This window comes from Trachypithecus francoisi, unplaced genomic scaffold (assembly GCF_009764315.1).
Source record: "Trachypithecus francoisi isolate TF-2019V2 unplaced genomic scaffold, Tfra_2.0 Lachesis_group13, whole genome shotgun sequence".
In the NCBI taxonomy this organism is placed as follows: Eukaryota; Metazoa; Chordata; class Mammalia; order Primates; family Cercopithecidae; genus Trachypithecus; species Trachypithecus francoisi.
Window position 1 is genome coordinate 52,281,741 of NW_022681458.1, and position 72,089 is coordinate 52,353,829.

The 72,089-nt window shown below is 38.6% G+C and overlaps 1 protein-coding gene across 1 annotated transcript; it reads right to left on the reverse strand.

The window, feature by feature from the left end:
• Positions 1-8,408: 8,408 nt before the first annotated feature.
• WDR75 (WD repeat domain 75) lies at positions 8,409-40,814 on the reverse strand. Its single transcript, XM_033230907.1, has 21 exons — positions 40,665-40,814; positions 37,816-37,945; positions 35,375-35,440; positions 34,421-34,511; positions 30,815-30,939; positions 28,921-28,991; positions 27,469-27,588; positions 26,915-27,003; positions 21,289-21,447; positions 20,177-20,236; positions 19,969-20,084; positions 18,678-18,853; positions 17,360-17,517; positions 16,285-16,465; positions 15,350-15,444; positions 14,511-14,606; positions 13,719-13,888; positions 13,079-13,138; positions 9,615-9,761; positions 9,136-9,227; positions 8,409-8,748 (listed from the first exon to the last, which is right to left on the reverse strand). Exons 1-21 carry the CDS (start codon positions 40,748-40,750, stop codon positions 8,544-8,546), a joined length of 2,493 nt encoding a protein of 830 aa, XP_033086798.1. The 5' UTR covers positions 40,751-40,814; the 3' UTR covers positions 8,409-8,543.
• Positions 40,815-72,089: the final 31,275 nt, after the last annotated feature.

The window sequence follows — 72,089 nt, forward strand, 5'->3', positions numbered from 1 at the left end:
TGGTAAGATTGAGAGGAGGTACAAAGGAGACCAAAGGGCCTCCAGTCAGTGGGGACAGTGGCACAGGCAGACATCACTCAAGGATGGCCAGAGGCCAGGTGGGGCAGAGACCCCACCCCACCCAGCCTCATCAGAATGGGAATGTTCCAGACCCGGGGTGCTGCACTTGTAGGAGGCCTGAGGGTGGTGGTGAGGAAGCCCTCTTGCTGATTTTGGGGACCACAGTGGCTAAGGAATGAGTCCTAGAGCCAAATGGAGCTGGAGCATTGGCTTATCCATTTACTAGTGCTGTGACCCTGGGCAATTCACTAAACCTTCCTGGGCCTCAGTGTCTTACTCTGCAAACTAGAGATTACAAAACTGCATTTTCAAATTCAACTGCATCTTAAGGTGTGGATTAAATGGCACATGATGAGCTTTAGAAAGATGTTGGATATTCTCGTAATTACTGTGTTATTATTATACCTCTGAGGCCCTTAAGAAACTTGCAGTAATCTCTGCCATAAGTTTAAGCCACACCCCGACCTCACCCCCAACAACATCCATATACCCAGGCTTGAGCACGGCTAGAGCCGGACCTACGTGGATGTCACTGCAGTTCTATGCCGCGAGGAGATGTCCATGCCTCCCTTTTCAGTTGTACAAAAAATTTTGTGCAACATAGTAAGATTCTCTATTACTATATTCTACAATGAATTATCATATCAATGTATTAATTACCATCTTAATTACAAAAAGTATTACGTAGTACACTTGTAATCAAGGACTATCAGAGTTGGAAGGCCCCTGAGGTGCCTCAGTCTCTTCTCGCTTCACTGATGAGGAAAGGGATGCCCATGGAAGTTTGAGTGTTTTTCTCATAAGTCAGCGGAGCCACTGTGGCTGAGCTGGGGTTGAGCTACATTTTCTTTGTACTCCAAAAGCACCCTGGGGGTAAATTCCATAACATCCTGAAGAGTAAATGTGGACCAGAGGGACTCGTGTGCAAATTTCTTCTGCTATATTCTCCAAAAACAAGCAGACATTTTCAGAGTAGTCCAATTTCCCACTAAAAGAGGAAGTTAGATGAGTAAGGAAGAAGGCAAAGGCAAATATAACACAGGAAGTTCTTGTCCTTGTCTCAAGATATTCCCAGTTCTAGCAGATACCAATAAAGATGTGTTCTCTGAGTTGTTCGGTTTTCAGTAGCCAGTGATACTTCTCTCTGTGCCTTTATCTAAGAGACCTGGACGTATGTGGTATATCTCATGGTGTTCAATGTTTCCTTTAGCTTGTTTTATATAGTCAAGAGGATATTTTCTGCCAAGGGCATGAATTAGGGGGATGAGAGAAGAGGGTTACACAGGTTGGACATAGCAGAGGGATGGAGTGGAATGAAGTCAGACATATTTAGTTGGCAGGAGTTCCAAAAATCCCTTCACTGCCTAAAATTCATGAAATCCTTGCTCATGTTACAGAATATATCACTCTTCAGTGGCTTAAGGGGGTACTTGGAGCCTGGGGAAAAGATTTGCCTATAAAGAGCAAGCTTTGGCCCTTCATTTTCACCTTGACTGTTAAGTAAAGCCATAACCCTACCAGCTCTTATCTTGTTCATTCTATGGCCACCTTCAGTCAACAAATAGGAGAGCTCCTTGTGTGTCCTACAGCCTGCTCCCTTATTCCGTGTTTTATTAAGCCCCTTGGGGGCAGCCTGCCCCTGGGAGCTGTATTAAATACTTAGCTCATAGTTTCTCTGGAGATGTTGCTAATGGGAGTTCTGACTCCAATCCTGCTCTCTGGGGTAAAGCCTAAAGAGATTCAGGCGAAGGATACCTGAAGCCTTCTTTAGTTAGTGCAGGATCTTTTCTCTTATTCAGAAATGTAGTCTTCGAAGCTGCTTATTTTCTCTTCTGTCCAGCACCGAGGAAGGTGCAATTAAGTAGCAAGGCCACACATGTATTTTTGGATAGGGCTAACAGAGTTCTGGGCATTTTGGAGAATCACAATTTAAGAGTCAACAAAGGGGTTCAGAAGACCATCTAATGAAACCCAGGCTTTGCAGAGACTAAAACCATGAGATCTCAAATAACTTAAGAGAAGTATAAACCTAGGCAGAGACAGAACTGGAGCTAGTAGTCTTCTGGCTCCTAGACCAGTGCTCTTTCTGGCAGAGATACCAAATTGAGCTGGGCTAGTGGACTCAATTTCACAACTACAGACAGGAATTTCTGAAGGAATAAGAATTTTAACTTACATTCCTATGTGAGCTAGAGCATAATATCAATATTTGCATTTAAAGTGCTCGTTTTCAGAGCACTTATATTCATTCTTCCGTTAAAGTAGACAACCACTGAGTAACAAGGATTATCAAAACTCAACAAAACAATGAAAGGAACTGGTGCACTTTCATGTCTGATTATTTCATTTTGTGAACCAAGTGCTCTGATTTCCCAGGGAGTTTCTAAGCCAGGGATATGTCATGCCTGAAGATGGAAAACTAAGATAGCCATCTCTCCACCTATTTATATACATGTACCAAAAATTTAGTACTTGCAAGACCAGTTTCTTGGTGTTTTGAGGCATGGGATGGGATGTGGGGCCTATGCTATAATATTCTGGTATCTAAGTTTTGATGTCACAGAATATCAGAGCTGGGAGGGTCAGTTTGTCTAATTCTGCAGTTTAGATGAAGGAACTGAGACTCAGCAATTAAGTGGTTTGCTCATGGTTTTTGAAAAACAAAGCAATTTGAGCAACGTAATTGTTGATTGCATCTCTGTGGTTGAGTGGTTCATTTTCATTCTAGTCTACTCACCTCCTGTTCTCATAGTATATACTACTATCAAATCCCAGTTACTTTCATTTCTATTTTGTTTTAACCTCAAAGGTATTCATCAGGAATAAATAAGCTACCTGGGATCCTAAATCCTTCCCACGTCTTTTCTCATTTCTATGAAGATTGTGTGGTGACAGAATTATGACTTTGGTGTCTTAAGGTGATTTTGTCATTTTTGTTGCTATTGAGAAACACAACTAACAGAGGAAGCACAATTTCAAGAAGTAGTAGGTCAGATAGAGCAGCCTCGAAGAAAAGTTGGTGCCATTTACAAGATTTAGTTAATTTTAACCAGATAGTTATGTTAATAGGTTTCTGTTAAAGACTCCATTATAGTCATAGTACAAAGAACTGAAGTTATTTAAAACACATTATCCTCAACATTTCAACATATTCTGTAATTCCTATATTGGGTGCTAGTCTATGATGGGAGGAAAAAACCAAAGAGGACTGTTGATTTAGCACATTAACAACAAAACTATTTTAATCAATATGTATTCAATTAGTAGACTTTTCATTATAATTTTGTATCTACTCAAGTATATAATCTTGTACAACATTCAAATTTTACACACATTTGCTGTGTGTGCAATACAATCATATTAGTCAGGTAAACAAAACCATTTGCATGGGGCAAGAGCACATTTTACTGATGAGGGGATTTAAGCCCAGACAGTTGAAAGGATTATAGCCAGGTCACAGAGCTAGCTAACTCATTTACAGCTGAGATTAGCTCTAAATCTGGGCTATTTTGTTTGATTCTTATCATAATTCCTCCCCAATTATAGATCCCTCTGTAATGCTAATTAGCTGCTTTAAGTGTCTGGTAGACAATATGTTATTCTAGAAGTGCACAAGATTTGGGATTTGATAGGCAGAGGTCCTCCTGTTTTAGCCCCACTTCTGATAGCTCAGTGACCTAAATAGGATTTACTTAATCTCTCTGAAACCAATTTCCTCCTGTGTTAAATTGGGGTAACACCTGACACATGATACTATAGACAAAGTATGATGTGTGTGAAATGCATAGCACATAGTTGGTGATTAACATGTGGTTCGTTCCCCAGTGAAGTTGAGATTGTGTATTTCCTGAAATATAAGCTATGCCTTTCATTATGAAAGGCATACCAGTGAGAGCACCAAGTGTAACAGGCTCATGTCTTGATAGATAAATGAAATGAACAATGAGGTGTCTTTATGGATTCACCTTCTATGACCAGACCAGCTTCTAGTAGGAAAGGAACTGAGGGACAGCATTATAGAACGGCTAGATGAAAGTCCAGGTTTTAAGGAATCAAGCAGCCATTTCCCTATTACTTGTATAGTATTCTTTGAGAAAAGAATTGTTAATATTGAAGCAGGAATTAAAATAATCTTCCCTGGCAAGGTTTTAGTGTAAGAGTGATCAACTTATTTGAAAAAGTAATTAAGTCCACACTTACACAGTGATTTTTCAGGTTGTATAGTAATCACTATTTTAAAAAGACATGTCTCAAAGTTAAGTAATTTGATTTGAAAGTATAAAATCTTTCATGTACAACTGCAAAAAATAAGTATTTCTTATACTTGGAAGTACCACGTCAGTGTCTGCATAGGGCAAAATAATAATAAAATTTATTTGTAATTATGTCAATATGCCACAATCTCCTAAAGGAAGAGGGAGGGAGAAGCTGAAAATATCAAAATGAATGTTGACACAGTATTTGTTTTACTTAAAATTTCCAAGTAAATCTGATCAAGCTTCCAGATTCGTGCTGTCCAAAACCATAGCCACGGTGAAGGTAGCTGAGTACTGGAAATGTGGCTAGTTCAAATGGAAATGTGCTGTAAGTATAAAATATACACTGAGTTTTGAAGGCAGTATGGAAAAAAATGTCAAATATCCCAATAAATCATTGAAAACTTGGTTATAGGTTGAAATATTTTAGATACATGGAATTTAATAAAACATCATTTGAGGGTTTTAGAAAATATATCAGCATTAATTTCATTTGGTTATTTTTACTTTTTTATTGTAACTATTAGAGAATTTAAAGTTATACATAGGACTTGCATTATATTTCTATTGCATAGTGCTACTCTATATACAACTACCAGTATATAGAGGGTCATGTTAAAAGCCATGAAAGAAATCTGCAAAATCAGTGAGGAACTCACAGGGCAAACTTGAGTTTTTCAACAAATTGTGCACAGAAAGAAATAAGAAAAAAAGGAAAAAAAGAAGAGGCAAAGAAGAAAATGTAAACTGAGACTTGAGAGGTCTACTTCAATGGCAGTCTGAAATCCATGGACCTGCTCCTTAGAACAACCGTAATCAGTAAGTTACTTTCAAAAACCTAACCATTTAAAGTCTCCAGAAATTGGCTGGGCACAGTGGCTGAGGCCTGTAATCCCAGCACTTTGGGAGGCCCAGGTGGGCAGATCCCTTGAGGTCAGGAGTTTGACACCAGCCTTGCCAACATGGTGAAACCCCATCTCTACTAAAAACACAAAAAATAGCTGGACGTGGTGGCTGGTGCCTGTAGTCCCAGATACTCAGGAGGCTGAGGCAGAAGAATCGCTTGAACCTGGGAGGCGGAGGCAGCAGTGAGCTAAGATTGCACCACTCTACTACAGCCTGGGTAACAGAGGGAGACTCTGTCTCAAAATAAATAAATAATAAATAAATAAATAAAGTCTCCAGAAATTGTTTTAAGGGTATACAGCAAATGAAGAAACATTTATTCAACATATTCTAATAAATCTTGGTGGCAAGAACAGTGAGAGTCTGTGGTACTCAATCAAGTCACAAATTTCTCCTTCCTCCTCAATTCAGCCAGCATGATAGAAACTCCATTCTGGGCAGCCGTGGCCAAAAAGACAGAGATTCCTCTCCCCTCAGCTGTCAGCATTTCTCATTGCCTCCAACTCTCTGTTGCAGAGGCTACATTCCAGGCCAGAGGTTGGAATCTCCCTTCCTTCACCAAGCCCCTACTCAGAGTGGAGCTTCTACTCCAGGGATGGTAGCTAAGAATACTGGAGCTCTGGTCACCACTGCCCCGGCTTGCTGGTAGGCTACTGCCTCTGCCCAGTTTGTAAAGCAGGGGTGTCACTCTTGAGAGAACTGGGCCTTTGTGCTTACCCATGGTTCTGAAGCAGTGGCTCAGAGATCTTGCCCAGGGGCAAGAGGCAGTCCATAAGAATAGAGTTCTGACAGAAGCCTCAGAAACAATGGGGATTTGGGTGGTAAGCAATTAAGATGAGGCTGGTAGCAGTGAAAATACTCTGAGTAATACTATACTGATGGATACATATGTTGTGTAAATCCACAGAATTACACCAAGACTGCACCCTAATTCAAATTAGACTGGGTGATTATGATGGGTTGAGGTAGGTTCTTTGATTGTAAAAAATGTACCACTCTGGTGCACCAGAGATGTTGATAATGGAGTAGGCTATTGCATTGCATGTGTTGGGGGAGAGGGTATATGGGAAATCTCTGTACTTGCAATTTTCTTGACCTAAAACTACAATAAAAAAAATATTTAAAACAACAAAAGCAGCCCTGAAAAAGGATGTCAATTTTTTTTTTTTAAATTTCCACCTTCCATCCCACCACCAGTAAAAGGGGACTCAATATAGTGGATGATTGTGGAGCAATTTATGTGCCATAATGTAAGTAATGTAAAATGCTGCAGTTGATATGTAAAGTCTGGTGGTTCTTCAAAAGGTTAAACAGTTACCTAATAACCCAGTAATTCCACTTGTAGGTATACTCACAAAAGTGAAAATAAAAAGGAATGAAGTACTGATATATCTACAACATGGATGCTAAGTGAAAGCAGCCAGTTACAAAAGATCACATATTGTATGAGTCCATTTACATGAAATGTCCAGAATAGGCAAATTGACAGAGATGGGATGAATAGTTGCATTGTTGGTGAGGTGAGGGAGGTTAAGGGAAATGGCTAGTTTTGGGGTGATGAAAATGTTCTATAATTGATTGTGGTGATGGTGTGCAACCCTGAATGTATTAAAAACCACTAAATTGTCCTCTTTAAATGCATGACTTGTATGGTTTGTGAGTTACATCTCAAATCTCAATGTAGCTTATTTTTAAAAAATGTAGCCGAGGTGGGAGGATCGCTTGAAGTCAAAGAGTTCGAGACTAGCCTGGACAACATAGCAAGACATCTCTACAAAAAATTAAAAAATTAGCCAGGTGTGGTGGTGAGTGCCTGTAGTTCCAGCTACTTTAGAGTCTCAGGTGGGAGTTGGGGGCTTGAAAAAAAAAAAGGTTAAGATTTTATATAAATAGTGATTCAAAAACATTTTAAGTCTGTTTAGGATGCTACAGACTGGGTGGCTTATAAACAGACACTTATGTCTCAGTTCTGGAAGCTGGAAAGTCTAACAAAAAGGCACCAGATTTGCTGTTTGGTGAGGCTCCACCTCATCGTTCCAATGGTTTTCTTCTTGCTGTGTCCCCACATATTAGAACGGGCCTAAAGGAGCTCTCCAGAATCTCTTTTATAATGGCATTTATCCTTTTTTTTTTTTTTTGAGACGGAGTCTCGCTCTGTCGCCCGGGCTGGAGTGCAGTGGCCGGATCTCAGCTCACTGCAAGCTCCGCCTTCCGGGTTCACGACATTCTCCTGCCTCAGCCTCCCGAGTAGCTGGGACTATAGGCGCCCGCCACGTCGCCCGGCTAGTTTTTTGTATTTTTTAGTAGAGACGGGGTTTCACAGTGTTAGCCAGGATGGTCTCGATCTCCTGACCTCGTGATCCGCCCGTCTCGGCCTCCCAAAGTGCTGGGATTACAGGCTTGAGCCACCGCAAAGGCTCCCGTCTCATGACCTAATCATCTCCCAAAGGCCCCATCTCCAAATACCACATTGAGGATTAGATTCCAACATTTGAATTTTAGGGGGCGCACAAACATTTGGTCTACAGCACAAACTAAAAAGCCATTTGCAGCAATTTTTGTGAACATTCATCGAGATGTGCTCTTACAAACACTTTGTTTTTTGTGCTAACTTTTAAATATAGATTTTACAGAAGTACATTAGGGAAGTGGAAAACTCAAAATGCTAGGTGGTTAAGATGTAGTAGCTTCACTGCTTTAACATAAAACAGGGGATTTGGATCGTTTTCTACTAGCAACAGGACTTTGGGCCAGATGATCTGAATTCAGAATTTTAGGCAGCCCATGTTACTACATAATATCCTCAGTGAGGTTTGTGGAACACTACATAATCAACTCGTCTCTAAATTTCTCTAAGAGAAATAAATACACTAAGAGGAATAAATCAGGACTAAAGAAACCTCACTCCAGCTCAGGTCATATTTGGCCACCAAATGAATTTCAGTGTTAAACAAGACAATTATATCAACAAAGACTTTTAATTTTCAAAACTTTTCGTATCTCCAAACTGCAGCTAAGGGGACATATGCTGTACAGTTCAAGTCTCAGTTCTGCTGTATCACCTGTGAAGAAAATACCTACTTGTTTTATAAGGCTGACGTGTGACTCAAAATAAAAAAGTGAGATGATGTGGTATATCAGTGGTCCAGTAACTCTAAAGCATGATGCAAATACATGTTCATATTATGTTTTTCTTAAAAAGCAAAGCTTAATATTTATTATCTTGTTTTTAGAACAGAAATAACATTAAAATAGATGTTTTTGGAATATCAACATACAATCAAAAACACAAAGTCCAAGAATCCTCCCCATCTCCAAGGCCTAAAGGGCAGCTATCCAGCTGTAGTCTATTTTCCTGAATTTTCTCAGTTCTTTTTCTTCAGATTTTGACAACTGATGTATAATGTCTTCTCCTAAACCTGTGTTATTTGTATCCTGGACCTTTTCAATAAAATCATTTTCTTCGTCTGAATCTTCACTTTCTTTTTCTTCTTCCATATCTACATCTTCAGGAATTTCTTTAGCACTTTAACAATAACAGAATAAAAAAACACTATTAAAAAAAGTTTCTAAACAGTAACTTTCTAATTTGACACCTATGTAGGAATACCATACAAAGTAAATGAAGACTTTTCTTACTAAGTACACTTTAAAAATTATGGGTTATTTATAAAAGAGCAGGTGAATTTACAAAAGTGTAATTTTAAATTATGTACCAAACCCTTAAAACACACAAAGATCTTTTTTGAAACTTATTTTCAATATATTTTACTTAACAATCCTATAGCCTTTAAATCAGTTTTAAAGTTTATGAAATAAAAAGAAATACAGTGGAAGAATACTCTAAAAAAGGATAAACACCATCCTGTTTCCCAAAACAGTGGATCTAAACCTGTCTTAAGAACTACTTTACCTCTTAGTCTCTTTAGATAGCAGCAATGAATTTACAAACATGGAGCACAGGAAAGCAGCAGATGGCAGGACATGGGCTGGAGTGTGAAGAAGCTGGAGTCAAACAGAAAACAGAGTTGCAGTTAAAAAGGTCATTCTCCACCGCAGTCTGTTCCTACAGTGTCCTCATGGAGGCCCTTTTATTGTAAATGCCAAGAGTGAAACAAGAAAAAGCTTTCCCCATACAAAAGCCAAACCAAAGAAAAATGCATTTCTACCTTCCTACATTTATGCCAACAACCACCTCTACCCCTACCCCAGGTCCAGGCCAAAACAATCCCAGATCACAAGGTTAACTTATTCAGTTTGTTGTTAGTTATTTATTTGGGTATTAAAGTTGTACAGCATACAAATTACAGATTGACTGTGTCAAAACTCCAGCTTCGGGTGCTTTAAGTGCATTTAATCTGTTTCACATGGTTTGCTTTCATAATTACTTACCTCACTAACTGCGGGTATGTTTTCTGTTAAGGGTAGTTGTACCAGCTCATTCTCTAAAGTTTCATTTAATTTTTCATCCTGGTGTTGCCTGTGTTTTCCCAATATGAAATAAAATGGGGTTGTGGGAAGACTTTCTTCTGCTAACAGCTGTTAAGGATTTAAGACAAAGGGAAATTATTTCAGAAAAAAGGAAGAACTGCTTTTGACTTAACAGTAAGTACTACAGAATCATAAGTCTGTGAGGAAAGGGATTTTGCAAATTATCCAGCTAGTATGATTCTCTCATTTCACAGAGAAAGCAACTGAGGCCTAGCATCGCACTTATGAGAAGAGCTAACAGTGGACACTTAGATGACAGAATAAAACATGCATTTACCACTAGTTCTTCACCAAATCCCACAAAAATGACAGCAAAAGGGTTTTCAAAGGACACATACTCACAATGATAGAAAATGAGGGAAAAGGCCTCAACAGTAACATGTTGGAAGCTGGAGAGCAGGCTGAAGGATGGTGTTGAGCTTAGTAGAGCTGAGAAAGCACAATTCAAGCTGGCTGTAGGGAAAGCCAAGCATCCCAGTTCATACTACAGAATCCTGCACATGCTCAGGAGTTGGTAATAATAGTAACTCTGTATGTGGGGTGAAAATGGGACTAGACAAACCAGATGGGCTGGTCAAAAGTCTATTTAGAAAGCACCCAGATTCCTACAGCTCCTCCTCAGCCACAGCAGAGGGCTCTAGGTCTTTAGGCTGGGTATGGGTAGCAGTGGTGGTGGTATCTTCATATCTAGGCAGTTGTACTTCATTAGGGGGTTCTCAGAAAACTGGCAGGCAGGTCTAAGTCCTTCAGGCAAGAATGCAGAATAATTTTATATGGTTAATTTGACCAGCCTAAGTAAGACCTAAAGATACAGCTGACCTTGGAATAAGAAGGGTTCGAATAACATGGCTATGTCAAGTTTCTTCTATTTCTGCCAGAGCTGAGATGGCAACATCAACCCCTTTTCTTCCTTAGCCTACTTGATGTGAAGATAAGGATGAAGACCTTTGTGATGATCTATTTCCACTTAATGAATAAACATATTTTTCTTTTCCTTATAATATTTTTTATTTTTTTTGAGACGGAGTCTCCTTCTGTCACCCAGGCTGGAGTACAGAGGTATGACCTAGGCTCACTGCAACCTCTACCTCCCAGGTTCAAGTGATTCTCCTGCCTCAGCTCCTCGAGTAGGTGGGATTACAGGCATCCACCACCATGCCAGGCTAATTTTTGTATTTTTAGTAGAGATGGGGTTTTGCCATGTTGGCCAGGCTGGTCTTGAACTCCTGACCTCAAGTGATCCACCTGCCCTGGCCTCGCAAAGTGCTGGGATTACAGGCATGAGCCACCGTGCCCGGCCTCCTTATGATTTTCTTAACATTTTTTTTTCCTCTAGCTTACTTTGTTGTAAGAATACAGTATATAACACATATAACACAAGTTAACTGTTATCGGTAAGGCTTCAGATTAAGTTTTGGGAAGTCAAAAGTTATACATAGGTTTTCAATCTCTATGTTGCTCAAGGGTCAATTATAATGACATTTGAGATTGTCTAAATAAATTAGCTCACATAGTGCAAGCCAGGGGATAAGTTCTGCACAGGCAGAGAACTTCCAAGTGGCTTTTTAACCCGCTTTTAAATCCAAAGACAGTCAAGAATCATCAGACTCTGATGAAAACCTCTAGATGAAAGGCAGCAACCAAAACAAACCAAAACCAAACAAAAATATGATGGAAACAGACCATGAAAATGAAAAAAAGATTTGATGATAAAGATGAGGAAATCTTCCAGAAAACAAACAAAAAATAGGTAAAACAATAAGAATAATAGAGAACCATTTTAGAAGGTCCAGCACTAAATAATAGGAGTTTTAGAAAAGAATAGAGAAAATACAGGGAAAGAAGTAATTAGCTCCTCCTTAGTTCTCTACTCAAAACCCTCCAAGGGGCCCTATATGTAACTCAGATAAAAAGTCAGAATCTTTTCAAAAAGGCCTACCTAGACTTCTCTGTTTAAAATTACAAGCTGCATCCCATGCATGCCATCTTTTCATCTATCCCCCACTCCACCGTAATTCTTACCACCTTCTCTATTCCATATTTTACTTAATGCATGTTGTTTACTGTCTCGATCTTCTGGTGGACTGTGAATACCACAAGTTTGTAGGGACTTGACTACTTTTCTCACTACTGTATCCCAAGGGTCTAGAATGGTCCCTGGCATACAGTAAATAACAAAAAATTATTAAATTAATCCAATGAGTTTTAAAGGAAAATAAACAAGCCAAGTTACAGATAAAGGAACAAGAATAAGAATGGTATTGAACTTCTAGTAATACTGGAAATTATAAAATAATAGGAAAATAATGTTAAAGTTCTGCAAGAATGATTTTCAACCTACAACTCTATAATAATCAAGTGAAAGAGAATAAAAACATTTCCAAACATGCAAGGTCTTAAATTGACCTCCAATGCACTAAAAGAATGCTTCACCAAAACGGGGGAATGACCAAAGAAAGAGAAAAACTATGCCACTAATAGAGTAGAGGTCAAATAAATCCCCAGAATGATGGTGAATACAGATGCTAGGATGACTACTCTGTAGCAGGTTTCCAGAGCAATCAGTCCAGATTGAATACAGTCAGAAGGCTCTTGGAAATAATCCTTCATGACTTGAAAAAATACCTAATGTATCTGAAAACACTCAGAGAAGACTTATACAACTTGAGCAGAATTTGGGTTGAATTACATGAGAATAGAAAACTAAGCAAATGAAAAAAGAAGGCAATCATTAACTCCAGAGAAAATAAAAACTTGGTCACAAAAGGAAAAACAATCTGCCTATTACTACTACATGGCTTGGCTATGAATTGTGTTAACACAGCTATGACAATGACTACTAAACTAACCTATTTAACATTTACCCATATGGGAAAAATTGGGGGGACAAGTAGGGAAAGTGTGTGTTGTGTATATGCAAGCAGTGCTGATGTAAAAAAGGGCTAAAAATTCAGCTTCAATAGATCAGAGTTAACAGATAATACCTAAATCTGAAAAATCTATAGTTAGAAATATAAACATTTCTTAGAGATTTCTTAGAGAGTCAGAGTTAAAAAAAAACTTCAGCTAAAAGATTTGAGAGTGATTGTCTTTGAGGGTAATGGTAGTGGTGTTGGAGAAGTTTTTTCTGAAGAGCCTAAAATATTTGACTCTTTAAATCAGAAGCGTATGTTACCGATATTATAAATTAAAACAATTTTAAAAGAGCACTAAAACTTTTAAGAGAGACATATCAGTTTATAAGTATATGACTTTTAATTCCATTTTAGGGTCAAGTGAAATATTTTTCTCATAGTTGACTTCTAAAAGGTAATTGTATCCTTTCAGGTAGGCAATACATCCTGCTATGAATGGCTAAAACATACCTGTTTGCTTGTTGGTGTGAGTTTTTCTTCTGGAGACTTTGTACTGAATGTCAATAAACTCTGAAAAGAGAGATCAATTAATGATGCAAAAGACAAACTGTAGAGTGCAAATCTAAACAAGGTGTTACGGGGTGTTAAAAAATGGGAAGGTCAAATTTTTCATTTTGATATATATATTTGACAATGGAAAAGGAATAAAAGATTTAAACTTATTTAATAACCACTATGAGAGTTACAAGATTATGTCTGAGAGATACTTAAGAAATGGTAATGAATAAAAAATAACTGACAGACCAAACTCAAGCCACCATTTTAAAAACTGCAAATCAAACACTAAAAAAAAAAAAAAAAAAAAAAAAAAAAAGATTTACGCAATTTAAAGTATTTTAGTTGTCTTCTGCTTTTTTGCTGTCACAGAGTTAATGCAAGCAATGCCTAAGGAACCTCAAAGGTGTGCGGTAAAATGATAATACATTTACATTAATAATACTGCTGTACTGAGCATATTAGACCTAATTTTTGGGGAAATAATCCTTTAATGAAGTTATTTCACCTAGAACAAACTCACACCAACAGTCATGGGCTATCAGTCTAAAATTCCATGTACAAAGTGATTGCCTTTCTTGAGGGACGCAGTTACCTGTGATTTTGTTAGGAAGTAAAACTGGGATCTATTTAGCCACTGGTAAGCTTCTGAGGTGAAAGATTCAGGGACATCTCGTGGAACAAACACTCCCCACTGGACTTCCTCTCTGGAGATACCCTTTTGAATATACAATGGCCTTGGCTCACTAGGTTTAAATACAAACACTAGAGGAAAAAAACAAAGAGACAATAACATTTTGCCTGAAAAGGTTAGTTCTAGCCTTAGACTGGCAGATTAAACTAATCCTGGGACTCACCCCATTGAGTAACTGGCCCAAGTCATGACTGTTTTAGGCTGATTCAAGAGGTATCTACTGTGTGCCTACTATGGGCCAGGCAGGTTAGGAATGAAGGCTATGAGGATGAAAAAGAGAAAGAAGAATTATGCTCCAGAGGCCAGGGCCTACTGCAGAAGACAGAAACCACAGTAGTATTTTGTCTGTAAGTACTAGAAATGAGATATGTAGAAACTGCTTCAAGAACACAGAGCATGACCAATTAAAGCTTCTCAGGGGCAGTTGGGAATGTGTCAAAGTGGTGAAATCTCCTGAATTTTAAAGACTGAGTAGGAACTGGCTTGTGGAAAAATAAGAAACGTATTGGAGCTCTCCTAGAACTAAGTATGGATGCACACAATGACAAAGTGTTAGGGCAAGGAAGGGCCGTGCCTCAAGCAAAATGGCTTCCAATTAACATCTGATTTGAAGGCAAGTTTGACTCAAATTATATTAAGAAGAAAACTTAGGTCATAGATATTCTCTTACTACAAACTGTGGTTTGTACTTACAGTCTGAACCCACTGAAGACTGAGAGATTGCTGCAATATTCTCTGAATTAGGATCAGGTTCCATAACTCTAACATTTAATTTTGCATTCCACTCCACTGAGGGGGAAAAAAAAAGGCGATTCACTTCTAAGGAAAGATTTACCAAAAGCTTTAAAAAACTTCTATTATTCTTAGGAAGAGGAATCTTATGCTTCCAACTAACACACATGGAGACACACTGAAATGATCTGTGGAAGGCTGCACTAAAGTGAGAGGCCAAAAGAAAAACACACTGGAACTTTAGCACTCCTTGTACAAACTATGAAAAGATTATTATTTCATTATAATTTATGTCTAGTGCTTTTCTGATGCTGCTAAATGTGGACAGTATGTTAACCAGAGTTAACTGTAAACAATACTGAAAAAAGTTACCGCACACATTCATTAATAAGCAACTACTATGCCTTCCAAACATACACTCAAATGGGTAAAATGTTCACATTTGTTAGGACTGTGATAGAAGGGTAATGCAGATTAGTAAGCATTAAAAATGAGCAGAAAACATTATTCAAATTGTCATGAGGATGGGGATATGGAGGGCATCAGAAAGTCACACACAATGAAAACAGTAGGAAAAGGTAAGGATAATGGAAGACGACTTACCAACAATTAAGCAGTTAATAAAAAATGTCTGTTACAGGCTCAGTATTCCAAATTTTGGTGGTATAATATGTCATGTAAAAAACTGACTATTCCAAGTACAGACCTGATGATATGATCCCTAAGTCCTAAAATGCCAAAGTTTAATGTCAACTCCCTATGTGCTTTGCTAGATTACTTTAGAGTAAAAAAAATCTTACATGCACAACTCAGCAGATTCCAACAGCAAAGAATGCCATTTTCAGTAGCACCAAGTAGATACTTTGAACATGTCAATCTCCCAAAGCAAAGGTGCCTAGATTAAAACCACAAGGAAGTTAGCAACAGTCAGTTCTATCAAATTCAGTTACAAAGAACTGCAGGCTTCCAGTGGCTGTATTAGTTCTATGTAATGCAGATTTTAATATAGACACATATGTTTTTGTTTATAATTATCCTGAAGAAAAAAGTGTCTAAGGAGTACAAAAGGAAGCGTTTATTTAACTATTTCTTTAGGAAAATAGATCAGATGACCAATTCTTTAACACACTGTGCAGTATACCAATTAACATGTAACAGAGAATGTACATGAAATGTACAAAGTCATCTGACAAAAATCCTACTTTATTTACCGAGAAGAAGAAAACTTGTAATTTCAATTCTGAAGAAAGTTTTACAAAGTAAATTTAGAATCAGACTTGCTGGCAATTAGAAACGATCTCAGTAGGCATCTGATTCCGTCCTCAGGACCAACTACCTGAAGCAGTACCTGAAAATGCTTCTGCTACTTTCCCCTGTGCCTCTCAGAAACAATGAGGTTGGCACATAACACGGTTTTTATGGGAATACACAGAAAATAAGAAGGTTTGGATCCCCTGAGGCTTACGTATGGCTTCTGTTATCATTCAGCACATCCATGAAAGTATTCCAAAGAAAAAATATGTAGGCCAAGAGTTAAATGTTAACCTGAATTTCAGAAATGTTGGCACACTTTGTGAACTCAGAATTTTTGGCTTTCCAGCATTTTTGGCTTTTCAGCTTGCCCCACTGACCTTCAGGCTACTTTTGGAGAGGGCATAAATGACTACTAAAGTTTTAAGACTTGCTTAAACAAGTTAGAAAATAGCACTACATACTTCCCAAATGATTTACCTACCTTATTTTTCCAGCTCGTTGGCAAAATGTACATTTAAGTTCCCATGTTACAGAATCCCATATTGTGACTATTTCCTCAAAACTAACAGCTAGTAAAGAACCATCTTCGGAGAAACAACAGTTAGTTGCTTGATATTTGTGATAACTACCAACAAAGTCACAGGTCCAGCCAACAGCTTTTTCTGTGGAAATATAAGCCATAATGTTCAGAAATTGTGTAACTGCTAGAGAATGCTACAGTAGTTCCCCCTAGGCTCCCGTTATCTGAGGGTTCACTTTCTGTGGTTTCAGTTCCCGGGGGTCAACTGAGGTCTGAAAATAGCTGAGTACAGTACAAAAAGATATTTTGAAAGACAGAGAAAGGCAGAGACAGAGCACACACATATTCACTTAACTTTTATTATAGTATATTATTGTAATCATTCTATTATTAGTTATTAACCTCTTACTGTGCCTAATTTATAAATTAAACTAGTTTATTCCTATATGTATGTATAGGAAAAACAGTATATATAGGGTTCAGTACTATCTGCAGTTTCAGGCATCAACTAGGGCGGTGGGGCGCGGGGGGCTCTTGGAATGTATCCCCCACTGTTAAAGGAAGACTGCTAAACAAGGGACATTATAAGCAGTAGGGATTAAGAAACAAAGATACACACACAAATAAAAAATAAGAAAGAAACAAAGACACAAAACAAAAAAACCTGCTCCCCACAACTTCTTTAAGTCAGAATTGCTACAAAATCTGACTGTTTTGAAATTTATGCCCTCTCCTGGAGACCTTGACCTCCCTCTAGTGGAGGAGTGAAAGGACTCTTGGTAAAAGCCCCTTTTACTTTACCCTAAAAAAACAGAATAATCAGCACATGATTAATCAAGAATGCCATTTAAAAAGAACAGATTTGAGGAAAAAGGCATGTAAAATGTAATCTCTTAAATCTATTAAAATTAAGCAATATCCTGTAGAATTCAATAAAGTAGAAAATGTCCTCCCAGGATGGATACAAGTCATGAGAAAAAGAAATTAATTCCTAAAATTGTGCACACTTTAAACATAACATATTTAATTAACGTACTGTATATATCAGAGTCATCTGTTAATATCCACACTTTGAAGTAACCATCTTTGCTAGCTGTAACCAAGGTGGGCTGTTCAGATTTTTCTGCATTGCAGAAACAGAGAGCTGTAATGCAGTCTTCGTGTGGCATGTTAATCTTAGTGTTAAGAATAAACCTAGCGGGAAGGAAACCACAAATTTATTCTTGCATGAGGACAAAGTGATGCATAGAAGAATTTCTGACATGCTGTACATTTTACAATAGCATCTTGAACAATAGGCAACTGATAATCACCTAGAATGACAAACAATTGAGTGCTCTACCTTTAATGGCCACAGGATGCAAAGAGTTCTAATATATCACCTTTGCCCTTTTGTAACTTTAGAGAACATTATGTGTGGTAGTCAACCCACTGGTACAAAATTAGGATAAAACAGGTCACCAATCAATGATAATCAAAAGCCTACTGTATCAAACTCTGCAGGAACTTGTATAGAACCCAGATTCCTGCCTACTTTTGAAAATAAAAAATGGAATGGCTGTGAAACGACCCACTTGGGCCAAGGAAAAATAGACAGGAAACTACTTAGTCAAACTGGCTGGTCATTATTTACTATTTTTAGTCACCTAAATGACCTCTTAAAGCTTGTTTCGAGCTTAGAGGGCAACGCTATGAATTAAAGATAACTAGGACTGTGTTCTTAAAAGAACATCAAGGCAGCATAGGGTTGTGATTTTAAAAAAAACAAGTTATAAAAACAGTGACTAGGGACAACCACTTAATCTCTCTGGGCCTATTTCTTCACCTATAAAATATAGACAACAGGCTTATCTTACAGTGTTCTTTTGAAGAGTAAGACAATGGGTACAAAGCTCTAAGCCAAGTTCTTGGCACAGAGCAAAGATTTGATAAATGGTTATTACAGCCACAGTACGAGAGTGGATTCCTTATCTAATCACAACATCCACGCTACACTATACTACGCTACACTTCCACCTATACTCCCTCTTTTCCAAAGGCAGTATGCTGTTTATGGAAGTGCACGGGAACATTTGGATTCTAATCCTGGATTTGCCTAGAATTTGGTATTATGCCCTTGAGGAGGTGTCACTTTTCCATGTGTCTTTATGCATTATGAGATGACATTATAATTTAGAGGACACCAGTGCCTTCTCAGAGCAGAAAGCTTAAAGGTTTTATTAGAATAACACCTCTCCCGTATCTCTAAATCTAAACCTTGTCAAGATGAAACATCTTAAAGACAATTGAAACCGTAAAATGGGAAGTGAAATATTTTATACTTTGAAATTAAGTGGCTACACAGATAGTATTACCCTTGTGTTTTCTTATTATACATCCATAGTTTCATTTGCAATTCAAGCTCAGTTTCCTTTTCTTGCCGCTGTTCCACTGTTGCAAGCCAGTTACCAAAGCAGCCAAACGCAGCCTTTGTTAGTTCAATTTGGATCAGACCATAATCATTAATATATTCTTGCTGTATAATATCTAACTGATGAGTAAAAAAAAAAACAAAAAAACCAAAATGTTTATTAACATAAATACACAAATGTTACAGCATTCAAGGAATGATAATTAACTACATCCAAGACAACTTCTATAATCTATAGTAATAGATTTTTAAATAAAGGTAAAAATGAACTAATTGTTACTGTGGACACTAAACTTGTCATTAAAAAAGGGAACACATTATATAGTATCAATTTGGTGGTAATTATTCTTCAATGACCTTGAATATTAGCGATTACTAACACCCACTATATGATACAAGAGAACCGTTAATTTATAGTAGTGCTTTTCTTTTGTTTCTAAGAACAAACAGCTTTACATCATCTCAAGGCTAGATTCTCCAGCACTAGAAACAAGCAGAACAGAAATAAACTTACAACCTTTAAGAAATGAAAAAGACAGCCAATGTAAGTAGGCAGCATTTATTTATGTTTTTTTTTTTTTTTAACAAAATCCCATTTCCTTGCCTATACTAAGTAAATAAAATGCCTACTATTAAGTGTACTAAATGCCTACAATTTACAGGTATTATACTTGAGATAAGCATAAAAAGATTAATACGCTTCCTTTTTTGGGGGGGCCTAAAGGCCACGGTGAGAGAGCTAGTGTCACAGCTGCTATGACAGAGATCTATAAAGAGTACTGTGGGGCACAAGAAAAGTGGAACATCTGGATTGGACTTATCAGGATTGTAAGAAGTGTTCCTCTTTAATCGACACTGAACATTTTATCTTCAATATGTGAATATGACAGTGTTTTACTACGAAGCAGATACAAATTTGTATTGACAATCTACCTATTTTTGTTTCTTTATCCTTGTGACTCAAAGGCACAGATGTATGGGACAGCTAATAGGAGGGCATTCTGAAACAAAAGATAGAGACAGCAAGTGCAGGAGTGCCAACTGGCTTACATTTAATCTGTGGCCTCAACGGAATCATGCTCTGAACAACTGAACTAAGTAACAATGAATAATACTATGTTCAAGTAATTATATGCACAGGATCTTGTTTTAAAGGCTACTAAACAAACTGCTTGACTCCAGTGGTATTATAAAGAGCTTTCATTAATTTCAAGGCTAATGAATCAAAATCTTACATTGTATAACTGTTTATCACTCTGGAGAGAATAAAACTGCAAGTGGCCAGGCTTTCCATTCAAAACCAAAGCTTTAGTTCTTGGATCAATCATCAAACCAGTGAAGATACTCCTATCTGCAGAAGTAGTGACAAATAACAAGTGAAATCAGAGAAATATGCACTCTTTAAATTGTTCATGATTCCAAATCCACTGAGTTCTGCAATACCTTTCACTAGGCCTTGAATTACTGCGGATGCCTCAAGGTTTCGGTGAATAATTATTATCTCTGTGGGTAGAAAAAAATAGGTATCTAAATATCAATAGGTTACAGAAAGCTTGTCCAACTGTGGCTCAGGGTGGCTTTTTATGCAGCCCAACACAAATTCATAAACTTTCTGAAAACATTATATTATTATTATTTTTAGCTCATCAGCTATCATTAGTGTTAGCATATTTTATGTCTGGCCCAAGACAATTCTTCTTCCAATGTGGCTCAGGGAAGCCAAAAGATTGGACACCCCTGGGTTAGAGCTTCAAGGTGAAGGAGTCATCTGAGTTTATATCATTCTGAAATATACCAGAATACAAAACAACCCAGTAAGTTCAATGAACTCAGAGTACTACTAGAAAATCAGGAATATATTTTGTCATTTTGTGGAAAATCTAGGATGGGGATAGGGGCTTTTCTGTTGGAGTCTTTAAGTTTTTTATTAGTTGTGCCTATTAACACATTTTAAGTGTTAATGCAAAATCCATAAAGAATATATCTAATAAAGATAGTTTAACTTTTTCATGCCACTAAATGGACTGCTCACAGTTATGTTCTTTTTTGAAAGAAAAGGAAGTGGATTTACAAAGACACCATAGTCTAGGCTGAGCAGTCACTGGTTGAACAAAGTTTTGGAGAAATACAAGACCGCCTCTATTTCTATCAAATCTACAGGACTCCGGCCCCGAGGTAACAGCTGTATCAAAAGAGAATCTTGCAGTATTCTTTTGAAAATGCCAGGTTTATGAAAGCACCAATGCCCACTTCCAAACCTTCCCTTTACTTCCCCACGTCATCCCACACTAAAAGACTTTGAAAATGTAAGTGGCACATCAATAACCAAATATACTTAGCCTCCACTTTATAAAAATAATTCTCAAAAACGTTGAATTCTGGTGATGCCTGGGGGTAGAGGGGGGTGGATATGAGAGGAGTAATGCAAGGAAAAGAAGGCTTATTAAATCTCATATGCTACTCTTAGTTTTATGTCTCTTTATTCTCTGTTCCCTACAGATGCTAGCTAATTTATGGTGTTTATATATTTCCTCACAATAAAAGTTTAGACTTACTATTATCAGAGTGAGAAGTGCAGAATAAATCTCCTGCAGGCGAGACTGAGATATGTTCAATAGTAGCTCCTAAACGTGGGAGAAACTCCTTATTCTTCTCTGTTGCATCACGCCACTCTACAAGTACAGATTCACAACCGCCACTCAGCAGGCTGGTGCCTTTATATCCATTCAAAGAAATTAAAAGGACGGTGTTTTGGGGAAAAAAGAGAAAGAAAAATATAATTAACACTTTATTTTTCCTACCGTACTAGAGAAATAAACTCATTTAAAGCTATAAAAAGTATCTTCATATGTTTTAATATACTCTGAAGACAAATGATCACTGGTTCAGGAATTTTTTTTCCAGGATATCTGATTAATTTGTTGCTGACAAACTCTTCTGTCGACAACTAGAAAAGCTGGACAAACAAATATCTTTCAGGACAAGACAGCTTTACTAATAAATTTTTCGAAACACTTAAGAAATAAACCAATTTTACACTCTTACATGTAACCAAAAGAGGACACTTCCTAATTTGCTTCACAAGATCCTAGTAACACTATCCAAAAATATTATATGTATATAAAAAATACAAGCCAATTTCCGACAGATGAAAACTCTCAAGCAAAATACTATACCAACGATATATTAAATGGATATCATGTCATCACAGAGTTTACTGCAAGAATGAGATTACTTTAACAGCTGAAAAATAAATTAATGTAACCCCACTTACAGAACAAAAGGAAAAAATCATGATTATTTGAATAGATGCAGAAAAAGCAAATGACACAATTCTATACCCATTCATGATAACACCTCTCAGAAACTCAGGAATGGATGGGACCCTTTGAATCTCATCAAGAATACTTGGATAACATCTATAGCAAACACCACACTACAAGTTAAACTATCGAAAACTTTCCCTTTGTGATTAAGAATACTATTACCATTTTGATTCAATGTTAACTGGATGTCTAGTGCACTGAAATGAAACCAGAAAGGCTTAAGGATCAGAAAGAAGGAAATAATCACTTCCATGTTCACAGACAGCATGACTACATCAAGGCACAGCCAAAATAGTTTACAGATGAACTTACAGAATAAGTAAATTTAGCTGATTATAAGAGAAATATACAACAATCAATTTTATTTTTAAATACTAGCAAGTCAATTAGAATATAAAGTAAAAAATACTATCAAAAGACCATCAAATGTCTAGTGAAAAATATATGTGACAACCCTACAGAAAAAAAATCCTAACTCACGGAGATAAAGACCTAAAAAGTGGAAAAGTATTTATTATGATTACAAATTAAAATACTCAATAGTATAAAAACATCACCTCTCCTCAAACTGATCAATAGCTGTATTGTCAACACGGTAGCCACCAGTCAAATGTGGCCAATTAAATCTAATGGTTTGAAAACAAACAAAAGCCTGCAAGAGACTGTCTTAATGACTACATGGATAGATAGGACACTGTTTCAGACTGTTTTCTCAAAAGTATTCCATCAAATAACCATTTTTCATTCTTTCATGAATCTAAAATGACTGGTTTTAAAGATCACTGGTTGATAATGGGGTTTTTATCAAATTTTCTAAAGCTGCAGGCTGATAAAATCTAGCTAAACAGAAGACTAAAGGTATGTAGTTGTGATGTACACAAAGAAAATTAAGAAGTTTAATCTGATATATACACACATATGATACATTGTGCATACAGTTCATATATGCCTTAAGTTATAAAGTTTTCAACAACAACTAAAATCTGTATTTCTTTTACAGTTACACAGCTATTTTTTTCTCTTTCTATTAACTCATACCTACACAGTCAGTAAGGACATTTCACTGAAAACTACATACTGTAACCATTATTTCTCATTTTAAAATATTCATGCTACTTGAAATATAACATCAAGAATTCAAATCGCGGCTGGGCACAGTAGCTCATGCCTGTAATCCCAGCACTTCAGGAGGCAGAGGCGGGGGGATCGTCTGAGGTCAGGAGTTTGAGACCAGCCTGGCAACACGGTTAAACCCCGTCTCTACAAAAATACAAATAATTAGCTGGGGGCGGTGGTGCGTGTCTGTAGTCCCAGCTACTTAGGGGGCTGAGGTGGGAGGACCGCTTGAGCCCAGGAAGTCGAGGTTGCAGTGAGCCAAGATGGTGCCACTGTACTCCGGCTTGGGTGACAAAATGAGACCTTGTCTTAAATGAAAAAAACAAAAAACAGACCCTGCCTGGAACATATACAGATGTGCACATAAGGATACCAAGCACTCACTAGTATTTTCAGGGTGTGCAGTGGGAAGGAGAGTAGAGAATACAAATAAGTAGTCTACATTGTCTCCATACACTAGTCATTACTCCCCAAACCATAATCAGGTTGAAGGTGCCTCTTATTTCCTGGGGCTTCTGGGCATTAAACCTAAGTAAGCCTCTAAGGATCCCACAGCATACGGTACCATCTAAGACTTGTCCTTTCAGTCTCTAGGAAGATCTGCAGAAAGAAAAATCACTTTTCCTGGTTTCTCATTTTTTAAATTATTATTAAAGTTCTAGGGTACATGTGCACAACGTGCAGGTTTGTTACATATGTACAAATGTGCCATGTTGGTGTGCTGCACCCATTAACTCGTCATTTACATTAGGTATTTCTCCTAATGCTATCCCTCCCCCCTCCCTCCACACCACGACAGGCCCCGGTGTGTGATGTTCCCCATCCTGTGACCAAGTGTTCTCATTGTTCAATTCCCACCTATGAGTGAGAACATGCGGTGTTTGGTTTTCTGTCCTTGTGATAGTTTCCTCAGAATGATGGTTTCCAGCTTCATCCATGTCCCTGCAAAGGACATGAACTCATCCTTTTTTATGGCTGCATAGTATTCCATGGTGTATATGTGCCACATTTTCTTAACCTAGTCTATCATTGATGGACATTTGGGTTGGTTCCAAGTCTTTGCTATTGTGAATAGTGCTGCAATACACATATGTGTGCATGTGTCTTTATAGTAGCATGATTTATACTCCTTTGGGTAGATACTCAGTAATGGGATGGCTGGGTCAAATGGTATTTCTAGTTCTAGATCCTTGAGGAATCGCCACACTGTCTTCCACAATGGTTAAACTAGTTGATAGTCCCACCAACAGTGTAAAAGTGTTTCTGTTTCTCCACATCCTCTCCAGCACCTGTTGTTTCCTGACTTTTTAATGATCGCCATTCTAACTTGTATGAGATGGTATCTTATTATGGTTTTGATCTGCATTTCTCTGATGGCCAGTGATGATGAGCATTTTTTCATGTGTCTGTTGGCTGCATAAATGTCTTCTTTTGAGAAGTGTCTGTTCATACCCTTCGCCCACTTTTTGATGGGGTTGATTTTTTTCTTGTAAATTTGAGTTCTTTGTAGATTCTGGATATTAGCCCTTTGTCAGATGGGCAGATTGCAAAAATGTTCTCCCATTCTGTAGGTTGCCTGTTCACTCTGATGGTAGTTTCTTTTGCTGTACAGAAGCTTTTTAGTTTAATTAGATCCCATTTGTCAATTCCGGCATTTGTTGCTATTGCTTTTGGTATTTTAGACATGAAGTCCTTGCCCATGCCTACGTCCTGAATGGTATTACCTAGGTTTTCTTCTAGGGTTTTTATGGTTTTAGGTCTAACATTTAAGTCTTTAATCCACCTTGAATTAATTTTTGTATAAGGTGTTAGGAAGGGATGCAGTTTCAGCTTTCTACATATGGCTAGCCAGTTTTCCCAGCACCATTTATTAAATAGGGAATCCTTTCCCCATTTCTTGTTTCTGTCAGGTTTGTCAAAGATCAGATGGTTGTAGATGTGTGGTGTTATTTCTGAGGGTCCTGTTCTGTTCCATTGGTCTATATCTCTGTTTTGGTACCAGTACCATACTGTTTTGGTTATTGTAGCCTTGTAGTATAGTTTGAAGTCAGGTAGCGTGATGCTTCCAGTTTTGTTCTTTTTGCTTGTCTTGGCAGTGCGGGCTCTTTTTTGGTTCTATATGAACTTTAAAGTAGGTTTTTCCAATTCTGTGAAGAAAGTCATTGGTAGCTTGATGGGGATGGCATTGAATCTATAAATTACCTTGGGCAGTATGGCTGTTTTCACGATATTGATTCTTTCTATCCACGAGCATGGAATGTTCTTCCATTTGTTTGTGTCCTCTTTTATTTTGTTGAGCAGCGGTTTGCAGTTCTCCTTGAAGAGGTCCTTCACATCCCTTGTAAGTTGGATTCCTAGGTATTTTACTCTCTTCGAAGCAATTGTGAATGGGAGTTCACTCATGATTTGGCTCTCTGTTTGTCTGTTATTGGTGTATAGGAATGCTTGTGATTTTTGCACAGATTTTGTACCCTGAGACTTTGCCGAAGTTGCTTATCAGCTTAAGGAGATTTTGGGCTGAGACGACGGGGTTTTCTAAATATACAATCATGTTATCTGCAAACAGGGACAATTTGACTTCCTCTTTTCCTAATTGAATACCCTTTATTTCTTTCTCCTGCCTGATTGCCCTGGCCAGAACTTCCAACACTATGTTGAATAGGAGTGGTGAGACAGGGCATCCCTGTCTTGTGCCAGTTTTCAAAGGGAATGCTTCCAGTTTTTGCCCTTTCAGTATGATATTGGCTATGGGTCTGTCATAAATAGCTCTTATTATTTTGAGATACATCCCATCAATACCTAATTTATTGAGAGTTTTTAGCATGAAGGGCTGCTGAATTTTGTCGAAGGACTTTTCTGCATCTATTGAGATAATCATGTGGTTTTTGTCTTTGGTTCTGTTTATGTGATGGATTACGTTTATTGATTTGTGTATGTTGAACCAGCCTGGCTTCTCATTTTTAGGCACACAATCTTCTCTAGTATGTAGTAACTTTCTTACAGGACCAGTCCCAATAAACTGACATAACTTTCACCACATGGGTGTGAGGACACTAAAAGTAAACAAAGACAAGATGTACTTCTCTGTATTTCTGTTGAAGACCACCATACTTTAAAGGTATTTTTACTCTCTATAGCTACACTACACAAAGCTGCGACAGAAGTCATGCAACTTAAATGAAACAATGATGGAGATTAATTTAAAATAGTTAATGTCAAATAAGGCCATGTAACAGTTAAAAACAAAAGCTTTAAAATCAGAACCAGGTCTAAATCCCACCTATTCGCCATGTCATGTTAGGCTAATTATCAAATCCAAATCCTACTTCCTTTATCTGTAAAATGAGTATAATGTCGCTCGTTTCCTAGGGTCAATGATTAAATTAGATAGTGGATGTAGAGTGTTAGAACAGTTACTTGCACCTGATAAGCTACAGTTAGGGAGGACACACACTTAGTTATGTAGACAGACATACCTTCAAAAAGTCATATAATTTAAATAGGTTATTTGTGTCAACAACAGATATTTTTATCACAAATGTACACTTTAGAGCTTTGAAGGGCTTCAAAACCTAAAGTAAATTGTGCTGAGCAAAGCCCCAAATACAGGGGTAATACACAAGTGTTTGGAATTCATTTGGCCTGTGCATTTTTAAATCTTCCAAACTAAAAATATAGTGAACTAAAACACTTGATTCATATACTTCAAGGTCATTTTAATAATTAAACGTGCACTTACCCGTCACTGAAAAAGCCAAATCCATAACCATATCATGGTGCCAATGTAAACATGTGTATGTATATTTCTTATCATCATAAAAATTCCTCCTATTGGAGAAAAACAAAACTCTTATTTTGACCATAGGTTTAAGTTAGGAAAATAATGGCATGCCAAATATAATAAACATAATATATAACCAAACATAATAAATCATAATATGAAGCCTTCTGGTCTTAATGTGCACACTTTCTATTTCTAACCAGAGTGACTGACTCCCATAAATAATAAGCCATCTGTGGTACCCTCCTAGATATTCACTATCGTCAGTCTTTCTTTTTAGGATAAAGGCAAACAAAAAAAGTTTTCTTCAATAAATGATTATAGGCAACAATAAATTTTTCACTTGCTTTATAAGCCCAAGGCTAGAAATTCTGAAACAGTAAGTATGAAATGAAAAGCACGCAAAAAAGGAAAGGGAGGCTGTTTTCTTGGACTCAGAGATAGCCCTGTTCTACAGGACTAACATAAAATAGTACATAAATGATCGCCATGCTCTTCATGAGTAAACTGACCAAAGACGAATTTTGCCATCCATGTGACCAGATGCGATGCAGTCTTCTGTTGGGTGACATGCTACACATGTAAAATTGTTCTTAGCATGCTTCTTATTTCTTGATGATGATAAAGTAAACCTAGGAGAAAAAAACAAATTCCCTTAATTATTAAAGTCTCTTGGTGAGTGGTGATGTAGTTAAGTAAAACAGAGCTCCCAGCAATAGCAACCAAAATTGTAGAGCTCTGAATTCAATAAATATAACTGCAGGATTTTTTTTAAAAAGAAAATTTTGATCAAGAATCAAGCACACTGTTTTGTAAACATACATTAATATACAATATAAATTCATGTAACTAATATTCTACCATAATAATTTATCTATGGAAGCCACTGACATTTAAGATTTTAGTGATTTTTTTTTGGCCTGGGCAAAGCTTGTTCACATTTCTCACTGAACCTACGTTTTAGCATGAGGCATAATCAAACCTGAGACATTAGAACTGAGACAATGGCTAATGCATCTGAAAGGACAAATAAAAAGGGATCAATCTACTTGTTATAATATCTAGCCTATTTCCTATTCTTTGGCTGAATACTTGTCAATCTTCAGGCTCTGAAGAAGTCAGGATCCTTATTATACTAAAAAGAAAGCAATCGGCCAGGCACGGTGGCTCACACCTGTAATCCCAGCACGTTGGGAGGCTAAGGCGGGTGGATCACCTGAGGTCAGGAATTCAAGACCAGCCTGACCAATATGGTGAAACCCGTCTCTACTAAAAATACAAAAATTTGCCTGGCCTGGTGGCAGACGCCTGTAGTCCTAGCTACTCAGGAGGCTGTGACAGGATAATCACCTGAACCCAGGAGGCGGAGGTTGCAGTGAGCCGAGATCATGCCACTGCACCAGCCTGGGCAACAGAGCAAGACTCTGTCTCAAAAAAAAAAAAAAAAAAAAAGCAATCATCGCAAGGTAAAAGGGAAGAGTTAGTTATTACTTTCAAATGGTAACTACTCAATACTTAGCACTAGCTGCTCTAAATATGTCACCTTATTCATCATTACAACTCTGTTAGGTAGATATCTCCATTTTAAATATGTTTTAAATTGAGGTGCATTGGGGATCAAACAGACTAAATCTGATCCAATTAAAATTTACATATCCCAAAGCCTATATTCAGTCCTACATTCATAAAATGGCAATGAGAATCATGTGGTGAAACTCTTGTCAAACTACATCCAACTCTGACTCCAAGAATGCAGGCTAGAATTTAGGTGTATAGGGCTTTTGGCTGGAAAAAGCTTCCTAGGTTTTCGTGACAGTATGGTTAAAAATGATACCTCCATACTTCATAGTCTTACACTTTCTTGTAATATAAAAGTAGGAATAGCTCTGGATTATAGGTACAAGGAAGAAATTATAATGAACCCTTGAAGAAATAAAATAAAGCTAATAAAAAATAATTCTTACCTTGATGTTGTTTTCTTTTTGAAAAAATAAACAGACAAGTAAAATTCCCGTACTGCAGCAACATATACTCCCTGGTATTTCAAAAAGAAGATAAGCATTCATAAAAATAGTCAATGCTCCTTTTTTTTTTTTTTTTTGAGACAAAGTCTCGCTCTTGTCCGCCAGGCTGGAGTGCAATGGCGTGATCTCAGCTCACTGCAACCTCTGCCTCCCGAGTTCAAGTGATTCTCCTGCCTCAGCCTCCCGAGTAGCTGGGATTACAGGTGCCTACCGCCATGCCTGGCTAATTTTTGAATTTTTAGTAGAGACTGGGTTTCACCATGTTGGCCAGGCTGGTCTCAAACTCCTGACCTCAGGTGATCCACTTGCCTCGGCCTCCCAAAGTGCTGGGTTTACAGGCATGAGTCACCACGCCAGCCCAACACTCTTTAAAATGAAACATTCCCCCATGAAAGTTAACTGTAACTTTGTTCAGCTGATAAGGGTATATTAATATGATATCTTCTACTTTGGTTGTAGAAAGAATAATCATACTATTAAAACAATGATAGAAAATTAAAAGATGAACTTAGGTCCTAAATCCTAAAACTAGACTCTCAAGCTTAAAGTACAATGATTAGAATATTTTTCCATTAGGAATAATTTACATACACTAAAATGCAATGTTCGACATACATGTACATCTATATAACCACTGCCACAATCAGGATCTAGAACATTTCCTTCCTCAGAAATGCACCCCTCCCTCTTTACAGTCATTCCTCAATGTCCCCACCCCACCTATCTGTTTCTATCGCCACAGCTTATTTCTCTGCTTGTTGTAGAATTTCACGTTCATGGAATGGTAAAATATACACTCTTTTGTGCTTGTCCTCTGTGGCTCAACATCATCTATCATCTTTTTGAATTTCACCCACATTCTCATGTGTGTTATTAGCTCCTTTTTACTGCTGAGCGGCATTCCACTGCATACATATCACATTTGTTTATTCTCTTGCTGAAGAACATTTGGGTTAATTTATATTTTGGAGCTACTATAAATAATCACTCTTGTACACATCATTTTGTGGTTATGTTTTCATTTCTTTGATTTAACTTTGCTCTATATCCTGTCAATATTAGCTATTCTAGTGGACCTAAAGTGGTACGTTGCTATGGTTTTTATTTGTATTTATTTGATGACTAACAATGCTGAAGAATGCTGACATTAATGATGTTAAAAAAGTTTACTCTGAGAAATTAACTCTTTTCAGACTAATGCCAGAATAATGCTACAAAACTTAAGACTAAAGAAACATGCCCCTATAGTAATGTCCGGAGGCTTTTCATAGCATTTGATTTTAAAATAGTAAAGTAACTGTTAACAGGGAATGGCTGAAGAAATCACAGTAAAAACATCAGTTATTATTTATGAAAAACATGTTAGTATACACACATGCTGCGATGTTAAGTGAAAAAAAGATAAAAAGACTTCTGATCTTAATTCTTTTTGGGAAAAGTTATTTTATGAATGTTAAGAAAAAAGCCTAGAAAGAGATTCTTCAATGATCACTGATGAGATTATAGGTTTTATTTCCTCATTATATTTTTCTCTAGTTTCCAAATTTTCTATAATGGGCATATTAATTATGAACAGGGAGGCCATAATTTCTAAAGACACATAGTCTAAGAGAGTTTACAAAGGCAATAGGACAGAATACACAAAAATAAGGATAGTCCTAAAAAAATGTATACCATAAATACATGCTAAAGCAATGAAGAGGCTTCTTAGTGACTAATAAAAATATAGTAATTCAAGGGAATATAAAATCACTGTAACATAAAATGCTCAGAAGAGAGATTGCAGGAAAGAAATTTTAGGTACAAAACAGAAAACCAACAAAACAAAATTTACCTTGTTTCCAAAGGCAATGCACTTCGGTGACTGGTTTATGTAATCCAAAACAAAGGACAGCTCCTTGGCTTCTACTTCCTGGCTTGATGATTTTGGCAGTTTCACTGAAACCAGCTGAAATATATCTAGCCAAAGGAAGCTATATTAATATAAAGCTTCTCTAGAGACAGCAAACATGTGCATTTATTCATATGATTTTTTTTTTTTTGAGACGAAGTCTTGCTCTGTCACCCAGGCTGGAGTGCACTGGCGTGATCTTGGCTCACTGCAACCTCTGCCTCCCAGGTTCAAGCAATTCTGTTGGCTCAGTCTCCCGAGTAGCTGGGACTACAGGCCTGCGCCACCACGCCTGGCTAATTTTTGTATTTTTAGTAGAGATGGGGTTTCACCATGTTGGCCAGGCTGGTCTCGAACTCCTGACCTCAAGTGATCCACCTGTCTTGCCTCCCAAATTGCTGCGATTATAAGCGTGAGCCACTGTGCCTGGCCCTATGAAACTGCTAATCAGTGCTCTAGAATGTATTTGATGCCAAGATAATAATTCTAGGCTAATCTTGAACAAAATATACCTTAAAGTTGGACTCTTTGAATGAACAAGTTTTAAATGGAAGTCTAATTCCATAACTCATGTACATAAATGCCCCAAATATATAGAAATAGAAATCAACTTGTGTCTACTGGTGCATTGTACATTCCAAAGTATTAAGCTGAATGTTAAAATGGAAAAATATGAATGTTGGTGAACTGAGTAAACCAAATGCAACAAACCATCTGAGAGTTTTCAGAAATGCTATCATGGGCCTGCCATAATATTCATAGGGTAAAATCTCCTTTCTTGTAACACCGACAAATTCTTCTCTTTATATGCCTTTAAAAAGTATCTCCTTAAGGGTATTATTTTTACTCACAGTAAAAGCAAAAGTCCTTCCAATAGCCTATGATGCTAAATATAATCTATTCTTAACTGGCTCACTCCCGCCTGCCCCACTTCTCCAATATAGCTGCACAGCTCTTCTTTCTCTTATGTAATATTTATTCCTCCTATGTTGCCCATTTCCGCCCCCTGCTTTATTTTTCTCTAGACCACCTTTCATCTAACTGTATCAGATTAACTGATCCAGTCAGTTTACTACTGGGACTCAGAAGTGTTTTGTTTTGTGCAACCATAACAGTATTCAGCACACAGTGGGTGCTCGATTAGGTGGTGAATGACTATATGACACATAGTCAAGAAATAATACCATCAAAAATAACATGTAAATAAGAGCCTAATTTGTTTTTAAACCAGATAAGTAACTGCAACATGATTTATTCAATTTTCTATCAGAGACTCTGCTTTTGGGCTGTGGAACATAGATAACACAAAAAGGGAACACATATATGTATATGTTTTTGTATTTGAGTATGAGAGGCCCATGGTACAGTAAGTAAGCCAGCTAGCACAGGGGATCTTTTCAAGACTGACTCACATTTTTATGTAGCAGCTATCCAGATTTTCATATGCTGGCTGCCCATTATATGCCAAGTACTAAAGACTAATAATAGATCTCATTATGAGAAGAATTTAGATTACAACACAGGATCTTTACTTTAGATCAGTAGTTTTCCACCCTGTCTTGCATATTAGACACAACTGAGAACTTTTTCAGTAAACTAGGCCCCAGCACACAGAAACTTACTAAGTTCTTCATGTGATTCTTATGTGCAGTCAGTGTTTCGCATCATGGCTAAAAAGTTTTGCTACAGCTATTGGCAACTACTTTTCCAACTGAGGAATTATGGAGTGAGTATAGGAAGTCGCTACCAAATATGAGTGATGAGCAGAATCACCTGGGACGATATTAAGAATGCAGATTTCTAAAGTACATCCCAAACCTAGTGATCAGGAAGATTAGGAATCTGAATTTTTCGTAAACATGTGAACTGTTATCAGGAATCCATGTATTCAATATACGAAATCGAACTTAAATATCAAAAAGAGTGCTATGTTTGGCTGGGCACGGTGGCTCAAGCTTGTAATCCCAGCACTTTGGGAGGCTGAGACGGGTGGATCACGAGGTCAGGAGATCGAGACCATCCTGGCTAACACGGTGAAACCCCGTCTCTACTAAAAAATACAAAAAACTAGCTGGGCGAGGTGGCGGGTGCCTGTAGTCCCAGCTACTCGGGAGGCTGAGGCAGGAGAATGGCGTGAACCCGGGAGGCGGAGCTTGCAGTGAGCTGAGATCCGGCCACTGTACTCCAGCCTGGGCGACAGAGCGAGACTCCGTCTGAAAAAAAAAAAAAAAAAAAGAGTGCTATGTTTGAAGTAGTCATCTGGCAAGATGACTGAATTATTATTAAGAACGTTGCCATCTCCAGAACATTTTTTGAAATGTCCTTTGGAGGTGGTTTAGTGATCCTCCCACCTCAGCCTCCTAAGTAGATAGGACTATAGCCATCGTATCTAACTTACTTTTCTTTCTTTTTTAGACAGGGTCTACTTTTCTTTCTTTTTAGAGACAGGGTCATGGTACATGTTGCCTAGGCTGGTCTCAAACTCTTGACCTCAAGCAATCCTCCTTCCCTGGCCTCCCAAAAAAGTGCTGGGATTACAGTTGTCAGCCATCATGCCCAGCCCTACTATCATCTTAAAGCTGCTTCGTATTCTTCATTCTGAACACAACTGTATTTTATGGAGGACACCACAGGATACAGTAGCATTCTTGAATCTGGGGATCAGAAAATTTCTTTAGATGTAACCTCATGTCAGTGTTCTGTTTTATCGAATTCTATAATAAAGGACAATTATTTGTAATCACTGACAATATTCTAGGAATTCCTAAAATGCTGATGCATGGCAGTTTCAATGGACTAACGTTCCAAAGACAGTGAAAATGTAATTAATAATAACTGAGTCACATTATTGGTTCTTAATATCAACCAATTTTTTTTTTTTTTTGAGACAGAGTCTTGCTCTGTCACCTAGGCTGGAGTGCAGTGGCGCTATCTCGACTCACTGCAAGATCCACCTCCTGAATTCACGCCATTCTCCTACCTCAGCCTCCTGAATAGCTGGGACTGCAGGTGCCCAACATCATGCCTGGCTTTTTGTATTTTGTTTAGTAGAGATGGGGTTTCACCGTGTTAGGCAGGATGGTCCAGATCTCCTGACCTTGTGATCTGCCCACCTCAGCCTCCCAAAGTGCTGGGATTACAGGTGTGAGCCACCTCGTCTGGCCAATATCAACCAATTTTCTATGTCATTTCCACCCTGACTCAAAAGAGTAAGAAGTGTTCAATGATGGATAAAATGATAGTGATGCTTAAGAATAACAGATTTAAGTTCAGTAGAAAGACAAATTCTATCCATCTTTGTAAAGCAGACTTAAAATTTGAGGTCTGCAGTCTGCTATTGCAACTACATATAAAATAATCTTTCCCTCACTGCATATTTCAGAACTTACACAAAGCCTCTCCAAATGAACACAATAATGACAAAAGCAATTTAAATGCCCATTCTAAAAACTGTTAGCTTCAGATTAAAACCAAAACGTTAAATTTTGAGAAACTGTAAAATGTAAAGAGCCACTCAATGCCATACATAGTAAGTTAATTACACCATACCTGGTTTTTCTTTATTTACTATAGCAAAGACAGAATCCTCAGCTTGGGCAACAGTAAAGAGGGCATGAAGTTTACATCCAACTATGAAAGTCTGAAAGATAAAGAGCACCATAGTGTTTACTGTCTGTTCCCTCCAGTAGAACATAAAATCCATTAAGGCAGAGATTTTTATCTATTTTGCTCATTGCTGTATTCCCAACATAAGGAGAGTATCTGGCCTATAGAAGACAACTGATACATATTTGTTAAATACCCTTTCAAGTTTCCTACATATAGATCTGATTCTTTTTAATGGTTTTATAGTATTGTATTGAACGCATCATAATTTTAACTGATGTCAAGGTCATATTTAACTTTTTTCCTACCATAAACAATGCTATAAGGCCTTTGTGTACAGGCCATTATTTCAACAAGAGAGTCTTAGAAGTGAGACTGCTGTAGCAAAACGTTTTTATTGATTTTCAGTTTTAACTCGCATTGTGTACAAAGGTGCCTGTTTCTCTATACTTTACCTATCACTAGATTTTTTTCAATCTACAATTTGATTATATTTATGAGGGGAAATATTGTGTCATTTGTTTAGATTTCTTTATTAATGAGTTTAAGCAGCTCTTCATATTTATTGGCTAATTGTATTTCTTTTCTGTGAATTTACATATTCCTACTTTATGCCAATTTCTTCTACCAGGCTTTTAGTTTTTCCTTATTGGTTTTGGGAATATTTTTGTATATGTGGAATAATATCTTTTGTAAATATCTTCTCCCACCTTTAACTTGTCTTTTACAAGTGGAAAATTTTTATATAGTCAAATTAATTTTTTTGATGCTATTTTGTAACTTGTTTAGGAAGTCTATTTAAATATTTGGCCTTATAGAAAGAAACAGTACATCTACCATTAAATTACATTGCCTTTTTTTTTTCGCATAAGGAAAAGTAAAGATCAATCCACATACCTTTATTAAGATGCCATCTATATAGTCCCACAGTTTAATTGTGCCATCAAGGGAACAAGAATATAGCTAAAAGGGTAAAACAATACCAAATTGATTAAGAAAAAGAAAAAAAATTCATCAAGATATCAAATGAATAATTAAATGCTGATGGGGCATTTTCTATTCATTAATTCACAGTTAATCTTAAAGAGATAGAGTCATTTATTTACATTGCTTCTGCAAAACAATCTTTTCACAGCTTTCTGCAAGAAGCAGATCCATCCTTTTCAAGTTTTAACTAAGAGAGAGAGGAAAAAAGTTGACCTTCTATCTTGAAGAGGGAGATGGTAAGGTTTTGAATGAGATATGAAAAGTACCTAGGTGCAGTGGCTCCCATCTGTAATCTCAGCACTTTGGGAGGCTCAGGCAGGTGCATCACTTGAGGCCAAGAGTTCGAGATCAGCCTGGCCAACATGGTGAAACCCCATCTCTAGTGAAAATACACAAATCAGCCAGGAGTGGTGGCACATCCTGTAATCCTAGCTACTCGGGAGGCTGAGGCTGCAGTGAGCTGAGATCACACTGCTGTACTCCAGCCTGGGAGACTGAGACTCTCCAAAAAAAAAAACAAAAAACAAAAACACACACACACAAGAGCTTGTTGCTCTTCCTCCCAGAACTCAGTTTACTCAGTTTTATCAGCCAAACTCCTTTCACCTTATATGAGTATTAAGGGAGTGCTTCTCAAGTGACTGAAGAATATTTTGCTTAAAAAAATTTCTTCCAATCCATCAAGGACCAATACTTTCATAAAATACAATAGAAATTATAATACACTTGGATGCTATGGCAATGTCAAAGTGTTTTGTGACACTCACTTTCTGTACTCTTATACAGAATGGTAACTAATGGTTTAGGACACTGGTCTGTGGACCATACTTTGGTAGTACCGGAAGACCTTACTAACACATAGGTTTATTTTTGTCCTAGTGTACTTAGTTTTAATTATACTAAGTTTCTGCTAGATTTTTTTTGTTGTTGTTGTTATAGAAAAATACTTTGCTTATAATGTTGACAAAGAATTTTAATATTTTTAAATAAAGTGGCAATTTTAGGATTTCTGCAAATAGAGACATGGACTCAGAGAAGAGAAATGTAAAAATGTTGGAGTAAAACCATGTTATCTATCCAAGTCAAAAAATTATAGTAACTAGGAAATTTATATCACAATTACTGCATATGAGAATCATAAATATGGACCAGTAGAATGTAACAAGTCAAACATATAATTACTGTCAAAACAATGGTTAATACACAAATACTGTGACTCCTAAGTCCAGAATTGGTGCCCCTGTGCCTCAACCAAATCTACTGATAAAACTGCCCTTCTCTAATTTTATTCACCTGAAACAAAGATTTTATGCAATGTGTGTACATTTTTTTTTGCTATAAAACTTAGTATATGGACTTCACAAATTTCAATTTTAACAAAATAATAGTTTTGTTACTGAAAACATTCAAATACCATACATAGCGATAAACTTTTGTCAAACCCTCAGATGATGGCAAGGATAAAATATGTACTTGGATCCCACAGAAAAGTTACCTAACTTTGATTTTTAGGAGTAGCTCATTTAATTTTGGAAAGAAAAGATCGGTGCTACTTTATTTCCTTTGGAATAAGAGTGTATGGCAATGCAAATCCATCCTTGATCAGTAACTTCCAAGTTGGCTATGACTAATCCAGGAAAATGGAATTGGATTAAAAATGAGAACAAGAACAAAATATTGTTGAGATAAAATTTTAGTAGATTTGCTGAAACTTAAGAAGAGAATTAAAATGACCATTTCATTATTCTTAAATACTGAGAAAGAAGGGCTGCTTTGTGGGGGAAGTAGGAAAATCTGCACTAAATTAAATTCCCAAATTTGTCTTGAAACTAACTAATTGACCCACTCACCAAACAAATTTTCTTATCTAGATACCGGTATTAAGACTAGGCAATATCTAGAGTAAGCCAGAGCCTCACTTCTAAAGGAACAGATCTACCAACCTCCTGGCCAACATTTTTCAAAATGTGTTCCAGAAACCAAACAGTTCACAAGTCATGTAAGTTTGAGAAACACCAAATACTACATACCCCTTCTGGATATTCACAATGCATGTAAGGGAACCTAAGAAGACCTACAATCAACAAATACATTTAACTGTGCCAAGCCCTTAATTTCAGAAACTCATACAGCCAAGAATATCTTTCTCAAGTAACACCTATTAGCATTCTGTGGAACAAATGGTTCACAGAATACACTATAGGCAATGCAGTTTAGTAAGTGAAAAATACCCTACAACTGGAAATAAATATTTTACTTATAACCTGGAAAGCTTCCAGCCAAATTCAACTCAAATTTTTCTGTAAAGAACAAAGCCAATCTTAAAGTATTCAGCTATAACTGTATGACACCTGTAGATGGTTGTTGGGGTTAAGTTGGATTCCAGTCACCAGATTTCTGTGTCCATGCAGTATGTGTACACACTCTTCTGTAACTGTGCTGTAAACTTTAACAAAGTCTCCAGAGACACAGAAGATATACCTGGAAAAAAAGAAAGAAAAGTAAGTTTTACATACTGTATTAGTCTGTTTTCACACTGCTGAAAAACACATTTTTCATCATTGTTTCAGTGGTCTTGAACTCCCAGCCTCAAGTGATGCACCTGCCTGGGCCTCCCAAAATGCTGAGATTACAGGTGGGAGCCATTGTACCTGGTGCTTTTCATATTTCATTCAAAACCTTACCATCTCCCTCTTCAAATTTATAAAGGAAAGAGATTTAATGGACTCACAGTTCCACGTGGCTGGGGAGGCTTCACAATCATGGTGGAAGCAAAAAGCATGTCTTACATGGTGGCAGGCAAAAACAGAACTTGGGCAGGGGAGCTCCCCTTTACAAATCCATCAGCTCTCGTGAGACTGATTCACTACCACAAGAACAGTACAGGGGAAACTGCCTCCATGATTCAGTTATCTCCAACTGGGTCCCTCCCACAACACGTGGAGATTATGGGAACTACAATTCAAAATGAGATTTGGGTGGGGACACAGCCAAACCATATCACATACTCGATAGGTAGTAGGATCTTTTTACTGTCCATGATAAAAATGCAACAGAGGTTTCTTTTGGTATAGTTTAAGAATTGTGGCCAGGCGCGGTGGCTCAAGCCTGTAATCCCAGCACTTTGGGAGGCTGAGACAGGCGGATCACCAGGTCAGGAGATTGAGACCATCCTGGCTAACACAGTGAAACCCCGTCTCTACTAAAAAATACAAAAAACTAGCTGGGCGAGGTGGCGGGCGCCTGTAGTCCCAGCTACTTGGGAGGCTGAGGCAGGAGAATGGCATAAACCCGGGAGGCGGAGCTTGCAGTGAGCTGAGATCTGGCCACTGCACTCCAGTCTGGGAGACAGAGCGAGACTCTGTCTCAAAAAAAAAAAAAAAAAAAATTGTATACTCAAATTTGTGTGCCTTTTGTCTATGGGGACATCTATGACCAATCAGTTCATTAACTCAGAAGAGATTAATGATGCCAATGTCATCTCTCTTGCCTGTTTGTAGACAGAGGCTATAAATGGAATTATCCTGCAAAAACAGCCAACTTAACCAAGTTGCCTGCTCATTCAATGGATGCAGACAGTGTGCTAGTCACTATCAACTATTACTCTTCAATAGTACTGCCAACAGCAGTGTTTTTCCATGTCCCCAACCTCTCCATGGTTCACTGGCAACACCAGCTTGCAAATGCTAAGTCAAAGGTTCTGATCCAGTTGGTGAGGTCTGGGCCTTTTGTACAGAAAAATACAAAGACTTTATTCCATTTTTTTTTCTTGTTGCTGAAATGCTGGCTTTGCTTTGTCTTTCTGGATTTGTGGGTTTCTTCCATGTAGTAGCAGCTACTAAATTACTAAAAGTGGTTAAGTTGGGGCACTATTTGACTTTCATGGTATCATCACAGAACAAGGCTCAGAAATATAAATCTTCTTGTATCTTCCAAGTAAAAAAATTTGCTCCGTGCCTATTATATCTATAGCAGTACTCTTATTTATGGTTTCACTTTCCCTGGTTTTAATTACCTACAGTCAAGATCAATCTGAAAATATTAAATAGAAAATTCCAGAAACAATTCATAAGTTTAAAATTTTATGCCATTCTCAGTAGCGATGAATTCCCCTTGTCTCACTTGAGACATGAATCATTCCTTTTTCCAGCATTCTCTGCTGTAGACACACCTGCCCGTTAGTCATGTAGAAACTGTCTAGGTTATCCTATCCACTATTGCTGTACTGTAGCACTTATGTTCAAGTAACCCTTATTTTACTTAATAATGGCCCCAAAGTGTAAGAGTAATGATGCTGACATATTGTTATAATTGTTCTATTTTATTAATTATTGATGTTAATCTCTGTGCCTAATTTATAACTTAAAATTTATCGTAATTATGTATGTATAGGAAAACATATAGTAAATATAGCGTTCGGTAGTACCTGTGGTTCTAGGCATCCACTAAGGGTCCTGGAACATATCCTCTGTGGACAAGGGAGGGCTACTGTATTACAACACACTAAGAGTAAATCTGTTGCAAACTGGGACCACTACTATCCTATTTTATCAGTTCAAGATACTTGATTTTCACATGTTCATCTCTTGGAAATTAGGATGCATCTTATAATCAATGGAACCTTGTAAGTGCTGTCAGCCAGGAGGCATGGTTGTATGAAATGGTATAAGATCAAGAATGTATGAGCAACAAAGCATTTACATAACCTCCCCTTTGGCTGCAGCCTCTTCTCCATTCCCATGAGTACTTCAGTTCAGAGGCTTAACATCTCCATCCTGGACCACTCTACGCTTCAGGGGTGAGGAGTGGATAAAAAAGCGGAATATTTTTAGGTTTTAGTCACTCCAAAACATGATTCTGTACGAAAGAGTAGGTACTGCAAAAGTAGTGGCATACACATCCACGCATGGACCATTTTCCAGCCGCCCGAGCACCTTCCAGATCCTCGACACGGAGACCGGCTCCAGGGCCTTTCAATCTACCTGCAGGTAAATTGTCCAGGAATCGGGGGGCGCACCCCAACCTGCAGTGCTAACCGGACCTCCCGGGGACGCTGGGGATCCCCCATACGCGCGTGCTCTACACAAAGCCCATATCCGCCAGGCTGGCGAGTCCGAACGCGACTGACAGTTCCTTCTCCCCGACCCTCGAGAAACTCACGCCCCGCCCCTCAGCCGACAAAGCGCGGTGCCCCTCATACTTAGAATCTGCAGAGAAGACAGCTCGCCTAAAGTTCAACTCGCTGCCGCCACAACGAACCACGCGGATGTTCTCCTCGTCCACCATCTTTGCGCAGTCGCAGAATGACCAATCTCTGGTCCCGCCCTGAACTTCCTATATTGAGCCGGGTAATACGGCTGTTCCCAGCGCACAGAACCCACCCACCGGCCCTTCTAGGCCTGAGACTCCGTGGTAGGACTCGGCTTCCGTGCAGCCATCTTTTGTGTGGGCAATGCCAAACTAAGACACTTGTAAGGAAAGATGAAAGCAAAACAGAGACTTAGAGACAATCAGTTTTGACACCTATACACAATTATTTAATACAGACATATTTCTCTCAGGCCTTGTCAATCTGACTCTATGACTTTTTCCGCCAGAAGGGAACGGTGGTGCACAATGTACCACGTGACCTCCAGTAGTCCCATTGGAGGCGTCACTTTCTAGTGTCTGTGATGTCGGCGCTGCAGGATGACGCGAGCCTCTCGTGTCCCTGGTTTTCTTGGTCGCAGCGTTGCGTTATTGGGTGGAAAGGTAGCTTTCTCCTCCTTGTACAGCTTTTTGTTCCTCTCATTAACCATTCTTCTGTTCTTGTGAGCATCGCTTAGGTTCCTACAGAATCTCCACAGTCCTAGGGCCTAGCTTTCTTCTTTTGGAAATCTGGTTCCTACTCCGGTATTCTGGTGCATCTTCCCCAGCGTTCAGTGTAGCTGCTCGGGCTAATCTGACATTCGGCCAGTCCCGCCAGATTTCAGGGCGCTGCTCTCTGGTTTCCTGGGTTTTACCTTTTCCCATTAGTGGATAGAGCCTGCGGATTAGGAACCCCTAAAATCCGAAGATGTTTATTTTTGCCAGTTTGTCACCAGTTTTCCTTTGTAAAGTTACACGTATCATATTCTTGGACCTTGTATATTATGTTGCCTATTTTGATTTCGCTTCTTGATTTGTTGATTTACCACAAAATTACCAAAGTCACAAGTATAGTCATATGCCACATAAGGATCTTTCAGTCAGTGCATATAACATAGTGATTCCTTAAGATTGTAATACTGTGTTTTTACTGTACCTTTTATGTATTTAAATAGACCAATACTATTCTGTTAATAGTATTGGTGTATTATGGCCGGGCGTGGTGGCTCACGCCTGTGATCCCAGCACTTTGGGAGGTCGAGACGGGATCACGAGGTCAGAAGATCGAGACCACAGTGAAACCCCGTCTCTACTAAAAATACAAAAAATTGGCGGGGCGCGGTGGAGGGCGCCTGTAGTCCCAACTACTCTGGAGGCTGAGGCAGGAGAATGGCGTGAACCCGGGAGGCGGAGCTTGCAGTGAGCAGAGATCGTGCCACTGCACTCCAGCCTGGGCAACAGAGTGATACTCTGTCTAAAAAAAAAAAAAAAAAAAAAAAAGTATTGGTGTATTTAAATAATACAATTGTGTTAATAATACAATTGTCTGTAATATTGAGTACAGTAACATGTTCAGATTTGTAGCCTAGAAGCAATCAGCTATAACGTATAGCCTAGGTGTGTAGTAGGCTGTACCATCTAGGTTTGTGTAGGTAGGATATTCACGCAATGATGAAATCACCTAATATGCGTTTCTTAGAGCATATCCCCATCATTAAGCCACACATAATTATACCCATAAGTTTATTTATTGTGGAGAAATATAGTGTTCACGAAGGTCAAGACATCCTGGGACAGCACCACTGTAAAAATCAGGGATACATTTACTTTTTAACTGAGAAGTCTAGCTTATTAAAGGGCTCAAAACTTTATTATTTGGGGAGCCAGAACTAGAAAGGGAGATATTTAATAATTTTGATTTATCTCAAGCTGTAACGAGCTTTCTCTTTCATGACTGTGATACCGTTTGTCACAGTGGATGAAGCGTAAAATATCACTTGATTCTGCAGCCTTAATCTCTTTTTGTTCAGTCTCTTGATGTCTGGACAGTAAATCTTTTAAAGACTGTTGGGTACTTTGTAACCTGATACAGGCTTTTCCTTAGGGCCTGAGCCAAGAAACAAAATAAATATTTTCACTCAAATTAGTGTGATTTTAATTGTATGTTACTGTATGGTAACTTTAGATTTTTCAGAAAAGAATCAGAAATCCTGATATGGACAAAAACTAGCTGGATTGATAAACCTATAGGAGGATTATTTTACACAGGGTTTTAATTTACCCAAGTGCCCAGAAAGATAAGTCATTTGTATTTTCATTTCTTTTTACATAATTTTTAAGGAACCAATGCTTCCTACAGTTGTTTAATTAATAGTGCCTTGTCTTTATCATATAACAAGAAGGCTGAGGTAGGCAGAATAGGGCTACTGTAGTGGTTCATTCATACCACCAGGGACCTATGCTCTCTCTACTTTGTTCTTTCCATTTATTGTCCTTAACTATATTGGTTTTGTCCTTATGCTCACAGTTCATGTTCCTTTCAGTTAGAAGAAATAAGGGAATAGCAAGAAAGAGCATAGCCTATATACAGAAGGAAAAGGATTTTCCACAAACACTTATTTTGCATCTTCCATCCAGGAAATATTTACTAAGTGCCTAGTATATGCCAGACATTCCTTCAGGCTCTGGGAATACTGGAGTGAGAAAAATAGTAAACAAAATCCGTGTCTTACTGGACTTTACCTTACCATGGGAAGAAACAAAAACTTACTGTACTTTTGATGTCTTTATGTGCCAAGGGGAAACTCAAAGTAGAAAAGAAAGTGAGTATAAGGGTTTGATTGCATTTAGAATGGGTTTTTAGGGAAAGCCTTACTGAGAAGATAACATTTGAAATGACCTGAAAAGGTTGAGAGCGTGAATAAGCCTGGAGCTATTTGGTGAAAGAGTCAACCAGAGGAAAGAGTATTCCTTTCCATGTTCGAGATAAGTCAAGAGGCCAGTGTGGCTAGAGAATAGTCATCAAAGGGGTATAGTAAAAGATGGGGTCAGAGAGGTAATAAGAGGCCAGTTGATAGGGTCTTCTAGATCATTGTAACAGCTTTGGGTTTAAGGAAGACAGTGTGGCCTTTGTGTTAAAAAGTGAAATGATTAGGCTAATTTAACAAATGTACATACAATAAAATCTGCTTTCTTTGATATCTATAATGCACAAATTATTGTATCCACCATCACAAATAGGATACAGAAAAATTGCAACACCCAAAGAATTCCCTAGTGCTTCTCCTTTGCTCCCCAAGACCTATCCCCTGGCAACCACTAATATGTTCTCCATCCATAGAGTTTTGCCTTTTCCAGAAAGCCATATATAAATGGGATCATATAGTATATAACGTTTTCAGTCTAGCTTCCTTCACTTAGCATATTGCATTTATGTAATGTACATCAGTGCTTTATATTGCTGAGTGGTATTCCATTGTATGGCTGTTTCACAGTTTATTTGTTGAATGTTTGTATTTTACCCCCAGATTTTAGAAATTATGAATAATACATCTCTAAGCATTCATATGTAGGTTTATATGTGAACATAAGCTTTTATTGCTCTAGGATAAATACCAGCAAATGGGATTGCTCAAGTCATAAGTGTATGTTTATTTAAGAAATTGCCAAACTTTTTTTTCCCAGAGTTACTGTACTATTTTTGCCTTTCCATAAGTAATGTATGAAAGTTGTAGTTACTTTACACCCTTGTCAGGGGTTGGTATTATCAAGTTTTGTAAATTTTATTTTAGCCATCATAAGAAGTTTGTAGTGGTATTTCATTGTGGTTTTAATTTTCACTTCCCTAATGACTAATGCTGAGTATCATTTTATATCCTCTTTGGTGAAGTATCATCAAGTCCTTCACCCATTGCTTTATTGGTTATCTTCTTCTTGCTGAGTTTTGAGCATTCTCTTTTAAACTTTTTTATTTTTATTTATTTTTTATTTAATAAAATTTTTTAAAATTTCCCATTAGTGAGAAAGATTTAGCCACATTTTTACTGCTTAGTATCTTCATGTATGTTTCCGTTCCCTTCAACAGATAATAAACATCATGTACAGTCTTTCACACCACTGCCCTGCATAATGTAGGAGACATCTTCAAGCAGATTACATTAATTTTGTATTCATGTCATGAATTACTTAGTGATAGTCCCTTGGGCTCTGCTCTGTTTCCTCGTTCCCTAATAATGGTGCAATTTTTATCTTTTCTTAGGTTTTCTGTGATGCTGAAATCTTTATCTGTCCTATATATTTTTCATTCTGCACTTTCTCTCTTGTATACCTCTGCCCTGAGACCCCCAGGCAGTTAAGTGTATTAGTGATGATTAAAACAAGTGGGTTATGTTCCATTTAAGGCTAACAGTTCTCATGGTTATAATTACACCTTTTCTGTTTGGGCTATGCTTAAACCCATAGATTAAACCTAGTATTTTCCAGGGAAAATATTGTATGATCTCTTGTACCCAGTGGCTAAAACGAAATTTTAGAATGTTTTGATATATTGTTGTACAAAATGTGGTCCATGTACTTTGGACCCAAGGCATTGGTGGTGTGAGCTCATGAGAGGGACTCCTGATCCACGGGTTGCAAAGATCCGTGGGAAAAGCCAATCATTCTTTATATATTTGGATACACTTCCTTTGTTGAATACGTGAATTGTAAATATTTTCTCCTAGACTGACTTTTCATTTCATTTTGTTAGTAGCGTCTTTGATGAAACCAAAGTTTAAAATTTTCATTAAGTACGGTTAATCAGGTTTTTAAATCTCATGAATTGTGCTTTTGTTGTTGTATCTAAGAACTTTACCTATTTTAAGTTTTTGAATATTTTCTCCTATGTTTTATTTGAAGAGTCTTACAGTTTTTTTTTTTTTTTTACATATTAATATTTAGGTCTACGATCCGTTCATTTAAAAAATACTTACTTTTTTTGGAGTATTATTATTATTATTATTGAGACGGTGTCTCACTCTGTCGCCCAGGCTGGAGTGCAGTGGTGCAGTCTAGGCCTACTGCAAGCTCCGCCTCCCGGGTTCACGCCATTCTCCTGCCTCAGCCTCCCAAGTAGCTGGGACTACAGGCACCCGCCACCTCGCCCGGCTAGTTTTTTGTATTTTTAGTAGAGAGGGGGTTTCACCGTGTTAGCCAGGATGGTCTCGATATCCTCACATCATGATCTGCCCGCCTCAGCCTTCCAAAGTGCTGGGATTACCGGCGCGGCACACCTGGCTTGGAGTATTATTTTTACAACCAGTTTTCCCCATTGTTCCTCTTCTTCTTTCCCCATTTCCTACATTTCCCCACCATCCCTCTTCTTCTTTCCCACTATCCCTCTTCTTTCCCACCATCTGTCTTCTTATTTCCCACCATCCCTCTTCTTTCCCCACCATCCCTCTTCTTCTTTCCCACCATCTCTCTTCTTCTTTCCTATTATCTCTCTTCTTCTTTCCCCACCATCCCTCTTCTTTCCCACCCTCCTTCTTCTTTCCCACCATCCCTCTTCTTTCCCACCATCCCTCTCCTTCTTTCCCCACCATCCCTCTCCTTCTTTCCCCACCATCCCTCTTCTTCTTTCCCACCCTCCCTCTTCTTTCCCACCATCCCTCTTCTTCTTTCCCACCCTCCGTCTTCTTTCCCACCATCCCTCTTCTTCTTTCCCACCCTCCCTCTCCTTCTTTCCCACCATCCCTCTTCTTCTTTCCCCCCTCCGTCTTCTTTCCCACCATCCCTCTTCTTCTTTCCCACCCTCCGTCTTCTTTCCCACCATCCCTCTTCTTCTTTCCCACCATCCCTCTCCTTCTTTCCCCACCATCCCTCTTCTTCTTTCCCACCCTCCCTCTTCGTCTTTCCCACCATCTCTCTTCTTCTTTCCCACCATCCCTCTTCTTCTTTCCCACCATCCCTCTTCTTCTTTCCCACCCTCCCTCTTCTTCTTTCCCACCATCCCTCTTCTTCTTTCTCACCCTCTCTCTTCTTCTTTCCCACCATCCCTCTTCTTCTTTTCCACAATCTCTCTTCTTCTTTCCCCTTTCCCCACCCTTCCTTTTCTTTTGTCCCCTTTCCCTGTGATAAATACCATCAAATGGGATTGCTGGATCAAATCATAAGTATATGTTTAACTATTTAAGAAATTGCCAAACTGTTTTTCCTACTTTCTCTACCTTCTTTTCCCTGCCTCCCGTTTTCCTTCCCCACCTTCCCCCTCCCACTCCCATTCATCTTGCCACCATCTTTTCGCCACTGTTATCACCCTGCTCTCCCCACCATTTCCCCCACCCCACCCCCACTGTTTTCTTCTTTCCCCCAACCTGCCCCACCTGATCCAGCTCTCCCCTGCCCTTCCCTGCCCCGCTCCCGCCTTCTACCACTCTTCCTCACTCCCGCTAGCACCTCCTTGTCTCCTCTCCGCCCCCATCTTCTTCCCGCCCTCGCTCGGGTCTCCACCCTCCCCCACCCCAGCTCCCCACGTCTTGCTTCCTTCTCTTCCTCCCATGGACTTCTCTCCTGGCTCCCGTCTCTTCTTCCTATGGACTTCTCATTCTCTCTCCCCCACCCCTTCTTGGGGAAAGAAGAACTTGGGGAGAACAGCTTGGGAAAAGAAGATGGTGGAGGAAGAAAAGATAGTAGGGAACCTAACTTAAGGAGATGGAGTCGGGAAGAAGACCTTGGGGGTGAGCAGGACAGATTGTGGGAGGAAACAGCGGGATGCGGAAAGAGAAGGGGAGAAGGACTTGGAGAGAGAGGAAGTGGAGAAAGAAGACAGTGGGGAGAAGGACTTGGGGGAAAAAAGACAGCAGAGAGGAAGAAGAGGGTAAGGAGAAAAAACAGTGCTGAGAACTTGAGGAGAGGAGGTGCGGAAAGAAGACTGCTATGTGGAAAGAAGACCACCATGGGGAAAGAAGACATTGGGGAGAAGAACTTGTGGGGAGGGAGTGGGGAAAGATGGTGGGGAAAAAGGAAGGTGGGAAGAAAAGCTTGGGGAGAGGACGGTGGAGAAGGGAGGAAGACAGTGGAAAGAAAGAGTGGGGAAAAAGAACTTGAGGCAAGGGAATGGGGAAAGAAAACATAATGGAGTGGAAAAAAAGTTGGCGGACAAAATAAATAGGAGGAGAAGAAGATGGGGATAGATGATGGTTGGGAAAAAAGGTGGGAGAAGAACTTGAGAAGGCAGCATGAGGAGAGGGAGTGGGGAAAGATAATGGGGAAAGAAGATGGTAGAGAGGAGAACTTGCAGTGAGGGAGTGGGGAGAGAAAAAGGTGGAGAGGGAGTGGGGGAAAAAAGATGGCAGGAGAAAGAAGAGGGTGGGGAGAAAAGAGTGGGAGAAGAACTTGAGAGGAGGTGGGGAAAGAAGGAAGAAAGAGGAGAAGAACTTTGGCGAGTGAGTGGTGAAAGAAGATGGTGAGGAAAGAGGAAGGTGGGGAGAAGAGCTTGTGGGGAGGGGCTGGTGGGGAAGGAAGGAAGACTGGAATATTATTTTAATAAGTGACTTGAAGCTTTTTTTTTTAAAATAATTCCAACATTTGGTTATCTTAGGGTTGTCATCTGTTGATTCCCTTTCTCTTGAGAGTTGTTAAAGTTTTTCTGGTTCTGTTTTTTTGTGTTGAGTAATTTAGGATTGTGTCCTGGGTATTAAGATATCCTGGGTCCTGTTAAAATCCCTAAAGCCTTGACCATGCTAGTTGTATTCAGTTTCATACATGAAAAGCTCAGAGAAAAGCCCAATATTTCATGATTTAAAGGATCCCTTTCTCCAGCTTCTTTCTCTTTGATATTCTACATTTTTCAGTTTCAGTGATTCCCTTCTTGGGTCTCTTGTTAGAAAGCCCAGGCTTTTTCTCCTTGACATTGTTACCTACTTTTCCATAGCTGAACCTAAGTTGAGGCAAAGTAGTATGGGCAGAGAACATATGTGGCCACCACTGTTCTCCCTGCCCCACATTGCTATTGCTGTTGAGTGAGCACAGCTTCACTATTGGATCTCACCTGGAGTGGAACCACGAGATTCCAAAGAGCTCATTTCACAGGGTCACCACCACCAGATGGAGGTAGAGCTGCTTCATTTTTGGTACTTGCTACCAGATCTTTCTTGGAGTCTTCATCTTCCTACCCAGTCCACCCACTCTATCCACTGTTTAGAGACTTCTGTTCCCCTAATATTTTGTTTAGGGTTTTCAGCCATAATTAGTGGGAAGGAAAAGGTGGAGGGTTCTGGTTCCGTTTTGACAGAAACTCAAAGTCTCTAGCTTAACTATCTTACTCTTTCTCTTTCTCTCTCTCTCTTTCTTTTTGAGACAGGGTCTTGCGCTGTTGCCCAGGCTAGAGCACAGTGGCATGATCTTAGCTCACTGCAGCCTCAATATCCTGGGCTCAAGGGATCCTCCTGCCTCACTCTCCCAAGTAGCTGGGGCTGCAGGTGCATGGCACCATGCCAAGGTAATTTTAAAAATTTTATTTTGTAGAGGCAAGGTCTCTTTATCTTGCCCAGGCTGGTTTTGAACTCTTGGCTTCAAGTGACCTTCCTGGTTCAGCTTCCCAAAGTGCTAGGAGGCATAGCCACCACACCTGGCCTTGGTTAACCTTTCAGCCGGATAAGTCTGATTCTGACTGATGGGGGGACAAGGAATCAAAACTTGGAGACCAGTTAGGAGCCTTTTGAACTGGTACAGTTGAAAGATGATGGTGGCTTAGACTAAGGCAATAAGGATGGTCAGAAATGTTCGAATGATGCATATATTTCGAAGGGAGAACAAATAGTATTTTCTGATAAATCAAATTCAAATACTGTATGTAAGAGGATAGGTGGCAAGATGACTCCAGGGTTTAGACCTAAGTTTGAAATTACCATGCATGGAGATTGGGAAGACTATGAAAGAACAGAAGAGGGAGTGAGACTACTAGGAACTGGGTGTGAGGTTCTTATTACAGGACATTCAAATGGAAATGTAGTTAGTTAGATATCCTATTGGAATCTAGAGTACAGGTCTTTGCTGGAGATATAAATTTAGGAGTCATTGGTGAGATGATACTTGGTGAGGTCAACAATGAAGTGAGTGTGCATAGAAAATAGAGGAAGTCCAAGGACTGAGTCTGACAGTTTAATATTTAGAGGTCAGGAAGATGAGAAGGAAACCAGCAAATGGCCAGAAAACCAGGAGAATATGGTACCATAAAAGCAAGGAGAGGCTGGACACAGTGGCTTGTGGCTCCTGCCTGTAATCCCAGCACTTTGGGAGGCCAAGGTGGCCAGATTGCTTGAACCTGGGAGTTCAAGACTAGCCTGGGCAACATGGCGAAACAATATCTCTACAAAACATACAAAACATTAGCTGGGCATGATGGTACATGCCTATAGTGCCAGCTGCTTGGGAGGTTGAGATGGGAGGATTGGTTGAACCCAGGATGTTGAGGCTATGGGGAGCTTTGATCATGCCATTGCATTGCAGCCTGTGTGACAGAGTGAGACCCTGTCTCAAACAAACAAACAAAAACAAACAAACAAACAAAAAGCCAAAACTCAAGGAGAGAAAATATTTCAAGGATGTAGAACTCATTTTTTTTGTCAACTCATACTGATAGATTAAGTAACAGAAAGACAAAAAATTGATCCTTGCACTTAGCAATGTGGAAGTATTTGAGGATCTTCATAAAAGCAGTTTCGCAGAATGATGGAAGTGAAAATTTATTCTGAATGAGGTCAAGAGAGAATAGAGGAGCAAAGTTAGAGACAGCAAGAAGCATAGGAGGTTTGCTACATAGAGAAAAAAATAATATGATAGCTGGAGGGTAACTGATACCAAGAGGCAAGGTTTTTTTTCGTTTGTTTCTGAGGTAGTGAGTAGCAGATAGTGGGCGGAAGGAAAGGACACGGGAGAAAGAGAAAACTTGACAATGTGAAAAAGTAAGGAAAGAATTGTCAGAGCAATTATACACATACTCTGTAGCATTGCACTCTGTTTTAAATTATGCTTTGCATATATTTATTTTTGTTTATTTTTTTTACAAATTAAAAGTTTGTGGCATCCCTGCATGAACAAGGCTATTGGTTGAAGTTTTAAAAAATTTTTATTATTATACTCTAAGTTCTAGGGTACATGTACACAACATGCTGGTTTGTTACATAGGTATACATGTGCCATGTTGGTTTGCTGTACCCATCAACTCGTCATTTACATTAGGTATTTCTCCTAATGCTACCCCTCCCCCAGGTCACCACTCCCAAACACGCCCTGGTGTGTGATGTTCCCCGCCCTGTGTCCAAGTGTTCTCATTGTTCATTTCCCATCTATGAGTGAGAACATGTAATGTTTGGTTTTCTGTCCTTGTGACAGTTTGCCGAGAATGATGGTTTCCAGTTTCATCCATGTCCCCGCAAAGGACACGAACTCATCCTTTTTTAGGGCTGCATGGTATTCCATGGTATATATGTGCCACATTTTCTTAATCTAGTCTATCATTGATGGACATTTGGGTTGGCTCCAACTCTTTGCTATTGTGAATATGCCACAGTAAACGTACATGTGCATGTGTCTTTATAGTAGCATGATTTATAATCCTTTGGGTATATACCCAGTCATGGGATGCTGGGTCAAATGGTATTCCTTGAGGAATTGCCACACTGTCTTCCACAATGGTTGAACGAATTTACACTCCAACCAACAGCGTGAAAGCGTTCCTATTTCTTCCCATCCTCTCCAGCATCTGTTGTTTCCCAACTTTTTAATGATCGCCATTCTGACTGGCTTGAGATCGTATCTCACTGTGGTTTTGATTTGCATTTCTCTGATGGCGAGTGATGATAAACATTTTTTCATGTGTCTGTTGGCTGTATGAATGTCTTCTTTTGAGAGTGTCTGTTCATATCCTTTGCCCACTTTTTGATGGGGATGTTTGTTTTTTTCTTGTAAATTTGATTGAGTTCTTTATAGGTTCTGGATATTAGCCCTTTGTCAGATGGGTAGATTGCAAAAATTTTCTCCCGTTCTATAGGTTGCCTGTTCACTCTGATGGTAGTTTCTTTTGCTCTACAGAAGCTCTTTAGTTTAATTAGATCCCATTTGTCAATTTTGGCTTTTGTTGCCATTGCTTTTGGTGTTTTAGACATGAAGTCCTTGCCCATGCCTATGTCCTGAATGGTATTACCTAGGTTTTCTTCTAGGGGTTTTATGGTTTTAGGTCTAACATTTAAGTCTCTAATCCATCTTGAATTAATTTTTGTATAAGGAGTAAGGAAGGGATCCAGTTTCAGCTTTCTACTTATGGCTAGCCAGTTTTCCCAGCACCATTTATTAAATGGGGTATCCTTTCCCCATTTCTTGTTTTTGTCAGGTTTGTCAAAGATCAGTTGGCTGTAGATGTGTAGTATTATTTCTGAAGGCTCTGTTCTGTTCCATTGGTCTATATCTCTGTTTTGGTACCAGTACCATGCTGTTTTGGTTACTGTAGCCTTGTGGTATAGTTTGAAGTCAGGTAGCGTGATGCCTCCAGCTTTGTTCTTTTGGCTTAGGATTGTCTTGGAAATGCGGGGTCATTTTTGGTTCCATATGAACTTTAAAGCAGTTTTTTCCTATTCTGTGAAGAGTCATTGGTAGCTTAATGGGGATGGCATTGAATCTATAAATTACCTTGGGCAGGATGGCCATTTTCACAATATTGATTCTTCTTATCCATGAGCATGAACTGTTTTTCTATTTGTTTGTGTCCTCTTTTATTTTGTTGAGCAGTGATTTGTAGTTCTCCTTGAAGAGGTCCTTCACATCCCTTGTAAGTTGGACTCCTAGGTATTTTATTCTCTTTGTAGCAATTGTGAATGGGAGTTCACTCATGATTTGGCTGTCTGCCTGTTATTGGTATATAGGAATGCTTGTGATTTTTGCACATTGATTTTGTATCCTGAGACTTTGCTGAAGTTGCTTATCAGCTTAAGGAGATTTTGGGCTGAGATGATGCGGTTTTCTAAATATACAATCATGTCATCTGCAAATTCGACTTCCTCTTTTCCTGACTGAATACCCTTTATTTCCTTCTCTTGCCTGATTGCGCTGACCAGAACTTCCAACACTATTTTGAATAGGAGTGGTGAGAGAGGGCATCCTTTTTAAAATTTATTTTTATTTTTTTATTATACTTTAAGTTCTAGGGTACATGTGCACAACGTGCAGGTTTGTTACATATGTATACATGTGCCATGTTGGTGTGCTGTACCCATTAACTCGTCATTTACATTAGGTATATCTCCTAATGCCATCCCTCCCCCCTCCCCTCACCCTACAACAGGTCCCAGTGTGTGATGTTCCCCTTCCTGTGTCCAAGTGTTCTAATTGTTCAGTTCCCACCTATGAGTGAGAACATGTGGTGTTTGGTTTTTTGTCCTTGCGATAGTTTGCTGAGAATGATGGTTTCCAGTTTCATCCATGTCCCCACAAAGGACATGAACTCATCATTTTTTATGGCTTCATAGTATTCCATGGTGTATATGTGCCACATTTTCTTAATTCAGTCTATCATTGTTGGATATTTGGGTTGGTTCCAAGTCTTTGCTATTGGGAATAGTGCCGCAATAAACATATATGTGCATGTGTCTTTACAGCAGCATGATTTATAGAGAGAGGGCATCCTTGTCTTGTGCCAGTTTTCAAAGGGAATGCTTCCAGTTTTTTCCCATTCAGTATGATATTGGCTGTGGGTTTGTCATAAATAGCTCTTATTATTTTGAGATATGTTCCATCAGTATCTAGTTTATTGAGAGTTTTTAGCATGAAGGACTGTTGAATTTTTTCGAAGGCCTTTTCTGCCTCTATTGTGATAATCATGTGGTTTTTGTCATTGATTCTGTTTATATGCTGGATTATGTTTATTGATTTGCATATGTTGAACCAGCCTTGCATCCCAGGGATGAAGCCCACTTGATCATGGTGGATAAGCTTTTTGATGTGCTGCTGGATTTGGTTTGCCAGTATTTTATTGAGGATTTTTGCATCAATGTTCATCAGGGATATTGGTCTAAAATTCTCTTTTTTTGTTTTATCTCTGTCAGGCTTTGGTATCAGGATGATGTTGGCCTCATAAAATAAGTTAGGGAGGATTCCCTCTTTTTCTATTGATTGGAATAGTTTCAGAAGGAATGATACTAGCTCCTCTTTGTACCTCTGGTAGAATTTGACTGTGAATCCATCTGGCCCTGGACTTTTTTGGTTGGTAGGCTATTAATTATTGCCTGAATTTCAGAGCCTGTTATTGGTGTATTCAGAGATTCAACTTCTTCCTGGTTTAGTCTTGGGAGGGTGTATGTATCCCGGAATTTATCCATTTCTTCTAGTTTATTTGCGTAGAGTTGTTTATCGTATTCTTTGATGGTAGTTTGTATTTCTGTGGGATCGGTGGTGATATCCCCTTTATCATTTTTTATTGCATCTATTTGATTCTTCCCTCTTTTCTTCTTTATTAGTCTTGCTAGTGGTCTGTCAATTTTGTTGATCTTTAAAAAAAAAAAACAGCTCCTGGATTCGTTGAGTTTTTTGAAGGGTTTTTTGTGTCTCTGTCTCTTTCAGTTCTGCTCTGATCTTAGTTATTTGTTGTCTTCTGCTAGCTTTTGAATTTGTTTGTTCTTGCTTCTCTAGTTCTTTTAATTTTGATGTTAGGGTGTCAATTTTAGATCTTTCCTGCTTTCTCTTGTGGGCATTTAGTGCTACCAATTTCCCTCTACACACTGCTTTAAATGTGTCCCAGAGATTCTGGTGCATTGTGTCTTTGTTCTCATTGGTTTCAAAGAACATCTTTATTTCTGCCTTCATTTCGTTTTTTACCCAGTAGTCATTCAGGAGTAGGTTGTTCATTTTCCATGTAGTTGTGCAGTTTTAAGTGAGTTTCTTAATCCTGACTTCTGATTTGATTGCACTGTGGTCTGAGAGACCATTTGTTGTGATTTCTGTTCTTTTACATTTGCTGAGGAGTGCTTTACTTCCAATTATGTGGTCAATTTTAGAATAAGTGCAATATGGTGCTGAGAATAATGTATATTCTGTTGATTTGGGGTGGAGAGTTCTGTAGATGTTTATTAGGTCCACTTGGTGCAGAGCTGAGTTCAATTCCTGGATATCCTTGTTAACCTTCTGTCTCATTGATCTGTCTAATATTGAGAGTGGGGTGTTAAAGTCTCCCATTATTATTGTGTGGGAGTCTAAGTCTCTTTGTAGGTCTCTAAGGACTTGCTTTATGAATCTGGGTGCTCCTGTATTTTTGCAGATATATTTAGGATAGTTAGCTCTTCTTGTTGAATTGATCCCTTTACCATTATGTAATGACCATTTTTGTCTCTTGTAATCTTTGTCGGTTTAAAGTCTGTTTTATCAGAGACTGGATTGCAACCCCTGCTTTTTTTGCTTTCCATTTACTTGGTGGGTCTCCCTCCATCCCTTTATTTTGAGCCTATGTGTGTCTCTGCATGTGAGATGGGTCTCCTGCATACAGCACACTGATGAGTCTTGACTCTTTATTCAATTTGCCAGTCTGTGTCTTTTAATTGGGTATTTAACCCATTTACTTTAAGGTTAATATTGTTATGTGTGAATTTGATCCTGTCATTATGATGTTAGCTGGTTATTTTTCCTGTTAATTGATGCAGTTTCTTCCTAGCATTGATGGTCTTTACAATTTGGCATGTTTTGCAGTGGCTGGTACTGGTTTAGCTCTTCCTTCAGGAGCACTTTTAAGGTAGGCCTGTGGTGACAGAATCTCTCAGCATTTGCTTGTCGGTAAAAGATTTTATTTCTCCTTCACTTATGAAGCTTAGTTTGGCTGGATATGAAATTCTGGTTTGAAAATTCTTTTCTTTAAGAATGTTGAATATTGTCACCTACTCTCTTCTGGCTTGTAGGGTTTCTTCCGAGGTATCTGCTGTTAGTCTGATGGACTTCCCTTTGTTGGTAACTGGAACTTTCTCTCTGGCTGCCCTTAACATATTTTCCTTCATTTCCACCTTGGTGAATCTGACAATTATGTGTCTTGGGGTTGCTCTTCTTGAGGAGTATCTTTGTGGTGTTCTCTGTATTTCCTGAATTTGAATATTGGCCTGCCTTGCTAGGTTGGGGAAGTTCTCCTGGATAATGTCCTGAAGAGTGCTTTCCAACTTGGTTCCATTCTCCCCATCACTTTCAGGTACACCAATCAAACCTAGATTTGGTCTTTTCACATGATCCCATATTTCTTGGAGGCTTTGTTTGTTTCTTTTTACTCGTTTTTCTCTAACCTTATCTTCTTGCTTTATTTCATTTATTTGATCTTCAATCACTGAAACCCTGTCTTCCACTTGATTGAATCAGCTATTGAAGCTTGTGCATGCGTCACAAAGTTCTTGTGCCATGGTTTTCAGCTCTATCAGGTCATTTAAAGTCTTCTCTACACTGTTTATTCTAGTTAGCCATTCATCTAACCTTTTTTCAAGGTTTTTAGCTTTTTTTGTGATGGGTTAGAACATGCTCCTTTAGCTTGGAGAATTGTGTTATTACTGACCTCCTGAAGCCTACTTCTGTGAACTCATCAAAGTCATTCTCTGTCCAGCTTTGTTCTGTTGCTGGTGAGGAACTGCGATCCTTTGGAGGAGAAGAGGCACTCTGGTTTTTTCGAATTTTCAGCTCTTGTTTCTCCCCATCTTTGTGGTTTTATCTACCTTTGGTCCTTGATGTTGGTGACCTACAGATGGGATTTTGGTGTAGATATCCTTTTTGTTGATGTTGATGCTATTCCTTTCTGTTTGTTAGTTTTCCTCCTAACAGTCAGGTCCCTCAGCTGTAGGTCTGTTGGAGTTTGCTGGAGGTCCACTCCAGACCCTATGTGCCTGGGTATCACCAGTGGAGCCTGCAGAACAGCAAATATTGCAGAATAGTAAATATTGCTGCCTGATCCTTCCTCTGGAAGCTTTCCAGAGAGGTGCCTTCCTATATGAGGTGTCTTTCGGCCCCTACTGGGAGGTGTCTCCCAGTTAGTCTACACGGGGATCGGGACCCACTTGAGGAGGCAGTCTGTCTCTTCTCATTGCTCAAATGCCATGCTGGGAGAACCACTGCTGTCTTCAGAGCTGCCGGACTGCAGAAGTTGTCTGCTGCCTTTTGTTCAGCTATGCCCCGCCCACAGAAGTGGAGTCTATAGAGGCAGTAGGCCTTGCTGAGCTGTGGTGGGCTCCGCCCAGTTCAAGCTTTCTAGCTGCTTTGTTTACCTACTCAAGCCTCAGCAATGGAGGACGCCCCTCCCCCAGCCAGGCTGCTGCCTTGCAGTTTGATCTCAGACTTCTGCGCTGGCAGTGAGCAATGCTCCGTGGGTGTGGGACCCACTGAGCCAGGCACTGGTGAGAATCTTCTTGTCTGTCAGTTGCTAAGACCTTGGGTAAAGCACAGTATTTGGGTGGGAATGTCCCGTTTTTCCAGGTACAGTCTGTCATGGCTTCCCTTGGCTAGGAAACGGAAATCCCCTGACCCCTTGCGCTTCCTGGGTGAGGCGACCTCAGGCCCTAACATCTTTGTCAGTCCTGGGGATCTTTTCCTCTCACTCATGTAGCTGGATCTCCTTTTAGTTTAGCTTCCTTTGTTTCACACCTTTTCTTTTGAATCCCTTCATTAGATGAGTATCTATATCTCAACTCAATTGTGAATAGGAATAGTTTTTTTTTCTGTAGGACTTAAGAGTCTTGTGTAAGTTGTGGTATTTCTGGATAATCAAGATATTCCGTAAACGTTCTTGGACAGGAGAATTGGGAGGTAGGTGCAGTGCAAGGGAGAGGAGTTGGCCTAACTCCACTAATATGCTGTGGCCCATGTTTTACTTCTTTGAGAGCAACTTCAAAGCAAATCTGTCAATGCCAGTAAATACATTAAAGAACTAGTTGTGGGGGAGAGTTAGTAAAGAATTAGTAGACTTTTCCTTTCATACCTTAAGAATGTGACCTTTAGTTAATTTTCTCTCTGTTCCACTAGAAATCAGATGAAGATAGAATTTCAACTATGTTACAGTCAGTATTGCCTACAGTAATGTTATCCCTGAATGATAAATTGCAGCAAAACAAGGAGGAATTATAAATGTCCCATAAATACCTGAAGAATAATGTCAACTATGTTACAGTCAATATTGCCTATAGTAATATTATCCCTGATTGATACATTGCAACTAAACAAGGAGGCGTTACAAATGTCTCATAAATACCTGATGAGAGTGCTGTAATTTGGGCTTCCCTGAGTGTGTTAACTCTTGTAATTGGGTGTGTCTGTCATGTGAATCCTGGAACCCTGTGGAGTTGTTACAAGAGATATAATGTCTTGTGGGACATGAGACTCTTAAGTAGGGCAACCCCTGAACCTGCCAGATGAGAAGTAAATGAAATAAGCAATGAAGGTGAAACTGAAGTTATACTGTTAAATTCTCATACCTCCAGGCATCATCTTAGAGTCACCCTTCTTTGGAAACCACTGTCTCGGAGAAATCCCTCCAAGACACAGGTAATTAGAGAGGGTATGTGAACCAAGGAGCCAATCAAATTCTCCCACATAAGAATTTGGGATACAGAATATGAAGCTGAGGACCACAAGGATTTAGATACTGATGCTGTAAGTTATGTTTCTTTTTTTTTTTTTTCAAATTTAACACTTTTTAAAAATTGACAGATAAAATTATATGTATTTATTGTGTACAACGCGATGACTTGAAGCACATGTACCTTCTGGAATGGTTAAATCTGCCCAATTAATATATAGGTATCAACTCACATGGTTATCATTTTTGTGTTAAGAACACTTAACATTCACTCTCCTAGCATTCCTCAAGAGTACAACATATTGCTATTTATTATGGTCCCCATGCTGTACAATAGCCCTCTTGAATTTATTCTTCCTGCCTGATTGTAATTTGGGGTGCTTTGACCAAAATCTCCCTAACTACCACTCGCACAATCACCACAGCCTCTGGTAACCACCATTCTACTTTCTATTTTTTGACATCGACTTTTTAAGTTGCCTCATTATGAGTAAGATCATGTGGTATATTTGTCCATTCTTGCACTGCTATAAAGAAATAGCTGGTCCTAGATAATTTATAAAGAAAAAAGGTTTAATTGGCTCATGGTTCTGCAGGCTGTACAGGAAGCATAATTCTGGCACCTGCTCAGCTTCTGGGGAGGCCTCAGGAAACTTGCAATCATGGCAGAAGGCAAAGGGAGAGAGAGACATCTTACATGGCAAAAGCAGGAGTGAGAGATGAGGGAGGTGCTTCATACTTTTTTTTTTTTTCAGACGGAGTCTCACCCTGTCACTGTTGTGCATTGGCACAGTCTTGGATCACTGCAACCTCTGCCTCCTGGGTTCAAGCAATTCTCCTGCCTCAGCCTCCCAAGTAGCTGGGACTACAGGCGCGTGCCACAACACCCAGCTAATTTTTGTACTTTTAGTAGAGATGGGATTTCACTATGTTGGCCAGGCTGGTCTCGAACTCCTGACCCCATGATCCTCCCGCCTTGGCCTCCCAAAGTTCTGGGATTACAGGCCACCTTGCCTGGCCCATACTTTTTTTTTTTTGAGACGGAGTCTCGCTCTGCCACCCAGGCTGGAGTGCAGTGGCCGGATCTCAGCTCACTGCAAGCTCCGCCTCCCGGGTTCACACCATTCTCCTGCCTCAGCCTCCCGAGTAGCTGGGACTACAGGCGCCCACCAGGTCGCCCGGCTAGTTTTTTGTATTTTTAGTAGAGATGGGGTTTCACCGTGTTAGCCAGGATGGTCTCGATCTCCTGACCTCGTGATCTGCCCGTCTCAGCCTCCCAAAGTGCTAGGATTACAGGCTTGAGCCACCGCGCCCGGCTTGCCTGGCCCATACTTTTAAGCAACCAGATCTCATGAGAACTTTATAATGAGAACAGCACTAGGGGTATAGGGCTCAATAATTCATGAGAAACCACCCCCATGATTCAATCACCTTCCACCTCAAGCACTGAGGATTACATTTCAACATGAGATTTGGGCAGGATATCATTTCACCCTGCCCCTTCCCAAATCTGTTGCCCCTCTCACATTTCAAAATACAATCATGCCTTCTCAACAATGACCCAAAGTCTTAACTCAGTATGCCATTAACTCAGAAGTCCACAGTCCAAAGTCTCCTCTGAGGCAAGACTAGTCTCTTCTGCCTATGAGCCTGCAGAATAAAAAAACAAGCCAGTTTCTTTCAAGATACAATGGGGGTAGAGGCATTGGGTAAATGCTTTCATTCCAAATGTAAGAAATTGGCCAAAACCAGGGGGCTACAGGCCCTGTGCAAGTCTGAAACTCAGCAGGGCAGGCATTGGGTAATTACTTCTATTCCAAAGGAGAAATCAGCCAAAGAAAGGGTCTACAGGCCTGTGCAAGTCTGAAACCCAGCAGGGGTTTGTGAGCTTAAAGTAATTAAATCTTAAAGCTCCAAAATAATATCTTTTGACTCCTTATCCCACACTCAGGGCATGCTGGTGCAAAAGGTGGGCTCCCAAATCCTTGGGAAGTTCTGCCCCCATGGCTTTGCAGGATTCACCTGCTGTGGCTGCTCTCATGGACTGGCATTGAATGTCTGTGGCTTTTCCAGATGCATGGTATAAGCTGTTGGTGGAGCTACAATTCTGGGTTCTGAAGGATGGTGGTCCTCTTCTCATAGCTCCAGTAGGCAGTGCCCCATTGGGGATTTTGTGTGGGGGCTCCAACCCCACATTTTCCCTCTGCATTGTCCTAGTAAAGGGTCTCTGTGAGGGCTCTGCCCCTGCAGCTGGCTTCTGCCTGGACATTCAGGCTATTCCACACATTTTCTAAAATCTAGGCAGAGGCTCCCAAGCCTCAACTCTTGCCCTCTGTGCACCTACAGGTTAACACCATGTGGAAGCTACCAAGGCTTACAGCTTACACCCTCTGAAGCAGCAGCCTGAGGTGTACCTGAGCCCCTTTGAGCTACAGCTGGAGTGGCTAGGATGTAGGGAACAGTTTCCTGAGGCTGCGTGGGGCAGAGGGACCCTGGGCCTGGCCCAATAAACCATTCTTCCCTCCTAGACATCTGGACCTGTGATGGGAGGGCTGTCTTGAGGGTCTCTGAAACACCTTTGAGGTGTTTCCCCCATTGTCTTGGCTATCAGTACTTGCCTTCCTTTTAGTTATGCAAATTTCTGCGGGCTGCTTGAATTCTTCCCCTGAAAATGGGCTTTTCTTTTGAACTACATGTCAAGGCTGCAAATTTTCCAAACTTTTACACTTTGCTTCCCTTTTAGATATAAGTTCAAGTTTTAGGTCATTTCTTTGCTCATGCATAGAAGCATAGGTTGTTAGAAGTAGCGAGGTCACATCTTGAATATTTTGCTGCTTAGAAATTTCTTCTGCCAGAAACACTAAATCATCCCTCTTAAGTTCAAAGTTCCACACATCCTTAGAGCAGGGCACAATACAGCCAGATTCTTTGCAAAGCATAGCAAAAGTGACCTTTACTGAAGTTTGTGAACCCTGAAAATGTGAGACAGGTCTCAGTTAACTTAGAAAGTTTATTTTGCCGAGATTGAGGACACATTCTCATGACACAGCCTCAGGAAGTCCTGATGATACGTGCCCAAGGTGGTTAGAGCACAGTTTGGCTTTATACATTTTAGGGAGACATGAGACATAATCAACATATGTAAGATGAACAGTGGTTCTGTCTGAAAAGATGGGAAAACTCGAAGCAAAGATGGTAAGACTTTAAGCAGGGAGGGGGCTTCCAGGTCACAGGCAAATAAGAGACAAATGGTTGCTTTTTTTTTTGAGTTTCTATTTAGCCTCTCCAAAGGATTCAATTAGAAATGCGTTTATCTCAGTGAGCAGAGGGGTGACTTTGAATAGAATGGGAGGCAGGTTGCCCCTAAGCATTTCCCAGCTTGACTTTTCTCTTTAGCTCAGTAAGGTCCTAATTTCTGTCTGAGACCTCCTCAGTCTGGACTTCCTTGTCCATATCACTACCAGCATTTGGGTCATAACAACTTATCAAGTCTCTAGGAAGTTCCAAACTTTCCCTTGTCTTCCTGTCTTCTTCTGAGCCTTCCGAACTCTTCCAACCTGCCCATTACCCAGTTTCAAAGTCACTTCCACATTATCAGGTATCTTTGTAGCAATGCCTCACTCCTGAGTACCAATTTTCTGTATTTACTGCTATAAGGAAATATCTGAGACTGGGTGATTTATAAAGAAATAAGGTTTAATTGGCTCAGGGTTCTTCCACACTCTATTCAGGAAGCATAATTCTGGCATCTGCTCAGATTCTGGGGAGGCCTCAGGAAATGTGCAATTATAGCAGAAGGCAAAGGCGGAGTGAGGCCTCTTACATGGCAGGAGCAGGACCAAGAATGGGAAGGAGGTGCTACATACTTTTAAACAACTAGATCTCATGAGAGCTCTGTTCTGTTAATAACTAGATCTCATGAGGACTCTGTTACGAGAACAGCACCAGGGGGATGGTGCTAAACCATTCATGAGAAACTGCCCCCATGATTCAAGCACCTCCCACAAGGCCCAACCATCAGCACTGGGGACTACATTTCAACATAAGATTGGGGTGGGGACACAGATTCAAATTGTATCATGTGGTATTTGTCTTTCTGCACCTGTTTTATTTCACTTTGCATAATGTCCTCCAGGTTTATACGTGTTGTTACAAATGACAGAATTTCATTCTTATTTTGTGGCTGAATAGTATTTCATTGTGCATATATACCACTTTAAAAAATTCTATTCATCTGTTTATAGATACTTAGATTGATTCAATATCTTAGCTATTGTGAATATGTTGCCTGCAATAAACATGAGAGTGCAGATAACTCTTTGACGTATGGATTTCAGTTTTGTTGGATATATACCCAGTAGTGGGATTGCTCGATCATATAGTAGTTTCATTTTTTTATTTTTTGAGGAAACTCCATATTGTTTTCTATAATGGTTGTATTAATTTGCATTCCCACCAACAGTGTGCAAGAGTTCTCTTTTCTTCACATCTTTGCCAATTTTGTTATCTTTTGTCTTTTCGATAATAGTCATTCTAACAGAAGTGAGATGATACCTCCTTGTGGTTTTGCACATGCTGTGAGATGAGTCTAATTTCCTTCTTTGCATGAGTATATCCATTTTTCCCAATACAATTTATTGAAGAGACTGTCCTTTCCCCACTGTTTGTAGTTTGTCAAAAATAAGTTGGCTGCAAATGAGTAGATTTATTTCTGGGCTATTTTGTTCCATTGGTATATATGTCTGTTTTTATGTTAGTATCACGGCTGCTGGGTTACTAGAGCTTTTCAGTGAATCTTGAAGTCAGGTAGTGTGATGCCTCTAGCTTTGGTCTTTTTGCTCAAGATTATTTTGGCTAATTGGGTCTTTTTTTGTTCCACACAAATTTTAGAATGTTTTTTCTCTTTATGTAAAGAATGCCATTGCTATTTTGATAAAGATTGCATTGCATATATTTGGGTAGTGTGGACATTGTAACAATATTAGTTATTTCAGTCCATGAATACAAGTATCTTTCTGTTTATGCCTTCTTCAATTTATCTCATAAATGTTTTATGATTTTCAGTGTAGATTTCTTTCATCTCCATGGTTAAATTTATTTCTAAGTATTTTATTTCTTTTGTAGCTAGTATAAGTGGAATTGTTTTCTTGATTTCCCTTTCAAGTAGATCGCTGAAGTACCACTGACTTTTGTGTGTTGATTTTGTATCCTGCATCTTTACTGAATTTGTTTATTAGTTCTAACAATTATTTGGAGGGTTTTTAATTTTTTTAAAAAAGTACATAAAATCATGTCATCTGAAAATAAAGACAACTTCTTCCTTACCAATTTGGATGGCTTTTATTTCTTTAGTTTGCCTAACTGCTCTTGTTACAACTTCTAGTACTATGTTGAATAAAAGTGGTGAAAATAAGCATGTTTGTCTTGTTCCAGGTATTAAAAAAAGGTTTAATTTTTCTCCATTGAATATTCTGTTAGCTATGGCCTTTATTGTGGAATGGTACATTTCTTTTGTACCTAATTTATTCACAGTTTTTTAATCATTAAAATATGTTAAATTTTGTCAAATGCTTTTCTGAATATATTGAAATGATATAATTTTGTCTTTCATTCTGCTAATGTAGTATATTACATTTATTGATTTGCATATGTTGAATCATCGTTGCATTTCTGGGATGAATCCCACGTGATCATGGTGAATGATCTTTTTAAGATACTATTTAATTTGGTTTACTAGTAGTTTGTTGAGCATTTTTGCATCTATGTTCCTCAAGGATATTGGCCTGTAGCTTTTTTTTTTCCCCCTCATCCGATTTGGTATACTAGTCTCATAAAAAACATTTAGTAGTATTCCCTCCTCTCCAATTTTTTGGATGAGTTTGAGAAGGATTGGTATTAGTTACTCTTTAAATGTTTGGTAGAATTCAGCAGTGAAGCCACCAGGTCCTGGGTTTTTCTTTGATAGGAGACATTTTATTACAGATTCATCACCTTTCTTGTTATTGATCTGTTTAGAATTTCCTTTTCTTTATAGTTAAATCTTGTATGTGTCAAGGAATTTATCCATTTCCTATGTGTTACACAATTTGTTGGCATATAATTGTTCATAATAGTCTCTTATTGTCCTTTGTATTTATGTGTTATCCACTGTGATATTTTTGGTTTCATTTCTAATTTTATTTATTTTTGTTTTATTCTCTTTTTTCCTTAGTTTAGGTAAATGTTTTTTCTAGTCTTTTCAAAATACTAACTCTTCATTTAAAAATATTTCCTATTATTTTCCTAGTTTCTATTTCATTTATTTCTTTTCTGATCTTTGTTATTTCCTTCTATCTACTAAATTTGGCCTTAATTTGTTCCTATTTTTGTAGTTCCTTAAGGTGCAATGTTAGGTAGTTTATCTGAAATTTTTATTTTTTGATGTAGGCACTTAGTGCTGAGAAACTTCCCTCTTAAAACTGCTTTTGTTATATCCCATAGCTTTTGATATTGTGTTTTCATTTCCATTTGTCTTGAGATATGTTTTAATGTTCCTTTTAATTTTGTCATTGACCCATTTGTTGTTTAGCAGTATGTTTTTAAATATCCATTTTTTTGGGGTGAATTTCCTTTTCTTTTTTTTTTTGAGATGGAGTTTCACTCGTGTTGCCCAGGCTGGAGTGCAATGGCACGATCTCGGCTCACCGCGACCTCCACCTCCCAGGTTGAAGCAATTCTCCTGCCTCAGCCTCCCAAGTAGCTGGGATTATAGGCTCGTGCCATCATGCCTGGCTAATTTTTGTATTTTTAGTAGAGACGGGGTTTTACCAGGTTGGTCAAGCTGATCTTGAACTCCTGATCTCGTGATTCGCCTGTGTTGGCTTCCCAAAGTGCTGGGATTACAGGTGTGAGCCACCACGCCCAGTCTTGGTGAATTTTCTGAAGTTCCTCCTGTTATTGACTTCTAATTTTATACCAGGTGGTCAGAAAAAATACTTGATGTGATTTCAATCTTATTGAATTTAAAACTTGTTTTGTGGCCTAACACATAATTTATACTGGAGAGTGCTCCATGTGCCATTGAGAGAATGTGTGTTCTGCATATGTCCTTTAGGTTCAGTTGGTCTAAATAGTAGTTTAAGTACTATGCTTTCTTATTGATTTCCTGTCTGGATGATCTGTTCATTGCTAAAAGCGGGGTATTGAAGTCTTTGAGTTTACAAATTATTTCTTGTGCTTGATCAATTCTGCTGTTTGAGCTCTTTATTATATTTTATATTTTGTTCATTGTATTTTTTTAGTTCCAAAATTTCTGTTTCTTAAAATATTATTTCAACCTCTGTTGAATTTTTCATTCTGGTCACTTATTGTTTTGTTAATTTCTTTGAATTATCTCTCTATATTTTCCTAAAGTTTGCTAAGTTTCCTGAAAACAGTTATTATAAATGTTTTGTCAGGCAGTTCATACATCTACAACTCTTTAGGGCCAGTCACTGGCACTTTATTTTTTCTCTCTGGTGTTGTCTTGTTTTCCTAAATGTTCTTGGTCATTGTGGCTATGTGATAATGCCTGCACATGGTAATACCCCGTCTCTACTAAAAATACAAAAATTAGCCAGGCATGATGGCACGCACCTATAATCCCAGCTACTCGGGAGGCTGAGGCAGAATTACTTGAACCTGGGAGGCGGAGGTACTTATTCCAGTTTTCATAGACTGGATTGGTCTAAGAATGCCTTCCAATAGTAAGCCTGTCCAGAGATTCTGGGCAGATCATCTGGTCTGGCTGCTATTCTTGGGACCACTGTGGCCGTTGCAGTCCTAGGGAGCATCATAAGCCTGGACTACTATGGCTGGCACAATGCCAGGCTGGAATCTTGTGGTTACTGAAGCTGGTGTGGAGCTGGTGTGTGCCAGAAATCCTTAGTTACAGAGGCTGGTACGTTGCTAAGGCATGTGTGAAACCTACAGCTGCTGAGGTCTACCTCCTGTATGCTACTGAGATTGTCCAAGGCCCAAGTAGATGTAGATGGTCAGTGGTGATGCAGACTGCAGATTGAGTCTGTCTTGCAGGAGCTATGGTTCCCACTTGGTCCCTGGGCAGTCACTGAAGCTTAGTCTGTGGGCACTGGCCTGGAGTCAGGGGCTGTGGGGGTCTGAGTGGTAGTGATTTTCACTGTGGTGGTCCCTGTGTTAGTGTCCATGGCAAATTCCTTTGCTTACTTCTCTCTGTTTCCCCCAAGCAGATGGTGGCTTTCACTGCACTGTGCTGCCTGGGGTTGGGGAAGAGGTACTGCAGGTAACATAAAACTGTCTTTCCTACTCTCCTCGGTGTGTCTTTTCTTATTATTATTATGCTATAACCATGTACTGTGATCTCTCACCACTTTTCCTTAGCACTTGAGAAGGTAATTTCACGCATGGATAGTTGTTCAAATTAATGTTTTTTTGTGGGGTGATGATTGCGTGGAGAGTCCTATTCTGCCATGTTACTCTTCCCTTTCCCTGCAAGTTATGTTTCTTAAGGTGAGGTTATTTGTGAGCGGGAGAGAGATAAGAAAGAAATATCCTAATTTAGTAGGTGTGTGGTGGGCCATGTGTTTATCTTTAAGTAAAGAGTATTAATACTTTAAAAAAATTGCAAGAAATAGAATGCTTATTGCCAAATTTAGCTTTAAAAATTATTCCGGGATTAGTGAGCTCTTTTTAAAATAAAGTAATTTATTAGTATAGTGATTATTCCACTGTTTTCTCTAGTATTAATCAATAGCATTATTTTAAGCAGAATATTTCAAATATATTTAAATTAAAGACAAGAACAATGCTTTATAAGGGAAGAATGTTTACTTTTAAAATGTTATTTTAGGTATCATTTGCTTGTAAGAAACAGAAATGTCCTTAATTGTTGTTCTTAGATGAAAGATGGCTAGGTAAAAAGATTTGGGAAATCTTATGGAAACAGACTGTAAAAAGTATAGCTGGGGCTGATGGAGGATGGGAACAGGAAAACCCTAAGGAATAGTCTTTCTGCCTTTGGAGTAGGCTGGTCAGTCACTGCTTCTATTGAGGGTCTGATTTCATTCATCTATCTTTGTGGCTTCTCTGATTTCATTCTTTTAAATTTATATTTTATTTTAATACTAAAATCTTGTATATTTTAGTGTAGACCTATTTATCTAATTTATACATATATGAATATACATATATTTGGGGGACATATAGTAAAATTATTTTTAAAACTGTTGGGATGCACAATTACATGAGATTAGAGACTAGTTGCTTAAAATGATGTCTACTCTGGTTTTTTTCCTTATTCTTAAAATTTAATTATGTTTACTAAGTAATTCATAATTCATAAAATCTGAATTAAATCAGTTCTCCATTATCGATTAATACTTGGAATCATGGAATCAAGAACTCAACATGCAGAATGGATGAATTGTTTGAAAATGAATTGTGTGACAGCATTAGCCAAAGTGAGAATTTCTCATATCTGTTTTTAAAGGTACTGGTAATTGCCCTCCCCTCCCCTTCTCTCCCCTCCCCTCCCCTCCATTCTCCTCCCCTTCCTTCTTTCCTTCTCTCTTTCCCTCTCTCTTTTCCCCTCCCTCCTGCCTCCCTGCCTCCCTCCTTCCCTCCCTCCCTCCCTCCCTTCCTTCCTTCCTTCCCTCCCTCCCTCCCTCCCTCTCTCTCTCTTTTTCTTCTCTCCTCTCCTTCTCCTCCTCCTCCTACTCCCCCTCCCCTTCCCCTTTCCCCTTTCCCCCTTCCCCTTTCCTTTCCTTTCCTTCTTTTCGTCTTGTCTTGGTCTTGCTCTGTTGCCCAGGCTGGAGTGCAGTGGTAGGATCATAGCTCACTGCAGCCTCAAACTCCTGGGGTCAGGCAATCCTCCTGCCTCAGTCTTTCCAGTAGCTAGGACTATAGACAAGTGCCACCACTCTTGGTTAATTAAAAAAATTTATTTTGTGGATATGGGTTCTTTCTCTGTTGCCCAGGCTGATCTTGAATGCCTGGTCTCAAGTGATCCTCCTCTCTTGGCCTCCCAAAATACTGGGATTACAGTTGTGAGCACCATACTTGGCCTAATTTTTTATTTTTATTTGACTTTCAACCTTAAAAATAAAACCAAGACCAATTTCCAGGCACTTGTTGTGGTTCTACTTGTTTTGTATTATTTTGACGAATTTTAACATCTTGTTTCTAGATTGTCTAAACAAATTGAAAACTAATGATTTTATTCTTTCCTGCATTAGTGACTTTTGTGTATGTGTAGAGTACATTGTTAATTGTTAAAATACTGTAAATAGCAATTTATAGGGCCAGGGATAAGAACTTGTACATTGGTAGACTAGGAGATAAATTCTAGATAGCAGAAATGAGGGACGAGAGAGATTATGAAAGAAAGAAAAAAGTCAATATAAGGGACATTACTGAGGTCATCCCATGAGCAAGTGGACTCAATCCTACTCAGAACATTTAAAGAGCATAAAGATGCTTCTCAGAATCATCTTCCTGAGGATCAACAAGAGGATTTTCCTGATGGGCTCTGTGTATTGATTGTGGGTTACCCTTGGGGGTTTGGGTTTTGGTGGTAACTATTTGGCCTTCAGGTTCCTGTAACTATTACATTTGGATCACCTGCTAAGTCATACTTTATCTGTATAGCCAAGAAATCCCTTGGTATTATGAACAGAGGCCTAACTTGACTCCCCCAATTTCCAGACTTGGGTTATGGCCCCATCTTATTTTCCATACTCAGGTGTATTCATTCGTAGAATTAAAGAGGGACTGAGTCTTGCTGAGGAAAGACCTAACCATAACATCAAATTATATGCTAGAGATCTTTCCCCTAGTCTTACTTAAAAGGATCAAGTGGCCATTTATCAGGATAATTGTACTCTGGGAAAAGGAAGTACAAAGACTTCTCTGGGAATATTGACACTGGCTCTGAACTATTGATAATCTCTAAAGGCCTACATAGTTACTATTTTCCACAAATCAGAGGAAAATGGGCTTCTGGTCCACGTCTATCTTACAAGGGCCTAGTGACCCCACAAATCTATTCTGTGGTTATTTTCTCAGTTCCTGAACTTATAGTTGGAATAGTATACTCAGCAAAAGCAGATGTCCTGTTTCAGCTCTTTTTTTCCATGTAGTCATGGTCACTGAGTTAGAAAAGACTAAGTGATAACTTTTGGAGCTCCTTCTTTTCCAAAATAATAAACCAAAGCAAAACTTCATCCTCAGGGGGAGTCACAGATATTGGTGCCACCATTCAATATTTTCTTATCATATCCCTATTAACCTATTATGCAGATGATAGAAAATTTCAGGAAATGACAATGAAGATTACAAGTTATTTGAGAAAACACAAATTTTTATTAAAATGAAAATCTAAACAAATGGAAAGACATGCCAGATTTTTTCTTCTTTTACAAATTGTTTATCCATGTATTTTCGCTCTTCATTATTGATGAGTTCATAAATCAGTCATATACTTCATAATCTTTTAAGATAACTCTTCCTTTTGTACGTTTTGAATTCTGTCCCACATGAATATATTACAAAATAAAAAAGAACAAGATTTTAATACAAATAAATATAAATAGCAAAGTCAGTATGTTGAAGAGGTATCTGCATTGCCATGTTTATTGCAGCATTATTGATAATAGCTGACATATGGAATCAATCTAAGTGTCCAACAATGAATGAAGAAATTATTGTGTGTATATTATATATATACACACACACAATGTATATATGAATGTATATATGCACACAAACAATGGAACAGTACTCAGCCATAAAAAGAATGAAATTCTGTCACTTGCAGCAACATGGATGGAACTGGAGGACATCATGTTAAATGAAATAAGCCAGACAAAGACAAATATCTTATATTCTCATCCATATATGGGAATGAAAAAAAAAGTTGATATAGAAATAGTGAATAAAACATTTTATATTCTTGAATGGAAAGATTATATATCATAAAAATATCCCTCATCAAATTAATGTATACATAAAATTCAGTTCCAATTAGAATTCTAACAGGGATTTATTTGGGTTTAAACAAAATAATCTGGAAATTTATATAGAAACATGAAAGCCATGGAAGCGTCAACCAAATACGAAAAAAAAAAAAAGAATAGTAAGGAAGACTTAACTTACCAGAAATCAAAACATGTCACAGTCACTATTATCCTAGAAAGAGACACATTTATCATTAAAATAGAAAATTAATACAGAAATAGAGTCCAGAAATTTTATATATGACAAAGTTGGTAGATCAATTCTGTAAGAAATCATATTTAGTTATTCAGTAATATATCGTACTGTCTCAACTGATTAACAATTGCAATAAAATAAAAATGGACTTATGTTTCAGTCCATAAATTCCAGATGGAATAATTAAGTAATTGCAGCATCAAAACAATTAGAAATTTTCAAGGAAATCTAGAAGAACATTTATAATTTAGGGGAAAGATGACCTTATCACCAAGGCTGGTAATCCTTCTGCCATGAAAAATAGCTATGTATTTTTAACTTTATACAAATAAAAATCCTTTATGTAGCAAAAACACCATAAACAAATTAATAAGTGAACATATGAAAGGTTTAGAAAAAAATGTTTAAGCAGATGACAAAGGGTTTCTATAATAAATATATTTAAAAAGCTGTTATCTTATGCATTCACCAAAAGTCCCCTAAACAACCCAATAAAAAAAGACAATATTAGGAGAGCAAATTCAGTGGGCTACAAATGTGTTTTCAAAAGACATAGTCTAGAACAAAATACAGAAGTTTTGAAATAAAGTCAGGAAAAAATATAACAGATACTATAAAAGGATTGTAGTTTTAACAATAAATCAGTATTATTCAGGGAAACTTATTTTCAAAGGAACAAACAGTTACTTTTATGTTGTTTAAAAACATATTTCATTGGCCGGGTGCGGTGGCTCATGCCTGTAATCCCAGCACTTTGGGAGGCTGAGGCGGGCGGATCGCAAGGTCAGAAGATCGAGACCATCCTGGCTAACACGGTGAAACCCTGTCTCTACTAAAAATACAGAAAAATTAGCCGGTCATGGTGGCAGGCGCCTGTAGTCCCAGCTACTCGGGAGGCTGAGGCAGGAGAAGGGCATGAACCCGGGAGGTGGAGTTTGCAGTGAGCTGAGATGGCACCACTGCACTCCAGCCTGGGTGACAGAGCAAGACTCTGTCTCAAAAAAATATATATATACATCTATATATACACACACACACATACATACACACACATATATATATTCCATTCCATCAATAAGATATGTTATGATTCAACAACATAGCTTCAAACTACTTACAACAGGGCCGATAGAATTAAAGGTGAAGTTGACAATTACAAATCCACTGACTAAGTAGAAAAATGTAGAGAAACAGAATGCTTCAATAACACAATTAACTAGATTGATCTAATTTACATACACATTCAATAGACAACATACTTTTTTCCCAAAACACACATGGAATATTTAAAAAAGACCATCATTTAGACCATAAAGGATAATAGCATACATCCTGCAGGCCATATTTACTGACTACAGTTCAAGAAAATTCGAAATTATAAATAATTGTCTAAAGAATATTGAGGAAAGCAAAATTAAATTATCTATTTGAAAATTAAAAAAAATTTCCCCTAAATAACTGATGTTAAAATGTAATCATAACAGAACATATCACGATTAGAAATAAATGATGGGACTGCTAACATACCAAAACTGCAAAGAAAGCACTATTCAGAGGAAAGTTTGTATCTTTAAGTGGCATTTATTAGAGCACAAAGATGACTGAAAATAATTTTTTAACTTAAGAGACTAGAAAGAAAGTAATAAGATAAACCCAGTCCAGAGTTCTTTCCGCTACAGTTCACTAATGCTTCTTATTAATGGAAGTTTGGAATATCATTCCTTTGTTTTT

Bases quoted from the DNA above. Each gene is read 5' to 3' on its own strand.
- WDR75 (XM_033230907.1), bottom strand. From the start codon at position 40,750: ATGGTGGACGAGGAGAACATCCGCGTGGTTCGTTGTGGCGGCAGCGAG. The intron at 37,946-40,664 runs GTATGAGGGGCA...CTTTTTTTCCAG, and splicing joins GTCTTCTCTGCAGATTCTAA to GTATATCTTCTGTGTCTCTG. The intron at 27,589-28,920 runs GTAAGAATTATT...TTTTTCTCCTAG, and splicing joins AAAAAGAAAACAACATCAAG to GTTTACTTTATCATCATCAA.